The sequence below is a fragment of the Apodemus sylvaticus genome, chromosome 11, assembly GCF_947179515.1.
Source record: "Apodemus sylvaticus chromosome 11, mApoSyl1.1, whole genome shotgun sequence".
NCBI classification, from domain to species: Eukaryota; Metazoa; Chordata; class Mammalia; order Rodentia; family Muridae; genus Apodemus; species Apodemus sylvaticus.
The window spans coordinates 99,789,194-99,861,282 of record NC_067482.1 but is presented as its reverse complement, the minus strand read 5'-3'; positions in this window follow the sequence as shown (position 1 = coordinate 99,861,282).

The window sequence follows — 72,089 nt, the reverse complement described above, 5'->3', positions numbered from 1 at the left end:
ACACGTCTGCCCTAGTGGTCCATTGATCTACACTGTAAACACCAGAGCTCACTCTATTTTCCTCTGTCCTTCTGGGAAATTTTGAACTGTGGCACCCATTCCACTGTCCTGATACTTCTCTTTTACAAAGGAAGCCTAGGGACTTGAGGACAAGGGAGCACAGCGGCAGAACACGGTCTCTTCTTATAGAAACATGGCAAAATCCACTTGGTTTTAAGAACTGGCCTATAGAATGGGAAAGGAATACCCCTTTGTGAACAGAAGTCCTACAAATGGAGCCTGGGAATATTGCTGAACACAGATAAGGTGGCCAGGCACACAGAGGGAATCTTTATTAGTTTTGCTCTCAGATCTGTAAAAAGCAGATAGTGTGGTTCCTTCAAAAAAGGGACTACTGCTTATGCAGAATCAGAAAACACTTCAAATACATTAATTGCCATAGTTCTTTGTCTAAGATGGCAACCCCATACACTCTTCTTTGTCTACATTATCATGTCCATTGGTGTCTTCAGGCTGTGTCAAGGCAGCTGACAAGACTTCCTGAGTATAGCTCTACAGATAGTCCTAGGAGAAGGATGTCCTATAGCAAAATTTCTATTCCTCTCTCTTAAGTCTCTGCCCACCTCTTCTGCTATAAGCCTTGAGCCTAAATGCAGGAGTTTTGCTATGGATGTAACAGTTTTAGCTGAATAGCACAAGATCTCCTGTTCTCTACATTTGAATCAGTTGTGCATTTCTGTAATGGTCTCCATCTACTGCAAAGAGGTCTTTCTTTAATGATGGTGAGACCTATGAAGATTGAAAGTGGGAGAAACAATCTTCCATGGGGAAGAGCCTCCAAATTGGCTATTGAATTCCAAGTGCTCATCCCTGAAATCATATACATACAAGTAGCATTATGTGTCTTAAACAGGTTGTGTGTATACATGTATATACACATACATATGCACACACACGTGCATATACAAACATGCATATGCACATATACCATATGTATTTGTGTATATATATGTGTAATATATACACATATATGTACATGGCACATGGGAAGATTTGGTGAGGAAAATAGGAAGAGGGAAAATTATAGAATTATATTTTAATTTTGAAAACAAAAAATTACAAGATGGCTTGTTTGAGATATGTTTTCTAAGTCAATAATTAACACCACACATAAGATTTTGTTTTAAGTAAATGGTTTAAATGGTCATACATTTGTGAGCTGAAAATTTGGACAAGGAAATTGAAATTCAAATTTTAGAGAGCTTTGGGATTTTAGAGAGCTTTAGGATCAGCATCAAATATATGGTACATATAATTAACTAATTAACAGATAAGAGACATTGGTAAGTCTTCACAAATGTGTTCTCATAAGATTTTCTAGGGTAACATTTTATGAACTATAAACAAAAGAGAGAAAAACACAAAAGTACAACTATCAGGAAAGATACCACTGGATGCTTCCCAGCCTTACCTTTGAACCATCATGCACACGAAGTGTGAACAGCAATACCTTAGGGGAAAGCACTTGGCAAAGTGACTCATCAGGACTCTAATTTTCTCTGAATATCATCAGTGACTTTGTGGTGATTTGAATGAGACTCATGGATCGGTAGAATCAATATAGTTAAAATGGCCATTCTGCCTAAAGCACTATACAGATTCAATGCAATACCCATCAAAATCCCAACTCAATTCTTCACAGAGTTAGAAAGAGCAATTATCAAATTCATCTGGAACAACAAAAAACCCAGGATAGCTAAAACTATTCTCAACAACAAAAGAAAATCTGGGGGAATCAGTATCCCTGACCTCAAGCAATACTACAGAGCAATAGTGTTAAAAACTGCATGGTATTGGTACAGTGACAGGCAGGAGGATCAATGGAACAGGATTGAAGATCCAGAAATGAACCCACACACCTATGGCCACTTGATCCTCGACAAAGAGGCTGAAAACATCCAATGGAAAAAAGATAGCCTTTTCAACAAATGGTGCTGGTTCAACTGGAGGTCAGCATGCAGAAGAATGCGAATTGATCCATCCTTGTCTCCTTGTACTAAGCTCAAATCCAAATGGATCAAGGACCTCCACATAAACCCAGTTTCTTTTCTATTAGTTTCAGTGTGTCTGGTTTTTCGTGGAGGTCCTTGATCCACTTGGAGTTGAGCTTAGTACAAGGAGATAAGAATGGATCAATTAGCATTCTTCTGAATGCTGACCTCCAGTGGAACCAGCACCATTTGTTGAAAAGGCTCTCTTTTTCCCACTGGATATTTTCTACTCCTTGTCGAAGATCAAGTGACCATAGGTGTGTGGATTCATTTCTTGATCTTCAATTATATTCCATTGGTCCACTTGCCTGTCACTGTGCCAATACCATGCAGTTTGTAACACTATTGCTCTGTAGTATTGCTTGAGGTCTGGGATACTGATTCTCCCATAAGTTCTTTTATTGTTGAGAATAGTTTTAGCTATCCTGGGTTTTTTGTTATTCCAGATGAATTTGAGAATTGCTCTTTCTAACTCTATGAAGAACTGAGTTGGGATTTTGATGAGGATTGTGTTGAATCTATATATTGCTTTTGGCAAGATGGCCATTTTAACTATATTAATCCTGCCAATCCACAAGCATGGAAGATTTTTCCATTTTCAGAGGTCTTCTTTGATTTCCTTCTTCAGAGACCTGAAGTTCTTGTCGTATAGATCTTTCACTTGTTTGGTTAGAGTCACACCAAGATACTTTATATTGTTTGTGGCTATTGTGAAGGGTGTCATTTCCCTAACTTCTTTCTCAGCCTGCTTATCCTTTGCATACAGGAAGGCTACTGATTTGCTCGAGCTGATTTTATAACCACCCACTTTGCTGAAGTTGTTTATCAGCTGTAGGAGTTCTCTGGTGGAGTTTTTTGGGTCACTTAAGTATACTGTCATATCATCTGCAAATAGTGATAATTTGAGTTCTTCCTTTCTGATTTGTATTCCTTTGACCTCCTTATGTTGTCTAATTGCTCTAGCTAGAACTTCAAGTACTATATTGAAAAGATATGGAGAGAGAGGGCAGTCTTGTCTAGTCCCTTTAGTGGGATTGCTTCAAGTTTCTCTCCATTTAGTTTGATGTTGGCAGCCGGTTTGCTGTATATTGCTATAACTATGTTTAGGTATGGGCCTTGAATTCCTGTTCTTTCCAAGAGGAAACTTTTAGCATGAAAGGATGCTGAATTTTGTCAAATGCTTTTTCAGCATCTAATGAAATGATCATGTGTTTTTTTTCTTTGAGTTTGTTTATGTAGTGGATAGCATTAATGGATTTCCGTATATTGAACCATCCCTGCATCCCTGGGATTAAGCCTAAGTGATCATGGTGGATGATCCGCTTTGATGTGTTCTTGGATTCTGTTGGCAAGAATTTTATTTAGTATATTTGCATCTATATTCATAAGGGAAGTTGGCCTGAAGTTCTGTTTCTTTGTTGCTTCTTTCTGTGGTTTTGGTATCAGCGTAATTGTGGCTTCATAGAACAAGTTGGGTAGTGTTCCTTCTACTTCTATTTTGTGGAATAGTTTGAAGAGTATTGGTGTTAGGTCTTCTTTGAAAGTCTGATAGAATTCTGCACTGAAGCCGTCTGGTCCTGTGCTTTTTTGGTTGGGAGACTTTCTATGACCCCTTTTATTTCTTTAAGGGTTATGGGACTGTTTAGATGATCTATTTGATCCTGATTTAATTTTGGTGTTTGAAATCTGTCTAGGAAACTGTCCATTTCCTCCATATTCTCCAGTTGTGTTGAGTACAGGCTTTTGTAGTAGGATGATTTTTTTTAATTCCCTCAGTTTCTGTTGTTCTATCTCCCTTTTCATTTCTAATTTTGTTAATCTGGATACAGTCTCTGTGCCCTTTGGTTAGTCTAGCTAAGGGTTTATCTATCTTGTTGATTTTCTCAAAGAACCAGCTCCTGGTTTTGTTTATTCTTTGTATGGTTCTCTTTGTTTCTACATGATCAATTTCAGCCCTGGGTTTGATGATTTCCTGCCTTCTACTCCTCCTGGTTGAATTAGCTTCTTTTTGTTCCAGGGCTTTTAGATGTGTTGTTAAGCTGCTAGTGTATGCTCTCTCCATTTTCTTTTTGGAGGCACTCAGGGCTATGAGTTGTCCTCTTAGCACTGCTTTCATTGTGTCCCATAGATTTGGGTATGTTGTGTCTTCATTTCATTTAGTTCTAAAAAGTCTTTGATTTCTTGCATTATTTCTTCCTTGACCAAGGTATCATTGAGTAGAGTATTGTTCAGTTTCCAATGCTTATATTCTCCCCCCCCCCATGCCCTGAAACTCCCTGCCTTGTGGTTGTGGATCAAGATGAACTCTCAGCTGTTCATCATGGACTCTAACACTCCGAAACCTTAAGCTAAATTAAATGTTTTATTTTATAAGTAACCTTGGTCATGGTGTTTTATCACAGCAATAGAAAAGTCACTAAGGGGCGGCGGCGGCGGCGGCGGCGGCGGCGGTGGTAGCAGTGGCTGCTCCAGCTGAAGGGCCATCAGCAGTGGAACCAAGGCGACACAGGGTCCAGTTAGGCCCTGCGCCCACGACCACTGACCTTCGCTGACCAGCCGGGCGGCAAGAAGCTGCGGTTCTGCGGAGCCTTTAGCTGCACGGAAGCCACTTCAGAACTCGGCTTCCTGCCAGTCAGGAGAGACTCACCTCCATCTTGATCCCGGGCTCCAGAGATCGGTCAGACTGAGGTACACAAACATAATCCTAGGCGCAACACCGCAGGGGTCTGAGCCAGACGGGCGTTGGCCTGCACCCAGGCCCTGGGCTGTTCGAGTGGCCATTGGGGCGCCAACCCAGCCAGGAGTTTTTTTTTTTTGCCCAGGCCGGCGCACGCGCCGCCATTTTGCCTACAGGAGCCAGAGTGCTCGGGAGGGCAGAGACTGCTAACAAGCATAGCCTGAGGCTAACAAAACGGGGGTCTAGGCCCCAAAAGGCACAGGACTGACCCCAAGAACTGGGCGGCTTGGTGGGCCATCTGTGTGTCAACCCGCCCAGGAGGTTATTAGCACAACAGACTCTCCCGGTGCTTTCGGACGCGCACGCCCGCCATCCGGGTCACCTGGCGGACCCAAATAACAGTCATAGCCCTAGGGGAACTTTGCTCGGACCTTGGCCTCCCAGGCGTTTGCCTGGACTCAGGGCCCGGGCGACAAGGCTAACCTAGTGTGCGCCAGCCCGGTTGGGGAAATCGGCTGCCCAGCGGAGTGAGCGGAACACAGGGGAGGTCACAGCAACATACACCTTCAGAGCTCCCTGGGGGTGCACACGGGTTCCACCTGGCCCACAGACACAATCTGGGGCAAGGCCTCAGGCAGAAGCCCTCAGGTCAACTCTCTCCGCTTCAGATCAGCCTGGGTGGCCGCCACATCTCCAGGTCCCTCAAGAGGCTAGTGGGGGCTTCCGGGCGGCCAGCTGGGAGAAGTCGGTGTGCTCCAATAAACCCTGCGGGCCCCAGCGGGAGCCTTCAGGTGCCTGCTTCGGGATCTGAACAGCCTGGACAACAGCACCCTGTCTACAGGCAGTGCAGAGTGTAAGCTGTGCACCAGAGGCCAACGGGGAAGGGGCAGCTTGCACTGGTGAGTCCAGCACTGACAAGACCAAGTAACACCAGTGAGAGCTAGATGGCAAAAGGCAAACGCAGGAACGTCACTAACAGAAATCAAGGCAATATGGCAACATCTGAACCAAATTCTCCTCTACCAGCAAGTCCTGGATACCCCATCACACCAGTAAAACAAGATTTGGATTTAAAATCACTGGTCATGATGCTGGTACAGGAACACATGAAGGACATTCAGGAGAAAATGGATCAAAAGTTAGAAGCCCTTGCAAGGGAAACACAAAAATCATTGAAAGAAATCCAGGAGAATACAAAAGCCAACAAGGAGGAAATGCAAAAAACACTTAAAGAAATACAGGAGAACTTTGGTCAACAGGCTGAGGTCATGAAAGACGAAACACAAAAATCTCTTAAAGAAATACAGGAGAACTTTGGTCAACAGGCTGAGGTCATGAGAGAAAAAACACAAAAATCTCTTAAAGAATTACAGGAAAGCACAAACAAGCAAGTGAAGGAGCTAAGCAAAACCATCCAGGATCTAAAATCAGAAGTAGAAACAACTAAGAAAACTCAAAAGGAGAAAACTTTGGAGATAGAAAGCCTTGGGAAGAAATCAGGGGACAGAGATGCAAATATCAACAACAGAATACAAGAAATAGAAGAAAGAATCTCAGATGCTGAAGATTCCATAGAAACCATGGACTCAACAGTTAAAGAAAATGCAAAGTGCAAAAAGCTTGTAACCCAAAATATCCAGGAAATCCAGGACACAATGAGAAGACCAAACCTAAGGATTATAGGCATAGATGAGAGTGAAGATTTACAACTTAAAGGGCCAGCAAATATCTTCAATAAAATTATGGAAGAAAACTTCCCTAACCTAAAGAGAGAGATGCCCATGAATATACAAGAAGCCTACAGAACTCCAAACAGACTGGACCAGAACAGAAATACTTCCCGTCACATAATAATCAAAACACCAAATGTTCTAAACAAAGAAAGAATATTAAAGGCAGTAAGAGAAAAAGGCCAAGTAACATATAAAGGAAGACCTATCAGAATCACAGCAGACTTTTCACCTGAGACTATGAAGGCTAGAAGGTCCTGGGCAGATCTCATGCAGACTCTAAGAGAACACAAATGCCAACCAAAACTACTATATCCAGCAAAACTCTCAATCACCATAGATGGAGAAACTAAGATATTTCACGACAAAACCAAGTTCACCCAATATCTATCCACAAACCCAGCCCTAAAAAGGATAATAGGAGGACAACACCAATACAAGGAGGGAAACTTCACCCTGAAAAAAGCAAGATAGTAACCTTTCATCAAACCCAAAAGAAGTTAAGCAATCAAATTTAAAAAATAACGTCAAAAATGATAGGAAGTAACAATCACTATTCCTTAATATCTCTTAACATCAATGGACTCCATGCCCCAATAAAAAGACACAGACTAACTGACTGGATACATAAACAGGACCCTACATTTTGCTGCTTACAGGAAACACACCTCAGGGTCAAAGACAAACACTACCTTAGAGTAAAAGGCTGGAAGACATTTTACAAGCAAATGGTCTCAGGAAACAAGCTGGAGTAGCCATTTTAATATCAGATAAAATTGACTTTCAATCCAAAGTCATCAAAAGAGAATCTGAGGGACACTTCTTGCTGGTCAAAGGAAAAATACAACAAGAAGAACTCTCAATCCTGAACATCTATGCTCCAAATGCAAGGGCACCCTCTTTCATAAAAGAAACTTTATTAAAACTCAAAGCACACATTGCACCTAACACAATAATTGTGGGTGACTTTAACACTGCACTTTCCTCAATGGACCGATCAGGAAAACAGAAACTAAACAAGGACACAATGAAACTAATTGAAGCTTTGGACCAATTAGATTTAACTGATATATATAGAACATTCTATCCTAAAACAAAAGAATATACCTTTTTTTCAGCACCTCATGGTACCTTCTCCAAAATCGACCATATAATTGGTCACAAGACAGACCTCAACAAATATAAGAAGATAGAACTAATCCCATGCCTCCTATCTGATCACTATGGAATAAAAGTGGTCTTCAATAGCAACAGAAACAACAGAAAACCCACATACACGTGGAAATTGAACAATACTCTACTCAATGATACCTTGGTCAAGGAAGAAATAAAGAAAGAAATTAAAGACTTTTTAGAACACAATGAAAATGAAAACACAACATACCCAAATCTATGGGACACAATGAAAGCAGTGCTAAGAGGAAAACTCATAGCCCTGAGTGCCTCCAAAAAGAAAATGGAGAGAGCATACATTACCAACTTAATGACACACCTGAAAGCCCTAGAACAAAAAGAAGCTATCTCACCCAGGAGGAGTAGAAGGCAGGAAATCATCAAACTCAGGGCCGAAATCAATCAAGTAGAAACAAAGAGAACCATACAAAAAATCAACAAAACCAGGAGCTGGTTCTTTGAGAAAATCAACAAGATAGATAAACCCTTAGCCAGACTGACCAAAGGGCACAGAGAAAGTATCCAAATTAACAAACTTAGAAATGAAAAGGGAGACATAACAACGGAAACTGAGGAAATCCAAAAAATCATCAGATCCTACTACAAGAGCCTGTACTCAACACAACTGGAGAATCTGAAGGAAATGGACAATTTCCTTGACAGATACCAAATACCAAAATTAAATCAGGACCAACTAGACCATCTGAACAGTCCCATAAAGCCTAAAGAAATAGAAGGAGTCATAGAAAGTCTTCCAACCAAAAAAAGCACAGGACCAGATGGTTTCAGTGCAGAATTCTACCAGACCTTCAAAGAAGAGTTAACACCAATACTCTTCAAACTATTCCACAAAATAGAAACAGAAGGAACACTACCCAATTCCTTCTACGAAGCCACAATTACGCTGATACCAAAGCCACACAAAGATCCAACAAAGAAAGAGAACTTCAGACCAATTTCCCTTATGAACATCGATGCAAAAATACTCAATAAAATTCTTGCCAACCGAATCCAAGAACACATCAAAACGATCATCCACCATGATCAAGTAGGCTTTATCCCGGGAATGCAGGGTTGGTTCAATATACGGAAATCCATCAATACAATCCACTACATAAACAAACTCAAAGAACAAAACCACATGGTCATTTCATTGGATGCTGAAAAAGCATTTGACAAAATTCAGCATCCTTTCATGCTTAAAGTCTTGGAGAGAACAGGAATTCAAGGCCCATACCTAAACATAGTAAAAGCAATATACAGCAAACCGGTAGCCAGCATCAAACTAAACGGAGAGAAACTTGAAGCAATCCCACTGAAATCAGGGACCAGACAAGGCTGCCCCCTTTCTCCTTATCTTTTCAATATTGTACTTGAGGTACTAGCTCGGGCAATTCGACAACATAAGGAGGTCAAAGGGATACAAATTGGAAAGGAGGAAGTCAAACTATCATTATTTGCAGACGACATGATCGTCTACCTAAGTGACCCAAAGAACTCCACTAGAGAGCTCCTACAGCTGATAAACAGCTTCAGCAAAGTGGCAGGTTATAAAATCAACTCAAGCAAATCAGTGGCCTTCCTATACTCAAAGGATAAGCAGGCTGAGAAAGAAATTAGGGAAATGACCCCCTTCACAATAGCCACAAACAGTATAAAGTATCTTGGGGTGACTCTTACCAAACATGCGAAAGATCTGTATGACAAGAACTTCAAGACTCTGAAGAAGGAAATGGAAGAAGACCTCAAAAAATGGGAAAACCTCCCATGCTCATGGATCAGTAGAATCAATATAGTTAAAATGGCCATTTTGCCTAAAGCACTATACAGATTCAATGCAATACCCATCAAAATCCCAACTCAATTCTTCACAGAGTTAGAAAGAGCAATTATCAAATTCATCTGGAACAACAAAAAACCCAGGATAGCTAAAACTATTCTCAGCAACAAAAGAAAATCTGGGGGAATCAGTATCCCTGACCTCAAGCAATACTACAGAGCAATAGTGTTAAAAACTGCATGGTATTGGTACAGTGACAGGCAGGAGGATCAATGGAACAGGATTGAAGATCCAGAAATGAACCCACACACCTATGGCCACTTGATCCTCGACAAAGAGGCTGAAAACATCCAATGGAAAAAAGATAGCCTTTTCAACAAATGGTGCTGGTTCAACTGGAGATCAGCATGCAGAAGAATGCGAATTGATCCATCCTTGTCTCCTTGTACTAAGCTCAAATCCAAATGGATCAAGGACCTCCACATAAAGCCAGACACTCTGAAGCTAATAGAAAAGAAACTGGGGAAGACCCTTGAGGACATCGGTACAGGGAGAAAGTTTCTGAACAGAACACCAATAGCGTATGCTCTAAGAGCAAGAATTGACAAATGGGACCTCATAAGGTTACAGAGTTTCTGTAAGGCAAAGGACACCATCAAGAGGACAGATCGGCAACCAACAAATTGGGAAAAGATCTTCACCAATCCTACATCAGATAGAGGGCTAATATCCAATATATATAAAGAACTCAAGAAGTTAGACTCCAGAAAACCGAACAACCCTATTAAAAAATGGGGGTACAGAGTTAAACAAAGAATTCTCACCTGAAGAACTTCGGATGGCGGAGAAGCATCTTAAAAAATGCTCAACTTCATTAGTCATTAGGGAAATACAAATCAAAACAACCCTAAGATTTCATCTTACACCAGTCAGAATGGCTAAGATTAAAAATTCAGGAGACAGCAGGTGTTGGAGAGGGTGCGGAGAAAGAGGAACACTCCTCCACTGCTGGTGGGGTTGCAAATTGGTACAACCACTCTGGAAAGCAGTCTGGCGGTTCCTCCGAAAACTGGGCACCTCACTTCCAGAAGATCCTGCTATACCACTCCTGGGCATATACCCAGAGGATTCCCCACCATGTAATAAGGATACATGCTCTAGTATGTTCATAGCAGCCCTATTTATAATTGCCAGATGCTGGAAAGAACCCAGGTATCCCTCAACAGAAGAGTGGATACAAAAAATGTGGTATATCTACACAATGGAGTACTATTCAGCCATTAGAAACAATGAATTCATGAAATTCTTAGGCAAATGGATGGAGCTAGAGAACATCATACTAAGTGAGGTAACCCAGACTCAAAAGGTGAATCATGGTATGCACTCACTAATAAGTGGTTATTAACCTAGAAAACTGGAATACCCAAAACATAATCCACACATCAAATGAGATACAAGAAGAAAGCAGGAGTGGTCCCTGGTTCTGGAAAGACTCAGTGAAACAGTATTTGGCAAAAACAGAACGGGGAACTGGGAAGGGGTGGGAGGGAGGACAGGGGAAGAGAAGGGGGCTTACGGGACTTTCAGGGAGTGGGGGGGGCTAGAAAAGGGGAAATCATTTGAAATGTAAATAAATTATATCGAATAAAAAAAAAGAATGAAAAAAAAAAAAGAAAAGTCACTAAGAAAGGGTTAAACCATGATGTCCTCTGACTCTTATTATACCATTTCTGCCCATTTCTCCAGTTCAAGGATCTCAGAAACTTTTTTGAATATGAACTGAAGTTCTCCTTTGTCAGTAATTTCACAGTCCAACAAACTAATTCAGGTTTGTCATAAGCTAACACAACTCTTCCTTCAACATTGTAAGCTGATTCATGGGTTTGTTGCTCTCCAGCTTGTTTGTGGCATCCGGTGACAATCCAGGGACATCAGAAGAAATGCTCAGTGTCTAGACATACTCATGGAGGTGAAGAATGTAAAGATAAAGTATCGACCATGCACAGACTCTTCCAGGTACACAGTACTTGGCATCCTACAGCAGTGCCCAGTGGTCTGCTGGTCTAGAGCAGACTTAGGTTAACTGAGATAACACCCATCTGACTTTTCCTTGACTATGGAGAAATCCCAAAAGACCTTCATGAACTTGAAAAGAATATCATTTCTTTATAAGCAGACCAAGCTCTGCCTCAATCCTGAGATAACAGATCTGGAGATTTAACTCAAACAACAAACAGCATCCTTTTCTACTGATGTTTCTTTCTTCCCTGCCACATCTTTGGTCTAGAAGTATCTTGTGATGTGTAACAAACTAACTTGTAATTATTATCCAAATTGTCTCTATTCTTTGATTAAAATATTGATATAGAGAAATAAAGACAGAGATTCCAGACTGGGAATTAAGAGTTGGCAGCCAGTAGCTAAGGAGGTAGTTCTGTGGGCAAAAGCACTGACTGCATAAGCAGGAAGACTAGGATTTGGGTTCCCAGAGCCTATATAAAACCCAGGCAAGGTTCTATGCACCTATAAAAGCAACCCTCAGAAAGGAAAACAAGAGGATCTCTGGGGCTTGCTGGTCACCAGCCTAGTCAAGAAATAAGCAGCACCTTTATGACTATATCACAAAGCAATCAGATGAGCTCAATAAAAGAAAACACTTGACACCCTCCTGTAGTGTCTATGCCTACGCACAAGTAACCACACCCCACATGCATACATGCAGCACCCACCCCCACACCCATACACTTTAAAGAAAAAGGACCTGTTTACCCATTCAGTATTGAAAAACATGCCCAACTGAAAAGCTTTGGGTGTAATGTAGACATTATTTTGAAGGCCACTGTCTGAAATGGGCAACTGAAGTGTATCTGTTGTGATGTGTTACTGGTTTTTTAATCTGCATGGCTAGCTGTGGTATCTGATACTTTAGCATTGGGTAAAAAACAATGAACTGAAAGCAGCTACCTTGGCTTGAGGATTCCACTGTAGTGAATCTAAACTAAAAACACTTTTAAAACAAGAGCCCAGCATTAAAACATGTGAGTGAGTCTGTGTCGTGACAGTGTGCGTGAATGTTTGCCTGCAGGTATGGATGTGAATCACTTTTGTGCCTGGCACCTGCAGAGGCCATAAGAGGGCATCAGAACTCCTCCAACTGAAGTTTCAGATGGCTGTGAGCCGTCATGTGGATGCTGTGAACCAAACCCGAGTTCTCTGAAAGAGCAGCCAGTGCTTTGAACCCCAGAGCCATCTCTTCAGCCCCTTTCTTTAAAACAAATCACGTTGTTTAAACTTTGAACTTCATTTATCCAATATTCATGCCACAAGTATCTAATGAGAAATCATAATATTCCAGACACTATTGCAGAAGCATAGGAGTAAGTCAGGACATAGAAAACAAGGAGCAAGTAATTTCACTAACCCTCTGAGAGATTATTAGCAAAAAGTTTCAAGTAACAATAAGAATATTTTACATATTATGTTCAATATATTTTATTGATAAATTCAACAACGCAACAAAGCAAGGGAGACAGAGGTGCCAGGTGCTTCATCATTGACGAAGTTCTGAAAAGTGACTCTGTGAGGAGGGAGGTGAAAACAACACATGAAAATAAGGGTGCATTGCGGGAGAAGTAGGTGAGCCTATTTTGGAAAAGTAGACTCTATAATCTGAGACCGTCTTGGGCCATTAACACAAATGACCCAGGTGACTACTTGCAGTTGAGAAGAACAAAACTATGCTGAATTAGAAAGTTGTCTACAAATTCTGAAGACCTGGTCCACCTCCTCCCTGCCTCCCCAGTCCCTTCTTAGAACGTCCTTCTCCAGTGAAGCCTACTCTTTTCAGCTTCCTGACTTAATACTGAAGGCTAACCTGCACTCTGGGGCTATCTGAATAATCCAGGGAACAGCAGAGGGTGGTGAGGCCAAGGTAACAAGGGGTTGACTGGGTTGTCCTCTGAGGTAGAGCCAGCTAGTGCCTGACAGAAAGTGCCAACAGTCAGAAAAGCAATAATTTGAGGACAGGCTTCTGACCTTAACATGGACAAGAGGCAGTCACCATCTGAAGATGTTAGGGAAACAGTGAAGAAAGCAAACATGATAGGGGAGAGAGGTGTGGGGCTTGAGATGTCTGTCTGACATGCTTACAGATGGGTCTAGTAAGTGACAGGATACAAGTATTTAAAGTTCCAAAGAAGATAAGAATAGATCAATTCACATGCTTCTGCACATTGACCTCCAGTTGAACCAGCACCATTTGTTGAAAAGGCTATCTTTTTTCCACTGGATGTTTTCAGCTCCTTTGTCAAAGATCAAGTGTGTGGGTTCATTTCTGGGTTTTCAATCCTATTCCATGGTCCTAGCTGCCTGTACCAATACCATGCAGTTTTTAACACTACTGCTCTGTAGTATTGCTTGAGGTTCGGGATACTGATTCCCCCAGAAATTCTTTTACTGTTGAGAATAGTTTTAGCAGAACCTCCACATAAAACCAGATACACTGAAACTAATAGAAAAGAAACTGGAGAAGACCCTTGAGGACATGGGCACAGGGGAAAAGTTTTTTAACAGAACACCAATAGCTTATGCTCTAAGATCAAGAATTGACAAATAGGACCTCATAAAATTACAAAGTTTCTATAAGGCCAGAGACACTATCAAAAGGACAAACAACCAACAAATTGGGAAAAGATCTTCACCAACCCTACATCTGACAGAAGGCTAATATCCAATATATACAAAGAACTGAAGAAGTTAGACTCCAGAGAACCAAATAACCCTACTAAAAAGTGGGGTACAGAGCTAAACAGAGAATTTTCACCTGAAGAAATTCTGATGGCTGAGAAGCATCTTAAGAAATGTTCAACATCATTAGTCATTAGGGAAATGCAAATCAAAACAACCCTGAGATTTCACCTCACACCAGTCAGAATGGCTAAGATTAAAAACTCAGGAGACAGCAGGTGTTGGCAAGGATGTGGAGAAATAGGAACACTGCTCCACTGCTGGTGGGATTGCAAGCTGGTACAACCACTCTGGAAATCAGTCTGGTGGTTTCTCAGAAAACTGCGCATGACACTTCCAGAGGACCCTGCTATACCACCCCTGGGCGTATACCCAGAGGATTACCCAGCATGCAGTAAGGACACATGCTCCACTATGTTCAAAGCAGTCTTATTTATAATAGCCAGAAGCTGGAAAGAACCCAGATGTCCCTCAATGGAAGAATGGATACAGAAAATGTGGTATATTTATACTATGGAATTCTACTCAGCTATTAAAAACAATGAATTCGCGAAATTCTTAGGCAAATGGGTGGAACTGGAAAATATCATCCTAAGTGAGGTAACTCACTCACAAAAGAACACACACAGAATGCAGTCACTGATAAGTGGATATTAGCCCAGAAGCTCTGAATACCCAAGACACAACTCACATATCAAATTATTCTGAAGAAGAAGGAAGGAGAGGTCCCTGGTCCTGGAAAGGCTTGATGCAGAACTGTAGGGGATTGCCAGGACAGAAAAGTGGGAGGTGGATGACTGGGGATCAGGCAGAGGGAAGAGGGCTTATGGTACTTATATGAAGGGGGAACCAGGAAAGGGAAAATCATTTGGAATGTAAACAAAGAATATAGAAAATAACTAAAAAAATAAATTAATAACGTTCCAAAGGAACTGTAGAGATAAAACAAGAAATAATGTAATGTGACCCTTTTTGTCTTCAGTATTTGTAACTGTTTGAGAAAACTATGGTGTGCATGTATTTTAATATCTTAACGCTATAACATTTGTAAAGAAAGAAATATTTAAAAAAATAGAAAGGGAGACAGTCAAATAGAAACAGAATAAGATTGGCTGGTTGATTGACTGATTGATATTAATTGATATTGATTGATTGACTGACTGACTGATCAGTTATCTTGAGATTCAGATTAAGAATGCAAGCACCTCTAGGTTAGAGCTGCTTCAGACATGGGGCACACTCTTGACCAGCTTTGCGTCAAATCCTAAAGCCTCTTCATTTGTTTTCCTAGATACACAGTTTTTTAATGCATCCATTCCTGATAAGTCTTCCATTAGAAATGGCTCATAACATTTTAACTTGAAGCTTCTCTACCTCCAGCCTTTCAAATAATTAAATATTTAAAGGCTCTGGGAAGCTGGCTTGTGTGAAGTTAGGATTCTTTTGCAATGCAAATTTTTACTCTTAATTTCTCTGCTGGGTAAAATAAGAGTTGGGATTGGGTTTGCTTCTGGTGCATATAGAATAGAATGCTGCCCGCATCATCCAGGTTGTAGGATGCCAAGTGGGCTTCAGGAAATAACCTCCCACAGAACCATCAGAGCTAGGAAGGGAAGAGGAAGGAAAAAGACAATCAGCTAGCCCTTGCAAACTGACTGCTGGCCTTTCCTTCCCTAGCAGTCCCATTGCCTGGAAGCGGAGAAAGCCTGGAGCCTTCTGAGAGGATTTACAGCCACAACAATCTCCAACACCTGGCAGGCTGGAGCTCACAGGTGACATCATCTGGGCACTGGCTCATTTGCTTGAGTTTCCAGGAGTGATGGGCCTCGTACTAGTGGCCCAGCAAGAGGCAAGAAAAGCGGTCAGCACTGTTCTCTAACTCCAGGCCCCTGGCCTTCAGTGACCTCCTACCTGTGGGGAACCGGTGTGTTTACATCTGCTAGAAGAAGGGCTAATGTAAGGGGCTGTGTTTACATCCACCTTTCCACCTTTTACCCCGTGTTTCTCAGACATTATTGTCCCATAGCTTTTCTCCCATAAATTATCCCAGGGCAGGCAAACATTTCCCTAAGACTTTGTGTATTTAAAAGGAGAAAACAAGAGAGAACTTCTTTGTTTCTGAATTTAGTTTCCAGAACATAAGTGAGTTCATTTGAGCCAGCATACACAAAGAAGAGGAAAGGGTGGGCAGCTGCCTCGCCTCACCCTCACCGTCAGGATTCCTCAGAGCTTCCCCTTTGCTGTCTTCATTTGCATTAAGTTGGTCATGACCCTCCAGGTGTCTTTAGGGTTGAAGTGTGTGCCGGACCATTTGGAGCCGAGCCTGCTGGTCTGTGTGGCCCTTCTGCATCAAGAGGCAGCTTTTAAAAGAACAGAGGCACCTTGTCAGGGCTGTGGGGTCACTAATAGCCTGCCTTGGGCCCTCCAATGGGTCATGTTCAGCTTCCTCGCCCAACACAAAAAGAAAGGCGGGAGAGGCTGGGGAGGTGGGGGATAATTATCATTCTGGTGTTTTTTTCCTGAGGCCCGGAGTTATGCTCCATGTCACTGTGTTAATGTGCCTGCAACCAGGGAGACACATAATGCTCCTCTCAGCCCTGTTTATTAGCAGGATCCATTTGCAAAAGGCCCTTCCTTTGTGCCACAATATGAATGTGCTTTGATGACAAATAATTACGGCAGTCCTTTTGACATGAAGATCCACAGGCTGCCCTAGTTAAGCCAGTAATTAGCCTGTCCTCCTTTTTTATATTATTATTATTGAGAAACTACGAATTATCCTCATATGTGCACCGGCCACTGCATTTTCTCCTCAGTCTCGCAGGCAGCTCTCTCTCTCTCCTGCCTGCTCTCTCCTTCCTTTCTCTTTCCCTCAGCTCCCTCAGCACTTTGGAGAAGCGGAATGCAGCTGCACAAAGGCGAGATAAAGCTGGACCATCAAGATGATGAACAATGTGGATGAAGAGGCTTCGCGACGAACACAAAGGCTGGAGAGGTGCAGTTGACGCTGGCCGGGACAGCTGAAGAATGCGAGGCCCCAGGATGGATGGCCCTCATTTGTGAATATACAGATTTTTCCACGATGAATAAAAACTGAGCGGAGGTCACAATAAATAAACTTTTCCCCCTTCTTCTTAAATAATAATTCAGGTTCCCAGCACCAAACAGCTGTAAATTGAAGGTTGTGCTTAGTTTTCTCAACTCTCAAAGGGGATAATTAAGCTAAGATCACATTGTTTGATATATTAGCGTAATGATGAGCTACTATATTCTGCTTGTTTCAAGTTATTTTAGTTTTTCTTTCCCATTATCTGTTGTTTTTTTAATTACATTTCAAATACATTTTAAATGTAGGAGCAGCACTTCCAAAACAGAGTTTGCCCTGCGATTGGATCCTTTTGAAATGTATTCATATAACATTTAATTAAAGCAGCAACAACCCCCTAGAAATGTGGGGAGGTAGAAATATCTATATTATCTGACTAGTTCTGACATGATCTTGCCAAAAGGTTGACTCTTCTTCCTTATTGGTGCAAGATAATTAGACCACCATTAACCCCCAGAAGTGCCACTGTCAGAATTTCTTGGTGTGATAAAGTCAGGATTTGGGAAGATTTTCATAATTTTGTTTAAGATCAGTGAGGAGGCAAAGATCAGTTCTGAAGCATGCTCAGCTTAGAGGATTTCTGAAAACCAGATTCAACAATTTATACAGGAAATCAGCCCAAGGGAGAAGCTGCAAACAGTGGCCCCTTGTGTCCTGTAACACTCATGTCCATTTGTGAAATCTTGACAATAAAAAGGCCCAAAGAGTGTTTTGTGTTTTATTAATGTAGGAGAGAATGCCATTTTTGCCTAATACTTTATGAGCTGAAAACTAAATTAGAAAAAATCAGAGTGCCTATATCAAAGAGAGAGAGAAAGAAACAGTATGTTCCTAGAAGTGCTGTCTACTTTTGGGGGGAGGAGTGGGAGGGACGACTTTAGATGTTCTTGATGTCACAAACTGTGATTGCTTGTAAATGTTTCATTCATTCAAACAGTTGTCCAATTGGTTGTTTCCCCACCACTGCCGTAATTAGACTCTGTCTACAAGAGGCTCTGCACGTCCACATTTAGGAAGGTCTCCCCGTGTGAACTGAGATGAAAGCTGTTCATGAGAAGAAACACCAATGTGTATCCAAAAGTACTGAGAACCAGGGATGCTCTTACTATCCACCAAATAATGGCTTCTGGAAGTTCTTAGCTTTGGAGACTTTTAGCTCAGAATAGCCTACCCATAACTTGATGAAGAACTACCCTTCCCTGTGACTCTCCCTGTCAACTTAAGAGGAACCAAACATTGATAGCAATATTGGTGATTGCAAACCAAGAAAGTCGGGACAACAAAAATAGAGACAAGTGCAAAAACAAAGACCATGGATTCCTAAGAGGAGCGTCTGAGCTCACTCATAGACTGCCACTGGGGTAAGGATTCCTTAGGTCTACAAAGTCTGAGTCTGTCTGCTCTGTCCTATCACAACACAGGGACATGTGTGCGGTGCCTCTCAACTAAGGACAAGCAATGCTCCCTTTTTTAGCCGCCATTTTTGGACAAGGCTTTAAAGTGTCACATGCAAATGTTACCTAGACTTCAGCAAAGGAAAGTTGGTTAGGAGGAGTTCTTGTAGGTCAAAGGTGAGATAGCTCAATAATCTTTGAGATCCTGGGAGAAGGCATGTCTAAACACGCTGGTGAGCAGTCACTAACGCTCCCACTTGCCTTCCACCTTAAGACTTACTCATTTCACTGTCAAGTTTACTGAGTGTCTCCTATATGCTTCACTTTCTCATACTGTGGTTTCCAGAAGAGAAATAAGACAGGTCAGATTCCTGTATTTCTAGAACTTACATTTCAGTGGAAGAAATAGGTAATAAAGACATAGATGATCTCCAGTGCTCCTGATAGTGATAAATGCTCCAATGAGCATTATTGATGAGAGAAGGAGATGTAGTTTACACAGGCTGATCTGCAGAGATCTAACAAACAAGGAAAAACTTGGTCAGAGCCCTAAATGGAGTGAAGAGCTAGGCACGTGTCTAAAAGATCTTCTCAACTAAAGGCATCCCAAGATCAAAGGGCTACGGAGAAAGCTTGTCCCACATACACACCCATGAAAGTGCGTCAACTAAGAAGGAGGAAACAAGGAATTGAAGGGCAGAGAAGAGTTTGAAGATGCCCAGAAGAGGGCTTGGGTCACACTCAACATTCACCATCACGCTGAAAAAAAAGAAAAACTTTCTTGTTAACTTAGTCATCATTGGATTTTAGGGCCTTCCTCTTTTTTTATTTCTTGCATAATTTTATATATATGTGTATGTGTGTGTGTGTGTGTGTGTCTGTCTGTCTGTCTGTCTGTCTCATATATATATGAGAGAAACTGTAAAGAATATTCAAGTATGTTGTGAGGATGGTAGAATCACTGTGACTAACTAACAAAATTAGGTGGTCAACACATTCCATCAAATAGAAGTATATAGATGCAAAAGCAACAAGCAAAAGATCATTCCACATCATTACCTATTGGGGAAATACAAATTAACACCACAAGTATTAACTAATTAATACCTGCCTTTTAAAACTGGTCAAATTAAAATAGGCAATATATAATGCATACAAACTATGGAGTAACTTGGGCTCTCATTAAATTTTTGTGGGGGAACAAAATGGTAAAATCTCTTTGGAATATAACTTGACATTGTCTCATAAAGCTGAGATTGCTCTTCGACCCAGTCCTTTTACAGGTAAATTGCACACCAGTACATTTCTATATGAACACACACAAACTTTACTCCGATATTTAAAGTACTTTCATCTCTCATCACTGAACTTCAGAAACCAGTAGACAAACATTGTAGTGGGAAATTGTTAAAGTATAGTACCACCCTGCATGGCCTCTGCTCCAAGTCACTGACGGGTCTCTCTCTCTCCTGCCCAGCACTCACTCCTCCCAAGTAACCCACAAAGCATGACTCTTAAACTTGAGTAGTTAACCAAATATATTTATGGTTATGAAATTCCCAATTGCATAAAGCCAATTTACAATGACAAGATCTCTCAGCACACCAGAAACACATCCGACGCCATCTGGATCTGATCCCTTGTGCAACTCCCTGGCTCCCGGCTCCATTTCTCTCTGCCCCTCCTTCTCTTAGCCCCTCCTCTCTCTCCCCTCCAATCACTGACCTCTCACTGCCTCAATGTGAATGGATAGGACATGTCTTGCATCAAAACCTATACACTCTTAAAAGACCACAGCCCTCAGAAACAAAAGGGAAAGTCCTTATGAAGAAAAAAAAAAAGGCATAGATGAACCCTGAAGCACGTCTTTATGAAAAGTGAGACAGACCTAAAAGAATAAATGCTGCGCGGTCCCGTCCACATGGCATCCTCAGAAAACTAAAATTATCCTGTTAGTGAAAAGGTCAATTAGGCTTCTGTGAGGCCAGAAGACGGGAAGAAAATGCATTAACCAAAAGAAATGAAAGCACTCTTTGGAGTGATGAGGATCATCTGTGTCTTAATTACTAGAGAGTAATACTGCATAACTTGTAAACAATAACATGTATAAAGAGAATATTTTCTTGTATATAAGTTATATGAAATATGCATATGGCTTCAAAAGAGAGAGGGACTGTAAAGATAAGAGCTATTGAATGGATCTTAGCAGTCTCCCTCTTGCCTACAGAAATGATTGCTTGGTTTACTAGAGGATCTCCACCATAACCCACACCCACATGTTCATCTGAAAGTGTTTTTGTGGTGCTATGAGTGGGAAAGCAGGGAGCTTCTGAGATGTTGAGTAGGTCTCTGCACATCAGAATTACCTCTCTGCTCTCCGCTCTCCGCTCCTCCATGTCTCTGCCCTTCATCTATTGGAATACCCAGACAAAGTAGAGCTCAGTCTCTCCTGCTCCAACAGTCTCTGGAGATAGAGAGGTACTCTACTGAGCCTACAAAACACGAGCTCTTCCTTTTCATTCCCTCCACAGTTACCTAATGTATCAAAGACCCTGCATCAACCCAGATGCTTATTAAGCACCTACGATTTACAATGCTCTTGAACAGATACATGAAGATGTTTTCTACTCTTAAAAGCCCAGAATTCAATTAGGTAAAGGAAATATGTATATGAAAAGATAAACCAAAATGTAGGGCAAGATACAAAAGGTGTCACTTAATTGGTACAAGCAATTACTGTCATTCAAAACACAAGTGTTCCATCTTAGAAAATAATTCTTCTTATTATCATTCATTGAAAGCCTATTATCTGCCACATCCTTTGCAAGCATCACCCCATTTAATCTTCCAAACAGCTCTAAGATCCGGGTTGCTATCTACTCACAAACGGGGAAATAAAACTCTTTAGGGATCAGTCATTTCTTCTTCATCCCACAGCTACTAATCCAAGATGCAAGCTTGGAACTACCCGGTTGCAAAGATCATTGAGTTTTGGTTGGTTGGGTTTTTTGGTTTGTTTTGTTTGTCTTGTTTTGTTTCACTTTGTAGGCTCCCTCCCCTCTTCCTTTTCTGAGTCTATTAGTGAACAGTCTTAAAAGTGCTAAGGAGTCTGGTTAGATTTTACATGGCTCAAGACATCTGAAGCCCTGAGAGCAAGTATGATTGAAAACACAAAAAACCCAATGTTTATTTTCCAGATTGTATCAGATCACAAACCTATAGATACTAGTTACCAAATATTTCATAAACAGTTTGCTATGCCTCGATTCCCTATATAAAGACCTAGAATTTTTTTTTATTCATATCTGGTTTCAAAATCTTGTCAAAGCATTTCAAAAGTAATGGCCTCTCATGCTGAAATGGATTTCCCATATTGGGAATTTTCTTTAAATGGAATTCGGGTTGACTTAGGTGAGATTCCCTTGTGGATTACTTAGACAGTTCTCAAGTGATGGAGAAGTGCAGTAAGACCCTCCACAAATCACAAATAATAGTATCTGTATACTCTTTTATCACAAAGCTATAATGTCAAGCTCAAATCTTTAAAATGAAAGTTATCACGTGCATATATAGATCTTTAAAGGACTCACACCTCCTGTTTCACTGCAGGGCAATTACCTTCTTTCACACACCCTCGCCCCATGCTCTTCTTTACCTTCTGAGGCTCAGGCAGCTGTGAGGTAAGTAGTAAAAATACCGAATGAAGCATATACTGTAAACGAGCAAGATAATTTTTAAAAATATATCAAGAATAAATCTTCTTCAGTCATTTAAGTCGATGTTTACTAAGAATATTTAAGAAGGCAGATAGGAAGTATTTTCAACTTTGTAGACTGTATCATTCTCTTGTAGCATAAAAGTAGACAGAAAATGCAAGGCTGCGAATGAGACTAGATATACTTCAGAAAGTTCTGATTATTAAAGTAGGGGGTCCCCTTACCTACCACGAGGAAATCTCATGCATGGCCTGAGGTCAGACCTCAGGATCTCTAAGAGTTGCAGCCCATCTAAAGATTTTCCCACCTGCTTACACTCTCAGACTCACTGTCCTCCCTGCTGTCTGCTGTGTCCTCGATTCCCTGTGTGCCCTTTCCCCTTGACCAGCACTTAAACCGCCCATGGATTTCCATTAGCAGCTATGGCAAAGGAGGCGGATTTATTAACTCTGTTTCTTCACTCAATATCCTCATTTACAGCCAAGTGTGTTCTAGGGAACACGAAGTGAGATCAATGCCCAGAATGGGATGAGGAGGAACATGATGCTAGTTACTCTGCACTCCCCTGCACACACACACACACACACACACACACACACACACATACACACATACACACACACATACACACACACATACACACATACACACACATATACACACACATACACACACATACACACATACACACACATACACACACACATACACACATACACACACATACACACACACAAACACACATACACATACACACACACATATACACACACATACACACATACACACACACACACATACACACATACACACACACATACACACACACACATACACACATACACACACACATATACACACACATACACACACATACACACACATACACACATACACACACATACACACATACACACACATACACACACACATACACACACACTTCATGGAGCATCATTTGTTTATCTCTTCTCCCTCTCCCTCCCCCTCCCCCTCCCCCTCTCCCTCTCCCCTGTGCTCCTTGATTTCCATTTACCATGAACCAAAACAGTGCATGTTCCACTGGCCCTGTATTTAATCCTGGGGTCAGTTGATTATGGCTGAGTTTGAAATAGAATTACTTTCCAAACACAGTAAAATAGCGGAAAGAGCTTTAGTCTCCAAAGGTTCTCACCTCCTCCATTCAGACTCCAATTCACTAAAGGCATTGTCAACCAGAAACTTGAAATTCTTTTTTGGATCTTTTGCTAGTTCATGTCACTTGGCATTTTATCTCTCTCTCAGTAAAGCAATGATATAATTAGTCAAGCTATTAATATTTCTTAAGGTGAGTACAATCTAGAACTCATTCTCAGAGCAGAACTAAACGATGAGAACAGTATCAAACATTAATATGAGGGCTGTAAAGTTTTACACAAACTGAACAAATATTAGTCCTGTTAAACAGCTTTATCTTGTCATTAATCAACCGTCTAAACAGTTCATGGGACCAAAAAGGGACCATTGGGTAGCGACTCTCAGGTTCTCCCTAGTGTCCGCACTACAGAACAGAACAAGAGACCAGAACCTCCTGATTGATTTTCAAAATGCTATTTGCATAGAAAGAGGTTCCTTTTTATTAGGACAGAATAAATATAATAAAACTCTATATCCACTCTGTTGCAAAAGCGAGGGTACGTTGAAGTCCCTGGACACACAGCTATGTATACCTGACTTATTTGGTTATCACAATTTTTTACTGCACAAGAGCAAAACTGTGTTCTGATCAGCACAGTGCCTCTGATTTTTAGCACTTTTCCCTGAACAAAATCCTCCGGCTCCTAGGCCAGAACCCTGTTCCTGGGTGTGATGAAAACTCCATTTGTTCTACTATCTGGATCACAGCCCACTACCACTACCCACCCGCACAAGATGCGGGGGATGAAATCTTATCTACAAGCTCTTTCTAGCATTCTTGGTTATGGTACCCAGAAAGGATTAAAATGAACGGCCCTGCATACTAGCCCTGAGTAATGGGCCTTCAAAAACCCAGAGTATTAGACAAATACATCAGCTATGAGATATAATACCAAAGGCTAGTTCCACAGTATCGGCATTTTTAACTTTCATTCGAAAGTGACTACATGATAAGAGGATACAATTCGTATTTTGAATTCAGGGTGAGAAGATCTTTTTAATAAAACTGTTTTGCTTTATAGCTATACATCATTTCCTACCCAAATGCAAAACAAAGCCCCTATCTTTCCACCTCTCTCTTCAAAACATCTATAATGATAGATTTCCATTGTATTTTTTTTTCATTCCATGAATGGATTTTTTTCAAGCCAAACTTTGGTCGCTGCTTGTTGATGACACCATGAGCTTTCAAGGAAATTGTCTTCACACAGAAAGCAGCTTGCAGATCCAGACAGAAAAGGAAGTTGCTTGGGTGAATAACAAGAGGCGGGCCAGAGTCTCCCATGGTGGCGTGTGTGAGGCTGGCTGGCTGGAAAAGCACTCAGCATGTTCAAAATGCAGGCTCTTTTTCTATTATCCTTGGCCTGTTGCACCAGCCCGCTAATGAGTGGAAGAGCATTGCTTTTCATTAGCATTTTTATGGGACTTTATATTTGTGGAGCACATTACAAATCACATTTGTTAACCTCACAACATCGCTTCTGAGACCATCACCATCAACTTCCCGTGTTCGAGGGGTGCAAGTGTATGTGCAACATTAGAAAAAAAACAATTAGAGTCCCAGATCCAAGCCTAACAAAGACCAAAGATGGCAGATGGGGTTGAGGTAGGTAGCTTGCTGCTATGTGACAGCCCCACCCCACCGTCTCACTGACTCATTTACAGTTAACTTTTGCAAGGTCCTTCAAACTCTGCTTGAGTTAATGACTTGATGATATGACTTGTATTTTTTTCTTAATCTGCAAAGTCACCTTTTTATTCTCTAGGTTCTTGTCCTTTTACATTTTGATATATAGCCCATCTTTCCTGCAGAAATGCTGGGAGTGTTGTGTCCATTTTCCATTATCCTGCAAAACACTAAACCCTATGGTGTCCTGGCAAGGCCAGTCACCTAGCAGCTGTGACAGGCAGCAGAACTGTCTCTGCCTTGGCCTTTCTAAAGCACTGCATGTCCTCCCCTTGCACACTTGGTGCTCCTCAGGGTCTGTGAGTTTTCTTCTGCTATTCACATGTATTGACAATATGCAAATTGCACTTGGATATGTAGCAGATTTTTAAGCCTGTTGGAGATCCTCCTGGTTCTCCATGATTAAGAGGCAGGGTCCATAAGTGAAATCACAGTAGTAGGTCCCTGATTAAAAGAGTTAGCAAAGTCACAGAGTAGGTTTCAGTGGTTTCAGTTAGCCAGGGCCAGGTACCCAGCAGTGACCTGCTTTTACAACACTGTCAGGATAATTGTGATACAGGTCCTCATCCATCATCTGATGGAGCTGTAGAGATGGAGAAGAGAGGTCTGACACAGAGCATACTGGGAAGATTCATGCAGATGTCCTCAGAGCCACCAATACCTGACAGGGTGGCAAACAGACATTACAGTGTCGCCAGTCTCATTTCAGTGGCTTTCAGGCAATACCTACATTACATCACGGTTTGGTACATGAATGCTTTTTATTTCTAATTCTGAAATAACTTCACACTTCAAAATTATACAAATGGATGCCGTGTATTCATAGATATCTTTCACACAGATTTCAAAATGTTGACACCTTACATAATGATGGTGCCAGTACCAAAGTCAGAGAATTTGCATTAAATTAACACTATTGTTATTGACTTTAAAGACCATATTTGGGCTCGAGTGGTGGCGCTGTGGGTAGAAGCACTTGCTGGACAAATGGGAAGTGGGGAGGGCAAAACACACCTGGAAGGCCCCAGGCCTGCTGACCTGCTACACACTGTGCAAACCAACAAAGGGAAAGTGTTGTCTCAAACTGAGTGGAAGATAAGAACTGATGTTCATTGTTGTTCTCTGACCTCAGGTAACATGACATGATACATGCACTGCAGCATTCACATAGGAATGTGTGCTTGTGCACACATACATGCATGCACTCGTACACATACACACTTACTAATTAAGGAAAGACCACAGTTAAAGTTTTTAGTTGTCTTAGTATAGTTTCTTCCCTTCATTAGGGTTTCAATTTTGGACCAAACTTTACATTTAAACAGTTCCCCAGTCTTTTGTTATCTTTTATCAATTTGATATTTTTGAAGAACACAGGACAGATCGCTCAATTAGTGCTTTCAAAATTCTGGTTATGGATTTTGCCAAAAAAATCATAAATATACTTAGTAATATCAGGAGTCATGTGATGTAGGTAGATCTTCTCTGCAGTTGGTGGGAGGAGTTTAGATGACCTTGCGAAAGTGGCATTTGTCACACTTGTCCACTGTAAAATGACTAAATTTCCTATGCAGATTATGTTTATCTTGGACAGATACTTTCTGAATATTGAAAAAATTTGTTTTTCCACACTTTGATATGCAATAGGCCTCATTCTTTTCAAAATTTCACTTTCCATAATTATATTCCCATAAGTGTAGTTCAAAAATCTTAAATGAAAGTTTTGTCAATAAATAGTTCCTAGTTTTAAACTGCACACTACGCTGAGCAGCAAAGCTACCCCTGCTCTGCCTGCCTAAGATGTGAGTCAGTCCTTCGTTGAAGACACGCACTCAGTTCACGGTGTGTGGAACAGTCAGACTCTCATGGTGTGAGGACCCAATACATGCTCACCATACATGCTCACCATACACAGTTATGATTATTTAATCTTATTAGTAATAATTTCTAAGCTAAACCGTTACATAGGCTTGTGTAATCTGGGGAAAATGTAATATGGATAGGATCTGCTATCATCTGTTGTTTTAGGTCACCACTCATAACCTTAAAATGCATGTCACTTAGAAAAGGAAAGATGCCTTTATTAACTTTAGAATGCTTTGCAGATTTCCTTTCGTATGCCAGTAACTTGCTATGGAATTTTCTTAATTTATTTCTTCTAATATTTGTTTTCATAACAGGAAGTAGATGTAATATATCCTTATTTGTTATTGAGAAAAATGGGGTTCAAGTTGATTAAGCAACTTGAACCACTTCCTAAGTGATAGCATTTAGATATGAAAGAAAATCATGCATGAGCCTTACTCTTAAAATTGAGAGACCTATATAGCTGGTTACACATGGCTATTGAGTTGCCTTATTCTTCATGGTAGAATTCTACCATATTATACATCCCTACTTAGACACATGAATGTACACTTATCCAATTAAATCAATCTAAGCCAATATATAAATCTATAGAACACAAACATACCAACAGACACAACACAAAAACAATGTACTAGATATGTCCTGAAGTCCAGAGAAAATCCTTTTTATCAAATGATGCCACTTTTCTTATTTTTAGTGCTTATAAGTTTTGTATGAAAGGAGACCACATCCACTATGTCCTCCAAAGTATGTCCAAATGAAGCACTGGGATAAATCATTTTTTTTAAACAAGTGTTCTGTTCAAAAGTTCCAAAATATTAGCATGTATGTACCAATGAAATTGATTAAATCCCAGAGAAGCTGATCTTCAAGGAAAAAAAAAGATTTGGCTGGGTTGAGCCTCTGTTACTGTTGTTTTATTCTGTCGTGGAAAAAGTACTTACTCATACAATTTATAAACTATGCATATCAACACGGAGAAGAGCAATGCTTTTATACCCATACAAACTAACTTCTTTCATGCAATGATCATATGCCCTTGCCATCTAACCATGTTAAGAAAACTTGGCCTGTTATTCATTATAAAACTGGACGCAGTCAGCAGATATCGGCAAGTATAGCTGGCCTTAAACACAGATACCCACAGAAGTTCAAACAGTGCACCCACTTACCCTACAACCTCATATTTCTGCTTAGCTCCTCTGCTTAGCCTGGCTCTCTCCACATGATGTAGGAGAGCTGCTAGCAGTCCCCCTCATGGTTTACTTTGTGCAAGCCCAGAGAGGAAGAAAGGCCTTCCCTGAAATTCTGTGCCGTCATAGAAGAATTATGATAGGTTAGATTGTGGGAGGTACCTAACCATGAACCAATCAGCATGGCCAAAGTAGTGCAATACTCTGATTGAATAAGCCTCTGTCTCAAACACAGCTATTCCAGTTAAGTGAACCCATATGTATCAAGCAAGTAGAATGGATTCTTTTACATGAAGAAGAATTTTTTTGCCATCAGTAAATGTGTAAAGTGATTACCAATAGTCAAGGATTCCAAATGTTGGCCTGAGGTGCATATCGATAGGAGAACACATACCTGGTTTAAGCCCCCACTATCCTCCCTTCCCATCCACCTGGGATACACTTCAGTCCTTGAGATACTTTATCAGGGATCCTTATTAGCTTTTTGTTATCTTCCTCAAACCATAAAATACTTCCATCTCCAACCTGCCCCACACAGCATCATAGCCATGATAGCTGGGTGTGGCATTTCTAATAAAATGACCAACCTCAGGAGGACAGAACTCCTTTCTTCCCAGCCTTGCCCTACCTAGCCCTCATTTAACCCAGGCACAGGCTAGGCTCAGACATCTCAATGACTCATAAAATATGAGCCAGAGCCATTGGCTGTCACATCATCTCACATCTGGCCTCCTTGCTGACCACCTATCTGAATCTGGTTCACCATTCTGCACATAGTAGAAATATAAACCAGACTAGTAAGCAAGAACTACTCCTGTCCACCACCCAAATAGAAAAGGGACCTTGCCCTTCCCCAAAAAAATGGCTAGCAGAACTTATCAAGCGGGGGAAAAAAAGTTGGATGAAATATTAAAAGAATTTTGCCCCTCCCACTAAGAGCAGAGAAGCTGCCATGTGTAGGGAGGGAAAGAGGGAGAGAAGGAGAGAGGGAGAGAGGGAGAGGGAGAGGGAGGGAGGGAAGGAGAGGGAGGGAGGGAGGGAGAGGGAGGGAGGGAGGGAAAGAGAGAGAGAAGGAGAAAGGGAGAGGGAGAGGGAGGGAGGGAGAGGGAGAGAGGGAGAGAGAGGAAGGGAGGGAGGGAGAGAGGGGGAGAGAGAGAGAGAGAGAGAGAGAGAGAGAGAGAGAGAGAGAGAGAGAGAGAGGGAGGGAGGGAGGGAGGGAGTTTTCCTCCTCAGCTACAGCCCTTAGTTATATGGGCCCCTTGGCCTTGTACTTGGAAAACCAGTCAAGCTATCAGACATCACCGGCCTGGCTTCCCTGTTTCTGACTTTTGTCTGAGTTTCTATTACACAAATGCCACCAATTCTGTCCTTGCAAGATTGAAATGAAGATTGAGGTGCCTGGAATCTAAGAGCAGAGCCTTGCCTGCACTGTCAGGGACCTGATGCGGGTCTCCAGCACCCCTGCACTAGGAACGTTTCCCACAAGCAGATCTGGAGCAGACCTGGAACAGTCTTTTGTTGATGCATACTCTCCAGCCCGCGGGCCTTTGGAATCAAAGGTGGAGTTATACATTTGAGAAATTGACTGCAGGCCTCTTTTTCTAGAATGGGCTCATGATACTGAAGCAATTCACTTTTTTAATAAGGTTAAAAATAGTTACAAGTGAAACATTGGAAAGGAGCCTTGAATGAGCAGTGTGGTGCATCTGTGACTCGGACCTGGTTGATGTTTTACAGCCCTGCCTATTAAAAAAGCCAGGCTATCCTTATTCCGGCTCTGAGTGCCTGTGAATATTGTTTCTGGGTCCCAGAACCAGGGATGGGCCCCACCTAACCACTGCTTACAATTAAAGAGGCTAGATTAACTACCTGTTGACTGGTTTCCCTTTAAGGACAACCCCGGGATGCAGAAGAGTTTTCCCAAAGTAGGAGAGCTTAGCCTAAGTTAGGGCCCCTTTAAGAAGGCTGAAGGAACCAAATTAAAGGGGCAAGTCTATGCAGATGGAAAGAGAAAAGGCCCATTAAACCCATACAACCTCAGGCCAAATGGAGAAACTGAGGCAGAGATAACACCCAACTCCTCAGTCTCCTGCCCTTGTTGAGCACTGCAATCATTTCTACACACTGTGTTGGCAGGGTGGAGAACCCACCTCCTGCTGCATCTACGAGGGGTGTGAATATGATGCCCCAGATCAAAGGATGGCAAGGATCCTGGCCCGGTGCCAGTCAGAGTCATGGCTCCTCATAGAACTACTAAATCAGGTCCGATTTGGATCTGAAAATAATAAAGCAATTAGCCACGAAGTGACAGGAGCTGGATTTCACAGTGAAGGCTGTGCTAAGCAGCCATTTAGCATCAGGAGAACAAGACTCCTTTCTTCAGCCACCTGCGGTCACCACCACCCGAGCACCAGTGCTCCCCCCCGCCCCGCCCTTGCAACTGGTTGAAAGGGAAAAATTAAGCCCAGACCTCCACTAACAGGCAGACAGGGAGGGACAAGGGACAGACTTGTCATTCAGAGGCCTCCAGAGGACACTTTGACTTGGCTCAGGAAAGAATAAAAGGCCTTCCTAACTACTCAGAACTTTTCAAAGCCAGGCTCTGACTACTTAGTTAATTGGCAGAATGAAAAGCACAGAGGCAATGAGAAGTGGTGGGTGTTATCAAGAAGGAAGGGGAAAAAGGCCCCGAGGGCAGTGCCAGCCTGTTACTAAAGACGCCAAAACTTTGTAAAGTGGAGTTTTGGAAAGCAGGCCTAAGCTCACGTGTCTGTGTTGTTATATCTTGAAGACCCTCCTGCCCTCCTTGCTTTATCCCGAAACAGACACAGACATAAAGTATTCCTATGTTAAAGGGACTCTTTTTCTCACTCGGTGGCAGGACATAAAGACTGGCATGGAACTGCTGATATGCCTGCCTTCCTTGCCAGCCACCGAGGTAGACTGGAGTGGAATTTGGGGATTATGTAAGATTTCAGAATCCTTCAATTAGTTAAGCTGTTTGTCTGTCTGTCTGTCTGTCTGTCCTTCTGAGGAGAGAGTTCTTTACATCTGCTGAACTCCTGGGTGTGTGTTCACAGGTAATTATGGACTGTTTAGGTTTATAGAACCAGTTGCCATAATCTTATCAAAACCTTTAAACATTTGATGTATGTTTTCGTGCCAACTTATTGGGAAGTAAAATTTAGTCCACACAGAAGAAAAAGGAGAGAGAGGGGGGGAGAGAGAGGGAGAGGGAGAGAAAGGGCGAGGGAGAAAGAGGGAGAGGGGGAGAGAGAGAGAGAGAGAGAGGGAAAGGGAGAGGGAGAGGGCAAAGGAGAGGAAGAGGGAGAGAGAGAGGAAGAGGGAGAGAGAAGGAGGGAGACAGAGAGGAAGAGGGCAAGAGAGAGGGAGAAGGAGAGAGAGAGGGACAGGGAGAGAGAGGGAGAGAGAGAGGAAAAGGGCAAGGGAGAGGGAGAAGGAAAGAAAGAGGGAGAGAGAGGGAGAGAGTGAGAGGGAGAGAAAGGGACATGGAGAGAGAGGGGGAAGGGGAGAGAGAGGGAGAGGGAAAGGGAGAGGGAGAGGGAGAGAGAGAGGAAGAGGGAGAGAGAGAGGAAGAGGGAGAGAGAAGGAGGGAGAGGGAGAGGAAGAGGGCAAGGGAGAGGGAGAAGGAGAGAGAGAGAGGGAGAGAGAGGGAGAGAGAGAGGGAGAGAAAGAGGAAGAGGGAGAGAGGGAGAGGGAGGGAGAGAGGGAGAGAGGAGAGGAGAGGAGAGGAGAGGAGAGGAGAGGAGAGGAGAGGAGAGGAGAGGAGAGGAGAGGAGAGGAGAGGAGAGAGGGAAGGAGGGAAGGAAGGAGAGGGAGGGGGAAGAGGGAGACTTTCTACTATCTCAAGATAGTAGAACTCAACCATATTTGAACTCAAATCATATTTGAAAAGGTTAAAGAAACAAGATAAATTGGTTAAGCAGTGTGCTAACTCTTGAGAATAAAAGCCTTATTCAAACAGGAAGCAAGTCTGAGCTCAGACTCCATCTCCAGAGAACATGCACAGTGACACCATCTTTGGTAGCCCAACATGTAATATAACTCTCTCAACAATATGGAAGAGACAAGACCGCCTTCAAGATGAGAGAATGAGACTTCTTCAGAGAAATACTGTTACAGAAAAAGAATGCAAGGGCTGTGAGCAGGCTATTATTGATTATATTCTATAACAGATTTTACATGAAGAAATAACTGTTTCTAACGAGTAAATGCCTATCATTGACCAAGAAGAGTCAAACTGGCACGCTTCAAATGTTCCCTCTGAAAAAGAACATCCTACATGTTTGGGAGTACATGGATGTACAGCCACAGTTAACCTGCTCTTTTTTTTTTATTCGATATATTTTTTATTTACATTTCAAATGATTTCCCCTTTTCTAGCCCCAAATTCCCCGAAAGTCCCGTAAGCCCCCTTCTCTCCCCCTGTTCTCCCACCCACCCCTTCCCACTTCCCTGTTCTGGTTTTACCCTATACTACTTCACTGAGTCTTTCCAGAACAAGGGGCCACTCCTCCGTTCTTCTTGTACCTCATTTGATGTGTGGATTATGTTTTGGGTATTCCAGTTTTCTAGGTTAATATCCACTTATTAGTGAGTGCATACCATGATTCATCTTTTGAGTCTGGGTTACCTCACTTAGTATGATGTTCTCCAGCTCCATCCATTTGCCTAAGAATTTCATGAATTCATTGTTTCTAATGGCTGAATAGTACTCCGTTGTGTATATATACCACATTTTTTGCATCCACTCTTCTGTTGAGGGATACCTGGGTTCTTTACAGCTTCTGGCAATTATAAATAGGGCTGCTATGAACATAGTGGAGCATGTATCCTTATTACATGCTGGGGAATCTTCTGGGTATATGCCCAGGAGTGGTATAGCAGGATCTTCTGGAAGTGAGGTGCCCAGTTTTCAGAGGAACCACCAGACTGATTTCCATAGTGGTTGTACCAATCTGCAACCCCACCAGCAGTGGAGGAGTGTTCTTCTTTCTCCACCTCCTCGCCAACACCTGCTGTCTCCTGAATTTTTAATCTTAGCCATTCTGACTGGTGTAAGGTGAAATCTCAGGGTTGTTTTGATTTGCATTTCCCTAATGACTAATGAAGTTGAGCATTTTTTAAGATGCTTCTCCACCATCCGAAGTTCTTCAGGTGAGAATTCTTTGTTTAACTCTGTACCCCATTTTTAATAGGGTTGTTTGGTTTTCTGGAGTCTAACTTCTTGAGTTCTATTGCTTATTAAACCATTGTGGGTAGGGGTAATGGAAACACGGAAAGGTCCCCAGCTAGAGAAGGCTTAGCAGGCATCACCAGCATAGCCATTGAGGCTCCCCTCTTCTTAGGAATATTTAGCTAGACCACTGAGAGCAGGATAAAGCCGCCTGGCGTTTTCATGACCTTTGAGCATTAGCAGATGGCCGAGCAGTACATGGTTGGTTGTTAGTACATGGCTGTTTGTTAATGGCCAATAGCAGGTGCCAGTGGTCGCTCACGCACAGCTTTATGGGTGTTTCTTTATCTTCCTAGGTGAACAAGTAGCTGATTGTCAAGGGACCTGCTTTCCAATAGCAGTCCTTTGTATCTCTGCTGCCCACGGCACGGCCCACAAACAGTTGGCAGAGACTGCCTTAGTGACTTAGTTTATTCGCCTCCCTTTCCTTCTCTTTTTCCTTCCTCCCATCTTTCTTCTCCTTTTACCTTCTTCTCCCTTCTCTACTCTCCAGAAACAGCCTCCTCTAGGTCCCTGCACCATACAGTTTTTGGATTGTCTAACCCAGTAGCAAGAGAAATCTGGAATGTACCAGATATTTTTGCAGGAGGATGACTGATACTATCAATATAAATGACATACATACATACACACATACATACATACATACATACATACATACATACATAATCCCAGTCATGCTTTCATCTAAAGTTAATTTCATAGGCCAATGAATGGTTCCTTTCTACCATTTGCATCATCTAGCCCATGTCACCTAGTAGACCACATCTGGACAACAAGCTCCTGACCTCCAGGACCACTTCCCTCTGTGTGTCCACCTTGAATCTCCATGTTCTTTTATCTTCACAAAGAAAGCCAGCTGTGTAGAGTTAGTGCCCAGGGTTGTGGAAGTGATTTCCCACCCATGTTTGGGCAAATATCCCCTCCACACAATTTATTTCATTGCTGGAGCAACTTGGGAGGGCACTACGAGGCAGAGTAATTGCCAAATTGCTCTGTCTGTATTCATCTTCCTGGGTGGGGAAAGGGAGTCCCCCACAATTAGCCTCAGATGCTGACAGGCTCCAGGCCCCTGGGGGTTGCAATCCAGGAGAAGCCAAGGAAGCCAAGCACAGATTTGAAGCAAGGTAGTGCTGGGAGTTCAGGTGGTTCTTTCCCCATCCCAGTCTCTAAGGAGGACAGGGATTTGTGCTCCCCTGCAAAGTCTGCACAGAGCTGGCACGTGTTTAAAATAAAGTTGCTGCATTCATGAAAAGTAGTTGAATGTTCATCATCGGAAAAGAATCCTTTTTACTCCAAAATGTCTATTATGCCTTCCTTACAAAATATAGCTCAGGAAATTGGAGGCAACTTACTTTAAAACAAAAATTAGAGCTCTCCCAAAGGCCAGGTTTGTCATAGGAATGAATAGAAATATGAACTTTTAAAAAAAATTGGATTGGTTGATGGACTCCGTCTGTGTTTTGACAGGATTGTTCATTTAAAACAAATCCTATTTTCAGCTCTGAAAAAGCTGTGTTTCTCGACTGAATATTGCATCTGTGGGGTGGTCGGTGCTGTTTGGGGCTAATCACATCTTGTCAAGGAAGCAGATAAAATGTCTATAAAGAGATCAAATAACAGTCAAATTTGAAAGAAGTTACTTTGTTTTGGCTTCTCTCTGAAGAGTGTGACCAACCAGGCCCCCGGCACTCGCCTCACCTTCTGACAGGACTGTGTTTCCACGGCAAGGTTAAGCTCCGTGGAGTGACCAGGTTCTCTCTCCTCTTCGTCAAGTCTCCAATCTTGGTCAAGATTTTCACTGAAGCTTTGACTTTGGCTCACTCTCCTTCATGCTGTGCTCAGAGGTATAAAGCTAATAAAGAAAACGAAACCCAAGGTATTGAATTTCAGGATCTTTTGGGCAATCTATCCCTGTCCCCCAGTTCAAATCTGAGAGAACAGAAAGAGAGAAGAAACCTAAACTCAGTACACAGGGAATCTTAGCAGAGAGTGACAGGGGCTTCCTATCAAGGCGGATATGAAGTGACAGGGAGTTCTTTGTCTCTGGTGAGTGCACAGGAACTGGGAGGGCAATGCATAAGAGCCAAGGAAGGCCTTGAGGAGCACTCCAGGTCCCAGAGGCCTTGTTTGGAGACAGGATCTGGCTGTATTTCCCAAGCTGTTCAGTTCTTCCTGCAGAGTCTGAAATGCTTCATCTTCTAGCTGTGCTGCTCCTTGGCAAGGCTGCTAAACTGCCGAGGTAGAAATGTCTCCCTCTCTGCCAGAGTCATAACCACACCTCACCTTGGAGTCCTATAGAGCTCAGAATAGTAAATAGAAAATCCATTGCTAATTAGATTTATTAATTTATTTATTGTTATATTAAGCTGCTTTAAGTTTATTTTAAGAGTAGCATAACGTACATAAAGTGAAGACACACCGTGCTGCTGGTGACCTATAACAACGGCACATGGCCATCCACATTCTCCTTCAACTGGTTGCCTGAAATCCTGAAAACTGTGCTTCTCTGCCCTTGATCATCTGACTGGCATTTCTAAATAGGAAGGAATTCTTGTGTAAATAGTCCCTCACCTACATAATGACTTCAGCCTCATCCTTTAAGATGTAGGTGGAAAAGAAGATATGAAATCACGTAGCAGTTGGGGTTTAGAGATGTTGACGGAGTTAGCTAACCACTTTTTTTTAGTAAGTCCACTGAAGAGTCTAGACATCCCAAGATTCCTGGACTCTAGTGGCAAAAGACCAGTAAACATGGCCCAGAGGCCAAATTCAGCCCAGTGCCTATTTTTGTAAACTAAATGTGTATGTGGTTTTTCTTCACAAATTTGAATGGATTTTTAATATGAAAATTACAACTAGTACCACACAAAACTTATATTAAATCCAAATTTCCTGGTCCACCAATGGAGCTTTCTCTGAAGCCCAGTCCCATAACCGAGGGATTTTTGCTTATAGGCACTCTCAGAGTCTAGCTGAGGAGGCGCTGCAGAGGCTGTGTGGCTCGTGAGGGATTGTCAACTGGGCAAATAACGGCAACAGGTGGCAAAGCTGATGTTAGAAATTCTTTCCTCCCATGCAAAGGAGATCAGTAGCACTCGATTGGATGCGAAAGTGTTATCTAGGGTGTAAACCTGTCTGTTCTGTAGGCAGCAGTTGCGTTAGAACTTTTACTAAAGGGAGACTGCTAGAGGAAACCAGGTCCCACATCCAACATTTTCTCACTTTGAGTTACAATTTAAGCTAAAGTTACTTGGATGCCTTTATGTGCTGGGACAGTACAGCCTGAGATGTTTCTCAGCTCAGCTCTGCAGATGTTCAGCGGTGTGAACCTTAGTGAGCCCCAGAAGTGCCATTCTCAGCACACCTGAGGGGGCATGGCTACCTCCTGCTTATGATTTATGCTCTACAGTGTTTTTCTTTCCAGGGTTATGTTTTAAGGCCTATGACATAGTCTAGGCTAGATCACATTTTTGAGGAACCTATCTCTATTGAGTCCTTGAGAGTCAGGTTTGTGTCTCTACTTAGTCCACGTTTGCTCTTGAAACGTGCTTCATACAAACTTGGTTTACCATCCGATGTATGTATTGATTCAAATTTTTCTTCTCCTCCTCTTCCTCCTTTTCCTCCTCCTCCCTTTTCTTCTCCTCGTCCTTGTCCTCTTTCTCCCGTTCTCTTTACCTTACTCTAAGCAGAGTTTGAAAATTCCAAATCATAGTACCTATGTTTCCCATAACAAGTCATATAACTTCACTGTGAAAATTTCCTTCCTGTAATTTAAAGGTGTGATTGGCCATGAGTCTATTTGAACTCAGCAGCGTGTCAGGCATTTAGTACATCTACAGCCAACGTTGGTCAAGTGAGTGGGTGGCTACAATAGACAGGGCTACAGACATGGATGTATTTATCCCTTTGTTAATTAGGCCTTATGTTCTGTAGTAGAGCGACAACTAAATAAAAAGTATGTATTCAGCAGACATGTGAATAAATCTGATGCTTACTTATTTATCTCTATAATTGTTACAAAGGAACACTCCATCATAAAAAGAACAGGCAACCTTCCAAATTCAAACTAAGAAGATAAACAAGAAATGTCATTTTGTCCCTTTCTGGGACCAGAAGGCTTTCCAAATGTGCTCACTAACACAAACTCTTACACATCTGCTGTAGTTCCCTAAACAAGCCTTAACTTCTCTCCCATCTTGGCCCTTTCAGCTACTGCTCTCCTAATCAAAACACTTTTCATGACCTTCATTTGTCCAAATAATAGAACCATCTTGCAGCCTGCAGCATGGAAATACGCCCCCCTCTTTCTATGGTGGAATTGAGGTCCTCATCAGAATCTTACCTAATTCACATAGATGGTACTTGGTATAACATATGCTTTTATCTTCTCCTTCTGTTCACTAATCTTTGCATGCCTCAATGAGAGAGCTCATCTTTATCTTTGTAAAATGGAAAAAATGTATAAGCTGTGGAAACGAGATGTGTGGCTGATGAGTATGTTCAGGTATGGGGAGCTGCTTGGATGGTGGAATGAGGAGAGCTCAGAGGTAGACTCTCCTCATCTTGGACCTATAGATTTGGAGAAGGCCAATGTCCCCTAAACAAAGGACACAGGAGTCACAGATGGCTGGCTTACAGGACACTCAGCCTATATGTATGTATGGCTAAGTGATACATACATGAATAGAAAACACATAATATATGGAAAACAGATGTATTGCTGATGTAATAAACTAAAAGTAGGATTTCTAGAGGAGGATTTTCCTTATTGAATAGTAGGAAGGACAGGGCAGTAAAATGGCCAGGGTATTGGGGGAGTAGGTAGTTCTATTCTTCCCATTTCAATGACAAAGAATCAGAGACACAGCTAGAGTGGGCAGGCATCTCACAATGACACTGCCACAAAGTCCAGCTGGCCAGTGGATCTCACTACACCTCTTGTTAAACTCCTGTCCTATCTACCAGGGAGCAGATAAATAAACACTTGTTTCATGGTCCCAGGTGTTTGTACCCTGGCTTTTTTTTCCAGGGAAAGCAAAAAGTTATATTTCCTGTTAGAGAACACTCAGGGAGACTTTGATGGTATTCAACAAAGGCACCCAAACATCACCGTCACCATCATCATCACCATCGCCATCGCCATCGCCATCGCCATCGCCATCGCCATCGCCATCGCCATCGCCACCCGCCACCATCACCATCACCATCACCATCATCATCATCATCATCAGCCCCTCAACAAAGCTCCCAATTTAAGTAAGTAAATAATTAAAACTAATAATGCAAAGGATTTGTGAATATAGATGTTTCCATGAGGGAGAACTATTTCCCACTAGTTAGAAGGGTAATGTCTCCTGTGAAATTTGCCTCATGGAACACTCATCACTGCCTCCATGCTAGATTGCAAAGATTATTCTCCAAGCTGTTGCTTAGATTCACATTCTATTTGGCTGTGAAGCGAGGTCACTTATTTCTCTCTCCCACAGTTCCTCAGAGTGGATCTCTTACATCCCCCTGATGTAGCTTAATGGCTTTCATTCTTCTGACAGAGTCCTAAAAATTCAACACACAAAAGTTGTGTTTCGATGGAAGCCATGCAATTCAACACACAAAAGTTGTGTTTTCGAAGGCATTCCAAAACCTCCCACCACCACCACCACCACCACCACCACCACCAGCCCCTGTTTTTGACAAAATTTAAACTTTTCTAGACACTAATGATAAATAAATCCCAAACAACCAATTCTCTCAGAACTCTACATCGCCAGGTACTTCTCATGTATTGAAACCAGTTGGTAAATAAATTGAGGGAACGTTCAGGGTCTGAATCTTTGAAGATTGTGGTGCCTTTTGCTGTGCATGAATGCAACTGTCTAAGAATCTTATGAAATAGAACTTATAGAGTTTTGCCCACCTACCTCATAGGCAATCTAAAAACACTAAAAGCATATTGATGCTTAGCAATGGATAGATGTTACTGGTTGTCTGTTTTCTATTCATGTATATTTGAGTATATGTGTGTGTGTGTGAGTGTGTGTGTGAGCATGTGTGTGTGTGTGTGTGTGTGTGTGTGTGTGTGTGTGTGTGTGTGTGTGTGTGAAGTCACACAGCTTTGTCTGCTGTTGTGAGGTGTTGGTATGGCTAAAAGCCATCCCGGATAGGATGTTCATTGAACTGTTCAAAGGAAAATGATTGACACTGGGCACAAGTGCTTTTATGTGGGACTTTGGCAGGTCAATATTGGATTATTTCCCAAAAAATTGCTATCCAAATCTAAGCAATGCACTACTGAGCAATGTGGCAGTCTGCTCTGGAGGCCCAGTGGATGCTCTGCCATTCACTGGTGGCTGCTGGCTTGTCCTGCTCATTCCTTTGTAAGGCTCCAGGGCATTGATTAAAAACAGTGCTTTGTACTTGTCAAAATTAGAAAACCATGGCTTTTTTTTTTCTTTTTTTGCCTTACAAAAATAGCTCACATTAGACTTCTTCGGGTTTCTTGAATATTGGTATAAGTTCTACCTCTACAAGCTATGGGTTTTAAAACCCAGAAATCACCCCAGAGAGCATCAAATACCCCCACCCCACCCCCACCCCCACCCCTGCAAAGTACTTTAATGTGTACAAGTGTTAATGAGAGCCCATAGAATTCAAGTATTTTAAGTCAGGCTTGTTGTTCTCGGCATGGTTTGTAGAAAAGCTCAGCAACGGCTTTGGTGTGTGACAGAAGCTCAGCAATGGCTTTGGTGTGTGACAGGGCTTTTGATATGCTCTAGTGATAGCAGAAGAGGACTGTTCTCCCCGTTTGCCTTGACGACAGAATGGTCAATCCATGCTCTTACTGGCTGACCTTAATTCAATATCTGGGCTTCTCACAATCTTGGCTTCCATTGAAATGTGCTAGAGGTTCTACCATCTGCATGCTATCGAATCCCATAGGGATCAGAGAGTGTGTCTCATGAAACAATGTGAGGAATTAGCAGATGTTTACTGTCGTCGTTTTACTACCAAAAATGTACTGCAGATTAATGTAATTATTCCTTTTGTCTCTGTTATAAATGCAACTACATTATTTGGAAGCATCAAAAGAAATATGAATACTACCTATATATCTGTAGCCTATGAATAAGAATCTAAATTTGAAACACTGAAATTTTTCTCTCCAAGTAAATATTGAGTTTGTAATTGTTTTGAGTAACATGACATTCCTAAAACTCAGTTGAGGGTTGACTCGGTGAATAAAAAAGTTCACTGTCAACCCTAGGACTCAGTATAATTGCCAGTGCTAACATGGTAGAAAGAGAGAACTGAGTCCTGCCAGCCTACACATATACACATTCACACACACACACACACAGACACACACACACACACACACACACAGAGAGAGAGAGAGAGAGAGAGAGAAAGAGAGAGAGAGAGAGAGAGAGAGAGAGAGAGAGAGAGAGAGAGATGCACTCCTTCATGTGGGTATCCATAGAAGTCAAAAGAGAGCATAAGATCCTGGAGTTGGAGTTCCACCACTGGGAACTCTGCAAGAACAGCAAACACTCATCTGCTGAGCGATTCTCTAGCCCTATATTTAGCATTTGGGGCCTTCTTCCTTCCATGTTTAACCGTTCATTTTCCTACAGAATTAAACAAAATCATTTTCTAGCAGGTGTCATATGCTGATAGTTACCCACCTTCAAAAATTTTAAGGGCAAAAATACAATTTATTAAGACAAGTTGAGCCAGGCTTTATGTTCTTCTCAGCGAAGAGGACACTTTGACCTTTGTCCAATGTGGACTGAGCTCCAGGTGTGTGCTCAGCGCCTGGCTAGAGCCAGGGCTCAGGTGGAGGGAGACTTAGGTGCATAAATAAACAAGCGATTGCTGCTCCGGCACTGAGATCACCTTACCCTCTTTGCTTTGCATCAGTTCCAGCCTGGAAAGCTTTGGGATAAGAAGATGGAGTCATAGACAGGGTGGCTCTCCGAGTCGTGGGTAGAACAGAGATGCAACAGCAACCACTTCTGCAAAGAAGAGATGTAATGGGGCAGGTACAAGATCCAGACCTCTGTAGAGCACAGAATGCACTGATGTTAATGTGAGTGCTGTGAGAGGTTAGCAGTCCGTAAGGGTATAAAATAAAGTGGAAAAAGTTAAGAGAAGGAAATAAAACGGAGAAAGTTAGGAGCGGTGTTTTGAGGAGGCCAGTCTTCAAGTTGGCATCAAGAGATGGGGTAGGCCATTCAGTTCACTTCTCATGCTTCAGCAGACACACTGCCACTGTCACTGTGCATTTCTGAGCCTGTCATTACCTTTGGGAGCACTTTTCCACGAGTGAAATTGACACCATACTGTGTCCCGTTATGTCCCACCCTTCTGAACAGTGTTGATTTGCTTTCAATAGTGGGACCGTGGAAACATAAAAGAACGATGTTAGAGCTTCTTCACTGAAAACGTGCGAGGGAAAAGAGCCGACTGGATTTATTATTGTGGATACTTCCAAAAGGCAGCTAAAGTTTTACGGAGGCCTTGTTAGTAATTCTCGGTCACCTGCTGGTGTCTCTGTTCTGAAAGTCTCCCCTGCAAATGAAGCTCACACTGGAAATGCTGATGATTTCAAACTTCAGACTTTCTTTTAAAGTAATAACTTTAATTCACTCCTTTCTGGCATAAACTTTTTCATGCCATTATGTCAAAAATTGTATTATCCATCCATTTGTCTGTCAAAACGTCTCCCTGTGGGGCGATAGACTCCTGGCTTCCCCACTCTAAGCCTCCCTATTACATCCCGCTATCAAGAGTCACAATTTTCCACGAAAGTCTCTGGTGACTTTTGACAATGTTTTACAGAGAACTACACCAGGAATCGCAGAGTTAAAGGAAGTCTTCCATTCGGGCAATGAATATGTAATAGGCATTACAGTGTCGGGATTCCAAAAAGTGTAAGGTTCATTAAGTCTTTCTAAAGCACAGACTTCCGTGTAGCTTTGAAGGAACCTGTCTTCACAATGGCATTAGCAAATGACACTTTGGGGCTGAGAATATTAATATTGCACATTAAGGAACAAATCTGTTTAAATCTTGTATAGCTATATGCAGATGCTGATGATTCAGAAATAAATAAATAGTGAACAGTTGTCCAACTTGGTATGTAAATTCCTTTTTGCTTATATACATAAGAAAGCTTTTTGCTCTTAAATTCCCTCATATTAACAAGCAGGAGTGCAACTAATATATAAACTAAAGTCATTCTCTTTAATGAGAATGCTAAATATTTTAAAGAAATGCACGGCTGTGAAATATTGTCAAGGGCATTTTATACTTAAGTTTAAGAACGCTTATGACTTAACTGCTGAATTATTTAACGTATTCAGCCTGGAAGCACTATTTATGTGTGTGTTTTAATGTTCTTACTCATGTTAGCTTTTCTTTGCTAAGGATTTAGGACCTTTGATTTCTGTTTATAAAATTTACATTTTTTAATCTCTGATTTCTGTGTATTTTCCATTTGATGGTAGCAACAATATCCAGAAGGAAAGATGGTTAAGGAGTCACATGAAGCTTGAAACCAGAGCTGTGCATGAAAGAGGCTGCACACAGTACTAAGGGAATGGAGTCAGCTTTAGGGACCCACACCAAAGGTCTTGTCGAATGAAATAACTACAGTCCTGGCTATTGCAGTATGTACTTGGTCTCCAAGCCCTTCCCAAGGAACTGCCGGGGCGGGGAGCACGTTGTTCTGCATAATCCCGGAATCCCACGCAATCAGTATCTGCTGCTTTGAATTGTCAGCTTCTATTTTTCAACTACGCATTGTTTTGCAATTATTGGCCATCCTCAGCTCCATCAGAGCAACATAAAAACACATTTTCTCTCATTTTTCTTCAATTAACCTTGATTTATAGTTCTTAAGCGTAGAAGGATTCCTCAAAGATTCAGAAAAGAGTCTGGGTGGAGCCCCCATCAGTGATGTTCAGAAAATGGAAATTGACAAGCAATGGCAGTGTGAGGGCAAATTTTATTTGAGCTGGTTTCATTAAATTCTACTCATGCGGTTGATAATAGAAAAATAGTCCAGGTGGTTTGGGATGGAAATGTATCTCAGACTTTACACTGGAAGCATTTGTGATTTCATAAGAGCTACATTTGAGGAAAAAGTAGGACAATTTTAAGGCTGGTATGTTTTGGGGTCTTCTGTTATTTCACTTTGTAAAATATATATATGCACAGTCTATATATTAAATATATATACCATTATTGCCAATGCTACTGAGCTAAAGTGTAAGAGGCAAAGTAATGAGGCCTCTAAGGGACGATGTCTCTGCTACAAAGTCAGGGTAGGAACTGAACGCTTTTTCTGGACATCGATTTCCACTTTTACTTAATCCTGTGTTTCCCTAACATGAGTTCCGAGGGAGTTATTACACTTACTCTAGAGAAGAGTATCCCAATTAAGTGAGCTTGGAAATGTTGGATTAAACAATATTTTATAAAAATTTTCAGTCTTAAATAAATGAGTGTGCTATGTGACTCCTCAATTAAGGTAAGAACTAACCATTTTCCAAACATTAGCTACAGATCTCTCTCTCTCTCTCTCTCTGCCTCTGTCTCTTTCTGTCTCTCTGTGCCTCTCTCTGCATCTTGCTCTGTTTCTCTCTGTCTCTCTCTTCCACCCTTACCCCCATGTGTGTGAGTGTATGCATATGTGTGTGTGTATGCGTGTGTGCGGTGTGTGTGTGTGTGTGTGCATGTGTGTGTGTGTGAGTGTGTGTGAATGTGTGTGTCCCGAGGTATATCCAGGCTCCTATTGTACAGAACATACTTTGGGAAACTGACTTCTTTGTATACAAACTCAAGAAATCTAGCTTGCTGGATGTGTTCTGTGCTGGCAGCTCATCGTTTCAAAGAAATAAGGATCCTAAAAGCCACACTGTAGGAAGAGACTTTGTAAATTCATATTTATGCCCCTAATTGTTACAGTGTCTAGTCTATATATGAGCTCAATAAACAGGTGTTGAATGAGTGATTAAAGGAGTAAAACCATCTAATGATTTATATCTAAGTGCACTGTGTGGGTGATTGTTTTATTTGTATTTATCTCCTACTCCAAAGAGACATTACTACACTATTTCCCTACATGTCAGTCTCACCCCAGCTTTGTAAAGCAGAAGTCTGTTCAAGGGAGAAGCTACAGGAAGAGAAGCGATTTAACTGCAAGCCAAATTAAAAAGATGGGGATTTATTCACTTGTCTATAGGAGCCATATGCGAACACTCCATCGTCAACTGTAGGATTCGTGCTGTTCACATACACTGCTCCTTCTGTTTTCTTTGGTCGCGCCACAAACATACAAACAAAACACACAGATAGCACCAATTACACCAAGGAAAGACATAAAGGTGTCTAGCTAGGGCTAGTTTCACAATTTACTGGATGATAGAGATTCTCTGAAAAGGACTGCCCAAATCGACTGATGATCTTGCGGGAGTCAGATACTGTCACTATACCCCAGAGCTGTCACTCCTAATCCTTGAAGAAGTCTCAAGACATATGTTTTTCCTACATGTCTATATGAGATTATGTACAAGGAATGCATGGATTGATAGATTTAATTTATCAGTTTAAGTTAATTGTATTTTGGAAATATGCTAAGATTCCTAAACAACTAAGAGTATCTGATATAGCACTGACTGGAAGTATGACTGAATATCTATCTGGCTAAGATCAGTAGCAACAACAGTCCTGAGGCTATTTAAGTGTATAAGGATACTTATATGACTCCTTTTATAAGGTTCCTTCAAAGGTGGGAATGGTTCTATGTGTCCTAATTACTTTGTCACAAGTTCATCTCTTAAAAGAAAAACATTATTTGGAAAATATTAAGAAGACCCCATTGATTCTTTCACAGGGTATATAGGATGAAATTTGCACTTCAATTTCATACAGAAATGAAGCTTCAGTGGGTGATTCATGCAGACTACCAGTGTGTCCCGGTCCCACAGCAGAGCATCTCACTAGGACACACACCCTATCTATCTCACTTAGAGTGGACCTACCACCAATGCAAGTCAAACGCCAAAGTTCCGAGGACACCCCTGGATGATGATGGCCAAGAAGGTTGTCCTGAATTGGGTCTAAAGTTGAGGTGGGAGATTAGCTAAGGCAAGCAACGTTTCCTCGACAGGCTCCAGGTCTGAGGGACAGTTTCCATGTCAACTTTTGGTCTAGAACGTTCTAGTTTTTCTTCCTGTCCACTATGCTGTGAACAGGAAGAACTTAAGAACAGGAAGAAATGGTCTTAGCCAGTTAAGTCTAATACCAAGTAGCTCCATTTGACCAAGGTGGTAACTCTATACATGTTATGTTTTGTTTTTTTTTTTTAAAAAAAAAAAAACTACTTAAGTGTTTTGCTGTTTAATCTCTCTCTGCCCAGTGTCCGTGAAGGCAGAGATGGAGAAGCTTTAATGACTTGTGTCCTTTGAACAACTTCAAGTAAAGAAAACTCTGAGTGTTCAAAACTAAACAGATGTCCATGGTGATTCTGTAGAAAATAGACTCCCAATTGTCCTCATTGCCTGAGGTCAAGTTCTCATCATAATGTATTATCTTTCCAATAGTCCAGATCATCAGCTTAACAGTAACTCAGTTCAAGCCACCTATAGGCCAATGGCATTCATACCTGTGACACTGAGGGGGGCATTCTGTGATTCAAAAGAGTTTTACGAATTAAAAATATAGCCAACACAGCATTGGTTTGATTTTAGTAGTCAATGCTTTCTTAAAAGTCTCGTGATGATGGATAGATTCACTCCCAGATGTCCAAAGCCAAAACCTGATTAGGTCACTAATGTCAATCAGCTGTTCAGGAAGACTTCCAGAATCAGGCAGTGGGGAAATGGAGCCAGCAAGATCCTAGACAGTACAGGGGACTGACTGTGGAGTGGTGGCAGTACAAAATTATTTGCCATACAGAGTATGACAGCTAACAAGAGTCAGATGCTACCTGGTAGTAAGTCAGTGTCAGGGATGCAGCAGTTAAACAGGTGGACCACCCAGCAGGCCCGTGAAATAACATGACTCTAGCAGAAAAGCATGTGGCTTGATCCAGACAAGGAGGTCATTAATGGAAAAGTATTAGAGTGGGAAGTGAAACAGTGAGTGCAGAAAAGTTCACATAGACACTCGGGTTGAAGGAGGTAGAAATGGTACTTACTCAGTTACAAGTACAAAGAGGTAAGACAAGAGCATGGCTTAGCATACAGGATAGGGGGCAAAGTCAATGAGCAAAGCGCCAAGCAACGGGGTCGATAGAAGTGTAAAATGATACGAGGAACCTTTGAGCAGTGGGAGACATTTTTCTTGTCTTTGTTATAGCAATACTTCTATAAATATAAAAATTTCAAAACTTATCAAACTGTATACTATTTTATATGCCATAAAACACCTTTTAAAATATTAAAGTAATGGAGAGGGTCGCAAAATGAAAACAAATTGAAACCAAAGCCTATGTATGGAACATAGCAAAACTAAGGATGCTGAAATGACCTGGCTCAATGCAGCTTCTGTGTACTATGACAAAAAGGATCCAGGAAACCCATCGTGATATGGCGTTGTGACATGTGCACAGCTCTTCCTGTAGCATTTGAAAAGTCCTGTCCCAGGATGGACTACCATGTTGTGTCTTCCTGGGGAAGGGCACAGATGCTGTATCCATGAGTTCTATTCATTTCTTTGATGGTTTTATCCTGATGAGTAAAGACAAATCATCCTAGTCTACATTTCTGACAGACTCTAGAAAATGGTTTGTAGAATACCAGAGCTGTCCATCTATCTGGTGGATTCCTGAAATCCAAGCTCAAGGGACCTATGTAAAATCTGAGGACTCACTTATGTACTTAGAGTGGTTTAGATTATTTTATTCTCCAACCAAAGTTCTTGAATCTGGCTGTCCAGGTACTCTCTTCCCATGAACCTCATGGTAAGAAAAACTGCATCAGAAGTCAAAAGTAATCAGAACCGAGAGAAATTGCTGGGTAGTGGGCATCTTAGACGTCAGACATGCCCATCCTCAGTGTACCCTGCAGGTTTTCAGGCAGAGGCTCCCTTGATCCCTCATAGTACTGAGATGGGCCAAGTTTCCATCCCTCTTTTTCTACTTAGATACACATCATTGATCCTCTGGTAAATATCATTTGTGTAGATTTCACAATATTGTTACTCAGCATGTAGCCAGGTATTTTTGACCATAAAAGATGTTCCAACCCTGTAAAGACTTGCTTCTCTGTGCCCTAATACAGAAAATACTGAGTTTATAACTAACTCTTAAGAATTTCTCATGTGTGTGTGTGTGTGTGTGTGTGTGTGTGTGTGTGTGAATAGATATCTTTAACATTCAAGTGCTCACAGTAGTATACAAGAAATAAATTTGTGTTTCACACTTCAATCATTCTAAAGCATAATTACAAAATTCTGAAACACTGGCAGTAAACAAGCAGGCACAATGCTTGCCATAACTCCCCGGCAAACAAGTATAGTCACTTGCATTTTTGAGTGATCTAAGCTTGCTTGTAGTTTGCATGCTGCTGTGGGAAAATGAAGCCTTTATTGTAGGTGCATATTGATCCACATGACTGGCAAGTAGGAGAGCCTCCACATCATGCTTACAAGTGACAATGTGAACACAGAGACTCCAGGGTCTTCTGTGAATATTTATAGAATACCATGATCAGTCAGGTGTCTCGAGATAAGTACTTCAGAATGAAGAGGTCATCTCAGGAACATTGAAAAATCCCACCAAACCCCTCCCTTTCTGGAAGAGAAAGGTCATAGAGCACATAGACAACCCTCCCCTCCAGAAGGGAGAGGCTAATTACATTCCTCAGACCACACGGGGAACCAACCATTGGCCACCTGAAGATGAGGAAAGCCCAGAGCCAGAAGATACACTCCTCAGAGTGGACTGACAGTTATCCACCCGCAGATACGGGAACCCTTGTCGACCTCACTTCCTAAGGACCAATCCGTTTAAAAGTCACACTGTTCTGCCAATCACATTGTGCCTAATGACTACTGCTCTATTCTACCACTGAAAAACTGTATGAAAACTCACCAAACAAGCTGCCCAGAGTCAGCACCTCTCCTTCGAGTGTGGGACGACCCCAATGCACTGGAACAATAAGTTCCTCTTGATCCCCGGCTCAGTGTTGTTCACTCAGGGGTTCCCCAGTAAGCTAAGGATTGTCAGAGTCTTACAAGAACACTGCTCCAGAAGCCTGGGGATCCTAAGCAGTTCTAAGACTCTGAGAATGGTAAAGGGAAGAAAATTATTGAACTTTGGGGAGAAAATTTAAGCAGAGGTTCCAATATCTCCTAATTCCACTTTCCAGGAAATTTCAACTTGACACTCCTTCTGTTTGAGTTGTTCAAAGGACATAGCAGTGTGAGCCTGAGGCTGTGACCAGGAAGCTTCCCAAGTGTGCAGTGCTGAGCGCAACCTTTGTCAAATTCTTTACAGGAACCACATGGGGCAGGATTCATTTCCAGTAAAGAGAAACAAATAGACTACCTATTAATTCACAAAATTACAAAAATTAAAGAAGTTTGAGGCTAACATTCAGGTATACCTTTTGGGTTTTTTTTAAATTTTTAAAAATTATTTTATTTATTTGCATTCCAGTCAATGTCCTCCTCCCAGCCCCCCTCCCACAGTTACTCATTGCATTCCTCCTCCCCCTTGCTTCTGAGAGGGTGCTCACCCTTGGCATCCCCCTTCCTAGGGTCCTCAAGTCTTTTGAGGATTAAATGTATCTTCTCCCACTGAGGTCAGACCGGGCAGACCGCAGCTTAATCAGTGATAGTTTGATGTGAAACTTTTTCTTCACTTTTCAGGAATGTACATAGAATCATAGCATCATCAGGACTAGCAGAGGAGAAGCAACAGGGAAATCTGTGATTGCTAGAAGCCCTCATCCCATGCATATAGGATGAGTGGCCAGAAGCGAGTCTCCCAAACTGTAGTCCAGCACTTCTCTTTCCTCCAGGAGGGACTGGAGCAATGCTTACCCTGGTAGTTGCAGAGTGCAGAAGGAGGGTATACAGAAAGGATTCCAGCCATAGCCATGGTCTTCAAAGCAGTGGTAGTCACAGCAGAGTTGCTCGTGCACAGTGTCAAGTAGGCCAGGAAACAGCACAAGGCCAGTGGGGGAGGGGATAATTATCCTCTTTCACAAACGGGGAAGTGGGTTGGGAAAGGCTGACTTGCCTGTTCATGGTTATTTGTACAAAATAACAGAAGTAGATATCAAGTTCCAAAAGCTGAGTCCACCCCTTGCTTATCAGTCAGTTATTGCATTTCAACCCGTCCTGTCCCCAATGTAGCCTTGGCCACCCATCCCATTGCAGACAATAGCCATTCTGCTCGCTACGGCACAGAGAATACAAACTTCAATGGACTCAGGTTGTCCACAAAGGGTCATATAGTCAGGGCTAAAGCATGTGACTCTGAGTGATCTAATGTCAAATAACTTGACTTGCTTTAGGGCAAAACACAAATGCTGACTAACTGAGTCATCTGATCTCTTCAGAAGAGCATGGTCCTCAAAGCTTTAACCAAAAGTGCCCCCAGTATCCACAGGCTGCAATTTCCTTTCTTGGTTTCTTCACAGGAGAGAAAGAAGATTTCAGACATTTGCGAAGCAATATGAATCCAAAGTGCTTTTAATTTTAATAACCTCTTGAACCCTCATGAAAGACACGTGTGTTCAACAGCTTGCCTCTCAGAGCCTCGCTTTCACTGATTTTACAAAACCATGTGTGTCATAACAGAGGCACATCTCCTTCCTTTGGCATCCATAGTCTATTCATTACTAATATTTAATTCAATTACATAGTAATGAAAACAGAACCATTGGTATAAAGCTACTGAAATATAAGCACGAAACAATACATAGCAAATAGTGTTACTGATGGTGACAAAGAAGCCAGAGGAAAGATAGGTCATCTGGGCATCCAAGCATGTGTAAGATATGCATACATCAGGACGCTCTGCACTGTCTGCATGCTCACCATAAACAAAGAATAAGGCAGTGGGCGGGGAAGATGATATAAGGGTAAATAAGCCATTGCTGTGCAAGCATGAGACCTGAGTTTGAATCCTCACTCAGGTTTATAACTTTAGAGTTCCTATAAGGAAAATCCCTGGAAGCTTAAGGTCACTAGTGTGGCATACAAACAGACAAACAACAAAGGAGACCCCATCACAAATAAGGTGGAAGCCCAAGACCTTTTCATAAATTGTGAACATACACACACACACACACACACACACACACACAGGAGTGGGATTGGGGAAAGGGAACACTGCTTGATTCATGCATATTGTTAGGCAAAGCTGTATTCAAGTAGCTTGCCCTGGATTTTTTCCCTTGCTTATGTAACAGCATATGATCTGGAAAATTGTTTCATATTTTCTTTCATTGTCTAAAATCTAAACCTAGTTCTCAAAGCACAAAGACAGTTCTTCATAAAAATAACAACTGTCCTTTATTGCATGAAGAGCCATGCAATACTTCACATAGGAAGTATTACTACAATACTTCACATAACAGATTCTCCAAGAAATGACATTGCCCAGAACATCAGATATGCAGAACAGGCATTGCTTAGCGAATGTGGTGTGTGCTGCCTTCCCAGAGTCCTGTAGTTAAGTGGCTTGTCCCTCTGCAATGCCTCATGGGGAATGTGCAGTAGTGAGTGTGAAGGTATTTACAACAAACATGAGCATGATGGGTTTCAAATGGAGTGCTCTTGTTACCAGCTACGTTCTTGCCCTATCTGTGCTTCATGGGAAGAACGCTGGCAGCCTTGCACAGTCCTGGCTCATTCACCTAGGGCTTTCGGAGAAGCAAACCCCGCAATACTGTTATGCCCATGCTTCACTACATTTAGCAAACCTCTTCCACCTTATCATGCCCTGAAGGGAAGCCCAAATTAGAAGTTTTTATAGATTCTCCATGTCAGAATCTGTAGAGGGAGGAGAAACTGTGTTCAGGTAGCTGCAGTCCACACAAATCCCCCATTAACCCTGGAGATGATCCACTTGGAAAATGGCAATATTTTTGTATACTGGCCTCAAAGTCCCTGCTTGAAGAATGCTTGTCGCAAAGCTGTGTTTCCTCTTGGAGGTTTTTTTTTGAAGTATGTATGCAGGTAGGAAGCGGTTTTTTTCTTCCAGAACAGCAAGGGCTATCCGTCAATCTAGTGGCAAGCCGCTCATCAGCTTCCCTCCACAAAGGGTTAGGGCAGCGAGCCCTCACAATAATGTGGAAACAGAAATATTACAAAGTAAAGGCTTATAAAATAATAAAAATTCTACTTACTCCAGATACCTCCCTATGCCTTTGGCAAAATACCTTAAGCATTCCACATACGGCGGGCATTGTCTTTATAAGATGGCACCTCATAAAATGGTATTAAATATCACCAACGGGGCTTCATATTTCATCCAGCAGGGTTTAGGCCAGGCATGTTCTATATCACACATTATTAGAATGACATCTGCTTTGCAAGTTGTGTACCCAGGAGCCTACCCGGATCACTCATTTCAGCGCTCCTTCTCGAGGCTTCTGCGCCTTCATAATGCCTAATATGTTTAACTCATTTTGAACAGAAGTCTAAAGCCTGCCATGGCCCTCTGGCCAAAACTGTAGCTGTCAGACAATGGAGCCAGCTATCAAGCATTCTTCATTTATCATTAGCAGTGATGCAGTTGTACAGAGAGGAAAAAATGTGCCCAGTGTAGTGAGAGGCTGTCAATTGTCCCCCCGTAAAACCCCTCTTCTCAAATAAGGACATTTCTCTGTGGAGGCCTTGCCATTATATTTTGTTCCTTTCCCCACAACACTGAATTTATAATGCAAAGAAAATGGGGAACATATATTCATCGAAATGGCCTCTCTGCTGCGAGATGGATAAGGAGAGGGTCGAGGGCTGCGTGGGTGCTGGGTTCTACACGCCATCAGAGGAAGTTAATAGAATCAGTCCAGAAAGAGGGAAAGGGAGAAAAAGGAGAGAGGGAAAGAGCGCCCACAGGTTTGTGCTGAAGTCTACTCTGAATATAAAGGCATGTGCCTGGCACATTGGAATCCATGAAATTCTGCAACTTCAAACTCTTTCAACTGCTATTAAGGATCTTATGAACTCCTTATACCACTGTAAATGGTGGCTCTGGAATCTACTCCCAGCCCCTGAAGACATCAGAGCTTCCCTAGACATTGACAGCATCCTCGGGGAACACTGTATGTACGTTGAAAGAAAACAGGCAGGCAGTGTCAGTGGTGGTGTTCCCAACAATGATGGGTATTGCTATAGCTGGGCTCATGGCTGCGGCTGGGATCTGAAGCTCTTCACCTCCTTGTTTATCTTCTGCCTCTTCCCATTCAACCACTCCATCATGTGAGGCGCCTTTCTTACAGTTCTGCTAGGAGGGAGAGTGAGAGGCAAGCATGAGTGAGATGCCTCCAGGTCTGTGCCTGTGCCTTCAAAGGCAGAAAGAAGATGGAGCTGTCATAGCAATGATAACACACTGAGTTCAAAGGAAAAATGTGGTGAACACTGTTGTTCCATGGTGCTCTGTCAAATCAGAGTTATTATCCCACTTTACAGATGGGAAAAGAGATGGCTATGCCTGAGGCCATGGACAAAAATCAATCTCAGGAAGAAGGTAAAGCCATTGTCCTTCTGGACATTTTCCAAATTCAAATTCTTTACCCCCGATAATAGCAGATCTCATGTCAGATCAGGATGGTGAAGACAACCGAAAGGCCCAAATTACGTAGTCAACACATTATAAGAACAACAAAGACTTAGACTTTATTCAGAGAGTTGTTGGGTAGAGATTCAGACTTTGCTAGCCCTTTCCTCTCCAGAGCCTGTTCTTGGCCTTTGTCCAAAATATAATATGCCCCTCAGAGATGGATGGCCCGCAGCCTGAACACCAGAAGACTGAGAAGGCAAATCATCTGCTGGATAATCTCTCAGCCCCTGCCCCCAGCACCCAATCTAGTGGTATTCCCTGCCTTTTGGGAAGTCTCCTCTTAGGACGGGAAAGGAAGAAAGCTCTCACGATCCTGATTGATGTTCCACCTGGCTTGCACTGTATGTCTTGATCTCCTGGTGTACATGATGGCTTCTAGGTTCTGGATCTGAGGTTTCTTACTCATTTTTTTTTCATGTATACAGCTACATGTCTAATTCTAGAATGTTCCCTTATTTCCTACCCCAGTTACTTCTATGAGTACATACATCATAAGCTGGATAACTGATCTTCTCTGGTGTCTTTCTTTCTCCAAAAATCACACCTTACTACAAAGCCCTATTCTGGAAAAAGCACAGTGATAAGTGTCCTCATAGTTGTAACCCCCAAAACAGTCCCCAGGTTCCCATATCTTCTGTTCTCCTCCTTTCCTATAAATCTCTCTTCACCCACTGGCTCCCAGGGTTGTGTATTCAGAACGTGTGTTCCTTCTAAACCTCAAGAGGGATTCCGTGAATCTAGTTGTACGGTTCTCCTGAAAACTCAATCAGCTTTAATATTTCCCTTATATCCTTTGGCATCATTCATCCCAACTTAAGGCTGGCAACCCAGCATCAGTATAGAACAGTGGACAAATAATTCCATTCAATTAAAAAATACTACAATGAGTGCTACTCAAGAAACACTAGAAGTGTAAGACCCCATCTCTCTCCTCAAGGTTTGAACAGTGTAGTTAGAGATTAAATACCTGAGAACAGCACAGGGCAGTAATAAGTCCAAGAAAATTATAACAGCCAGGGGTTATAACAAAAAAAAATAGACCATGCTGAACAACAGGAAGGTTATTCTAAACATGGCTGGCCTGCTGGAAGGCTTTCCATGTAGCAGTGACAGCAGGATCATGGGCTAAAAATTAATTATATTTTGTCATCAAGTCATTTGGAGCAACAGAAGGACCCTAGAGTGGGTTGAATTTTACTCATCATGTTAGTCATTTGGTCATTTGTAGAAAGGAATATATATATATATATATATATATATATATATATATATATATATACACATACACACACATAAGTATATACACATATGGTCTCCTCATTCATTCAGCAAGTTAAAACTGAAAAAATAAACAAATAAACAAACAAAGGAAATTATTATTCATTTTGTTGGTGGTCCTTTCGTTCCCAGTGCTCCTAAGCAGAGTTATCAGCTCCCCATAGTAATTATGAGCCTAGTTCCCTCAATAGATAAACGGGATGAAGCTAGATAAAAGGGAATCTCTTGAATATATCACTAATAGCAGAAGCAATCAATATCTCCACTGTACACATAAGTCACTCTCATTCTGGATTTTCATAAAGTTAAGACAGATCTTTACACTGACTACAAGGTTTAGAGAAGATGTCCAAGAGCAGGCAGTAACACTATCTGCACCACACAATTTTCTTTTTACTATTTTATCATTCTAGGTTGTTCATCTACCTGCATGCTCTCCCTTGCCCAGAGCTTTGTTCTCAGATGTGTGTGTTGGGAAGAAAAATCAGCCACATGCTGAGCTTCTTACTGAAAATGCTTGTATGCTAATAAGAGAGAGTTTATAAATTTTACATTCAGAAGGTGCCTGAAATCTGTCCCAAATGGTGACGCTTCAGGCCGCTGTAACAAGCAGATAGTGCAGTTGTTTTATGTTTGGGGGGAAAGTGGGTTGGGCACATTTTTAAATCTGTTCTTAAATCATCACGAATAGTTTTTACTCTGTCTCATTATGAGTTCAGCCCTTATTTCAGAACCCACCTATCCAGTGACAGGGACAAACCTAGAAAATTGTAAGTTTTGTGAGGACAAGGATTTTGTCTGATCATTACATCCTGAAAACCCAAAGCTATCAGACAGTCCCCATTTAGCAGCTCACTGACCGGCCTCCCGAAGTAAGGCAGCCTGGGCTCCAGTGCTTTGTACTGGCCCTAAGAAATATAAATTACAGACTTCCCTGGCCTCAGAAATTCTTCCATCTGTCATGCAAGCTTTCTCTGTGCCTTCCTGGCAGTCATTTTCATTTTCATGACATAAAAAAAAGAAAGAAAAGAAAAAGAAAGAAAAAATAAAGAGTGGTCTTTACCACAACTTCAGGTTTCATTTAATGAAGATTTTGATGTGAGAACTATACAATGACCCTGAGTTAGAGGGGCATTTTTTATATTGAAGGTGAGAGACCAATTAGTAGCGCTAACTCCTTAAACAGATGGTTATCATACCATAACGAAGGTGCCTGTCCTGTCCCTCGCCTTAGAATGCCATCTTTTTTTCTAATGTCTTTCTCTACAGAGAAAGGATATTATGCAGACAGATTGCAGGGCCCGGACATCCCTGCAAAGTTGAGTTTATAGCAGGACATCTGGAGCCTGGCATCTTGTTCTTAGATAACTGGTCAGACTCAGCCCCTAAAAACTGGCTCCTGAACAAAGATAGGGGAAGGATTTCAGATGCAGACAGAAAAAGCTGATAAAATTCTCAGGTTCTGGACTCCATCCCAAACTAGAAGTGGTAGACCTGCTACAGTCGGCCTCCGATTACCTTCAAGGAAGTCCTCCTTTCTGTGGCTTGGAAACTTGGTTACAAGAAAAGTAACATGGGCTTGGGTATTTTTTCCTATGCCAGTGATTGAGCGCAGAGCCTTCCATGTGCTATGCAAACACTCTAACCCAAAGTTCCATCTACATTCTTAGCCCAGTAAGGTCAGCTTGGAAGTTAAGGTCTCTGGAGTAACATCTACCTTTGGCTACCTGAGTTTGACTGAACTTCACAGCCTCAATCCCTTGTCCTGTAGAAGCAATAATCAAAATATAAGAGACATGATTACTACATGATACTGTAAGTAAAACACACACACACACACACAGAGTATTCTTAGCTGCCACATCCGCAAACAAAACAAAAATAAGTAGCAAGAACCTAGGCATGGCAGGCTAGCACCTTACTGCCATCGATAGAGAAAACAAAAGTAGTCTATTTGTAAGGTGCCCCAGATGCCCTCTATAGGCAATACAATCGTTAGGAAAGGATATCTAATAGTCATTTTATAAGTAGGAACTGGAGTTTTGGGCCCATAACTTTGTTAGGTGAATAAGCTAAGGCAAGATTCGTAACTATTCTGAGGCTAAGTTCACTCACATGTAAAATGAGATAATACCTACTCTATTAATAGGGTTGATATACCGATTAAAGAATAGAATTCATTGAGTTTAGAAGAGAATCTGGCCACAATGAGCACCTTTTCCTTTCTTCTCTATCTTGTTTTCATTTTCATTTTCCTTCTGTTTTTAGCTCTACATCTTCAACAGTACTTTGAGTTATTCCCAAGAGAAATCATTCTCAAGCATCTAAAATGGACTGTACCAAGACATCTGTCCTGGGGAACCTGAGTTTGCATCTCTGCTCTGAAAGCTCAGAACTCTGTTCTCTAGATAAAGATATAAAAGAAGGAGAGAATTTTGACTTGTTGCTTGACAGTTGCCTGGCCCAGGATTCCAGCTCTTTCTGTGTTGCTGACCCAGTTTCTGCATCTATAATATGGAAGCATGAGTCAGGATTCGTCACAGCTCCAACGGACTTCAACTTCTAGGTGAGACTTCACCTGTCTACCCCGACATTCCCCCCTCTAAAGCTTGCCTTCCTCCTGAGTCATCAACACCATCAGTTTGTGCTTGCAAGCAATGCACTGTTTTGCAGCTGCTTTGTAAATAAATAAACAAATTCACATTAAGGTGGATACCCTGGGAGTGTGCTATGATCCCCATGGCCTTTCACAGTCTAGCAGAATCCTTGGTTTACTGAATTTTTGTGATTATATACTGCAAGCCACATAGGATAATATTCATTTTTTTTTACTAACTTCCTGAACAGTGTTAGAACCTTACTGTCTGCCTAGCCTCATACTTAACAGTTGGTGAGGATTCCAAGAGTGAGCCCTCATCATATACACAATTACATGAAGTATTCTCTTGTACAAAAATATCATTTATTAAATCAGTTTAAATCAAGAATTTTGATTTTTTTAAAAAAATACTTTGTACATTTTCTAGTACCAGGTACAAAATAAAGTAAATGTTTGAAAACACATGTGTATCCTTTATAAAATTTCTTTATTTGATATATTTTTATTTACATTTCAAATGATTTTGCCTTTTCTGGCTCCCCACTCCTGAAAGACCCATAAGCCCTCTTCCCTCCCCTATTCCCCCATCCACGCCTTCCCACTTCCCTGTTCTAGTATCCCCCTATACTGCTGCACTGAGTCTTTCCAGAACCAGGAGCCACTCCTCCGTTCCTCTTGGACATCAATTAATATGTGGATTATGTCTTGGGTATTCCAAGTTTCAAGGCTAATATCCACTTATCCATGAGTGCATACCATGATTGATCTTTTGAGACTGAGTTGCCTTACTTAGTATGATGTTCTCCAGCTCCATCCATTTATCTAAGAATTTCATGACTTTGTGGTTTCTAATGGCTGAATAGTACACCGTTGTGTAAATATACCACATTTTTTTTTATCCATTCCTCTGTTGAGGGACACCTGGGTTCTTTCCAGCTTCTGGCTATTACAAATAGGGCTGCTATGAACATAGTGGAGCATGTGTCCTTATTGCATACCGGGGAATCCTCAGGAGTGGTATAGTAGGGTCCTCCGGAATTGTCATGCCCAGATTTCGGAGGAACCAACAGACTGATTTCCAAAGTGGTTGTACCATCTTGCAATCCTACCAGCAGTGGAGGAGTGTTCCTCTTTCTCCACATCCTTGCAAACGCCTGCTGTCTCCTGAGTTTTTAACCTTAGGCATTCTGACTGGTGTGAGGTGAAATCTCAGGGTTGTTTTCATTTGCATTTCCCTAATGATTAATGATGTTGAACATTTCTTAAGGTGCTTCTCGGCCATCTGAAGTACTTCACATGAAATTTCTTTGTTTAGCTCTGTACCCAACTTAGTTTTAAAATCTGTATTTATGATGAAATTCTTCTGGACAAAAAACCAAGAGATGGTCTTCAAGAAAACTAAGAGCTAGAACTATTTCTTAGTATGGTAAGGCATTCTATGAGATTGATTCCTTAAAGATATAGGGAGCTCAGAAATGAGTTTCATAATGATATAATACCTACATGGAAACAAATGGTCTAGAAACTTCCTATTCCCCATTTTGGATGATTACTTCCTTCATGAATTTCTGTGACATTTTGCAACCTTTCCCTTATAAAATGCTGCAGGTTTGGAAGTGAGACAGGAGAACAACAGTGGGCCATCACCATCATAACAGGTGCGGCCATCACCATCATTGGTGTGACCATCACCATCATTGGTGTGACAGTCACCATCATCATTGGTGTGACCGTCACCATCATTGCTGTCACCGTCCTCCTACTTCTCCTTCCATCTCTCCTCTTATTCATCCTCCATCTTTTCTAACTTGCGAATCAGTGCTCTAACTCAACAAATGGCTGGCATATGTTATAGATTGCATGCCCCTGAATGGTAGAAATCAGTGCACTTCAAACAGCACCTGAGAACCCTCAGCCCAAGTTGGACAATGTACAAATCTTCAAAGCAAGGACTATGTCAGTCCTGATTCTCTCGCCTACATGCTTGACTGAGGCCACAAAAGCTCACTCTCTTGTGATTTGGAAAATCCTGTGATGGAGAAGCTTCTTCTATCTGATTAACTATCAAGAAAATCTTGCCCTCGATAACTTGGGTTTTCAATAAAACATCTAGAAGGCCATACTCCCTAGTCTGCTGGCGGTGTTCTATAAAGCAAGATAATTATAGTAAGTTGAAATCTAGCAGAATGCATAGGCACAAGAAAGAACACTGGAAAGATTTTCCTTTCTCCCATTAAAGCCATCTGGGCATCAAGGCGGTCAAGTCCAGCCCCACCAGGCCCAAGCAGGCTCCAGCAGGCCTCAACAGGCCCAAGCAGGCTCCAAGCAGGTCCATGGATGTCAATTATGTCTGTGGCTACTGCAGGTCAGACAGACTGTTGTAGAGGGCTTTAGACACAGCTTGTGCTTTTAAGTCAGCTCAGTCTTTTGTAAATAATTATTCTAAGTTACCAGAAACACCCAACTTTGGACCCATGATTGCCCCAGGCAAGTAACCAACCTCTTATTTCTGAGGATGAAGACAGAACAAAACAAGAGCAGATGAGTAACCAAGTGAGTTCCATTCCTTTTAAAGCATATCCCTAACAAGTCATCGCTATGCCCTGGGAGATTTTTCAAGTTTACTAAGCAGTGCCAGAATCTTCTGAATGTTGTCCTTTCCTTATGAAGGATTATTGCAAACAGCATTTGATGTATTTATTTCTGATTTCTGATGACCTACTCAGTGCCAGGTGGTGAAGACTTTCAACACACTCTCACTTTACAAATAAATAATGAATGAAACAGTGTATTGCTGTTTTGTTTTCAAAGAAAGCTGAAGGAGGGGGATTTGCCTTTTAATCTTTCTCTTAGTTCATTTTTCTATCTCTATGAAGCTGATAATTCTCTAATAATTTACTTTCTGTATTTCCTGAAAATTTGCTCCAAGAAAATTAAATAGAATTTTTCATGTGTCCCTGCTTCATTCTGACACCAAACTGACATAATACATGATGTCACAAAGAGGTGTCAGGGGTCCACCTATGAAAACACGGGTAAAAAGGCCAGCCTCAACAGCTCCTACTCTGTCACCCTTTTTGATAATCTAATCAGACATGAGTCAGGTGCCTTCAAGGGACTTATTTGAATGCAGGAGAAGATCATCATCAAAGCCAGAGCAGACTAGAGCTCATGGAAGACACAGACAATGAGAAGATGAAGATCAGAATCTTCAAATCTAAGACCCAGGAGGGCTTCATCAAGAACAAAGAGGCTCTTCAGACTTCAAAAAATAGCCCTGACTTGTTTACAAAAAAAAAAAAAAAATCACATGTTCTAATCCAATAGTCTGTACTTGTGTAAACAGAAAATTGAAAGCATAGTAAAATATAAAAAAGTATAAAGTATGAAATTCACTCATAATTTAACATAATTTCTTGTGATTAAAACCATACGAATGCTTCCTTCTCTGGTGCTGATCCCAGCCTCCAAGGGTTAACAGGCTGTTCATGTGATTTCCTACATATGCGTGTTCTCATGGAAATGTGCCGTCCGCCCCCACAGTATACACCCAGAAGTTCAGACAACTGGCTTGGAGTCTGACTGGCTTCTATGCTCAGCGTAGCCACCTCCAGGTGTTTATTTAACTATCAATTATTTTCACAATATAGAGAGTTAATAAATGTCTGTATTCTAGAACTATTTCAGAAAGTAAATGAGAAAAACATACCTGGGGCCTTAGTAGGCAGAAATTGTACAAAAGCACAATGCTAGCCATGGACCATATTGATATGTTCACAGAGACCAAGCATAAAAGGTAGCATTAAGATGTGTATTATACTGCATGTGTTTTCCAGTCAGTGATATCTTTCTACACTGTCCATATTGGTGACTTTGATTCATTATTTCGTGACATTGTAACAGCATTAATCCAAATTCTACTCAACCTAACCTCAAGTATCACTATGAAACTTTGTATGTATATTTTTGTACATCTTTTTTAATTTTTATGTAGAAAAAATTGTCCTAAAAATTAGACATCTGGGTCACTCAATTTTATCTTTGATAAGATCGCGACAAATTGTCTTTGAAAGATTTGACCCAATAGATATCCCACAACTTCTATATTTGTTCTGCCAGCAGCAACAGAGAAATTCTTTGTTTTTACTCAAATTTATTGAGTATTAGCAGGAATAGACACTGAGAAGAAATGATTAGTCTATGCATAATTGATTTTTTGACAGATGGTTTCATTATGTAGGTCTGGGTGGCCTGGAACTTAATATACAGATCAGGCTTGCCTTGAACTCACAGAAATCCACCTGCCTCTGTCTCCCAAGTGCTAGGATTAAAGAATGGTATAACCATACCTGGATTTAAACAAGATTTATTAAATATTAAATAAAATGCTTTTACTAATAAGATAACTTTTTGTTCACTGGTCATAGTTTAATAGTTTTTCTGTGTTACCATTTCCTATTACTTATATTGTAATTTGTATCATTTTATTGCTTTTATTTTATATATTAATTCTGTAATAAATAAGCAAATATATTCTCTCAATACTGTCCTATACCTTAACTTAATATTGAATAGAATTTGAATTCATGAAGGTAGAGAAAGTAAAAATATTTTTCAAACAAAGGAAGAGTATGTCCCTTAAGAATGGAAGTGAGACTCTGAGATTGTTGTAGAGTTTGTAGCTATAATATATAAGGATGTGTAGCTAGAGAAATATTCCCTTGTAATGGAGCTTAAATGTTATCCTATAGAAAGTGAGCTTTATGCTGAAATAAACGTCAAGACACCAAGAATTAAAGAACAAGAGTGCAAAGGCTACTCAAGGCCCATGTTCCCCAACTGGGATCAGAAGAACTACATCATGGCACCCAGATCTGCAGTCACTGCCTGCTGCCCTCAACTTTACAGCATTGGTGGTCACTTGAGCTGTACACTGAAAGCATTTGCCCAGGAGCTTTCAGAGAATTTGAAGAGATCTAAGAAAATAGTCCTCAGTAGAACTCATATATAGAAATTTATATGTATTGCTAGGACCAGAGATGTAATGACATTTTTTCAGGGACCACCGTGTGCTACAATTGTTCTTGATTGTGAGACTTGGCGGTTACTACTCATTAAACTTGAAACTGTTGGATAGTGTATGCTAAGCAAGCCATAGCCTAGAATTTAGTTATAGGCACAAATGCGTTCTGCAGGTCACACCTACGGAACTTGCAAAGCACCATGAGTCATAGAAATTCAAGCTGTGATCAAGGGTAAATGAATACAAATAAATAAATAAAAATTTTAAAAGAGAAAAATATTAAAGGCAAGTCACAATTTTTTTATAGATGAGATATATATTTAAAAATAGAAATGAAACTGTGATTATTGTGGCGTTTGTTGCTGAGGTGCACGTGGCTATAAGAACAAGCCTGACTCTAACCATTTGGACTACTATGACTCGTCTTGATTGTAACCTAATACTTTTAGATGAACATAATGAAATTGTCCGAGTAATAAATGCTACAAACCTGATATATTTAAAATTTCTAGCAGCAACATTGGAAAAATCAAAGGAGATGAGAAAACACTCATGCTGCAAAATATTTATGTAAGGAAAGACATCCAAAACACAATAATGTCAATATGATTGCTGTTAAAAAAAAAAACTTATTAATTTGATGTTTTAGCTTTCTCATGCTAGTTTCTTAAAACCTGGTGTTTGTTTCACGCTTATATTCAATCTCATCTTTGCTAGTCACAGCACAAGAGCTCAATGGCCACATGTGTCTGGTAGCCACCATGTTGGAGAACATACTTCTAAATCATCTCTTAACATTGCCCTTTCTCTAAACCCATTTTCCTCGCAGCATTTCCAATTAAGCCTAATTAGGCATCACTAAACATGCTGATTCTCATGTTGCATGAAGCCCTCTTCTTAGCTGTCTCACTATAATACGAATATCTAAAGGTAAGTGTTCTCCCATAGATCACCAGACTTTATGCTGAGTGTCCTATTGCATCAGAGAAGAGAGGGATATCACGTATAAAGCCAGAGGTCGGCCATACATCACAGCACTGAGAGAACATATGAGCCCAGAGGGAAGTCTTCATGTGACTGCCCTGCCCCACGAGCATGACAGTCAATGTCTGCCACCGGTTACTGGGCAGTGTTTGCACGTTCGTTTCAAGGTATTAGGTCATGATCACAAAGACTCTTGCAGTTCAAACAGTCCTAAAATAAATTGATACAAGACTTGTCCTCATTTTCGATCATCTTAAAACTGGGTAGGGAGTGGGAGAACAGAAACTGGAGAAAGAAAATCTAGGCATAAATGTTACTTTTCTAGAATACGTGTTGCTTGTGAGATGATGAGTAATAAAGTTGCTTCTATCCACATACCTAAAGGCTTAAGAGAAACGTCCTGGGAAGTAGAAACTGCTTAAAGGTGACTCTTTCACTGAATAGAAGGGTAGAGGTTAACAATTAAATGTGAAGAAAAAAATGAGAAAAGAAAATATTAAAGTATTCATTCCTAACTTGATAGAAACAATGGCATTTTCTGCTTTATCTAAAAACCTTACGAGTAGTGCAGAGTCGGCCTATAGCCACACGCCGCAAACAGACATTGGGTTTGCAGGGGTGCAGAGACCAACTGACTGACGCAGGGAACCTGGCTCAAATTCAAACCCCCAGGAATTCACTATTCTTTCCTTCCAAATGAAGGGAAGGCATGCTTGGTGGTGTCACGACTGCAGCTATAAGCAGCAGCTTTCTAATTAAAAATAAACTGGGTCCATTATTTCTATTTACAGCTTTTCTACAATTTAGCAGCCATGTAAAGATAGAGAGAGATGCTGGAAACATATGTTTAAAACTCCCAAATGCTTCTGAGAGCATCATTAGAGTAAACATCCTGTGAATGTGTTTCTTTACCTTCAGTGCCATCTCCAAAGGGCTTACCAAGCTGTGCAGGGCGGCACTTGCAGCATAAACATGTTTATCTTTAGAAGGAATGGTCCAGAAAAGATATGGCTGTGATTAAATGAGTAACTATGAGTAGCTGTACTTTTGACTCCACACATTCTCTCTTGCAATATGCTATCATTTCCCCCATCGGGATGGAAAGGTGGGAGGGGATGTAAGATGGGGCGAGGCAGGGAAGTGGGAGATGTCGATAGACGGGCTAGGAAAAACAGACATTTAGAGGGCTACCAGGTTGATTTTTGGTGTAAAAGAAAAGTCTAAATAACAATTACTTAAATGATCTGAAGACTGGCAGCAGCCTACTGGGTATTCAGAAGGCATGTCATGAAGAACTGAGCAGAGTTCTTCAGACCCAGCTTGACTGACATCTTGGGGGCTGTTTGGGGGCATGACTTGCATACCACAACATGTTAGCAGCATATTTGGCCTTAACCAATTAGATATCAGTAGTTTCTATACCTTCTTCCCATTGTAGCACCCAAAATGTTTCTGGATATCAAGGACTGTTCTTGAGGCCAAAACTGGTCTTCATTAGCACATCCAGCGACTCCGAGACCAGGATCCATTCACACGACTCATCTTAAAGCACCCATGTCCACTAGTGATCAATGTTTGACCTTTGCCCTCGACTTGTTCCCAATTTAGTATTAGGAAGTTAGAAGGTATGGGAGATTTTGGGGTAGGTCCTAAAAAAGGCAGGGGTGGGCACTCTCCTGATAACATTCAGAAAATGCACCTTTGACTTTAATTGCAGCAAAGGTTAGATATTTAGAAAAGTTCTTAGAGAAAAGCCCATTAAACTCACTGAGGGCTTTTGCCTGGCTAGTGGGTTACATATTAGAGATGAATTTGAAGGCTCTCGGAGAAGCAGTGAGCCTGGCCCCTATCCGTCTTTGCTGACTTCATAAAAAACAAAGGTGCCACTCCACGACCTGTGTGCTCTCCAGGAAGATTGTGCAACATGCAGTATGCCTTCGATCCAAATAAACTCCCAGATTATTAAAAGGATGTTTTTTCCTCCTGAGGTCAAGGTGAGTCACCAGAGCTTTTTCCTGTTATTAACCAAGCACTAGATGTACAAGGCTTAGATATTAAAAGGCATTAGCCAAGGCATTGTGGTCATCCAGTGTAGAGCAAATGCAAAACTGGAGGGGAGTCTGCAGTGCTGACAGCAAAGAAGTGGCCCGCGATATTAGAATCTATGTATACACTCCCATTCAAATGCCTTTGGCCAAGTAACAAGGCAGCGTAGCCAAGTGACTGAGCTCCTGGGGCAGGCCTCTCCCGGAGGGGACTCTGAGCAGGAAAAGAAAATTCTGAACTACTGACTCACCTCAACCCAAAACTGCTGACAAGTTGCTACATTCTTTCAACAATATGGTGTTTATTTCCTCCAAGAAAACGCGGTACTTGTAGCACCATAAAACAGGCCTCCCTCCTGAGCTCAAACCCACCCCTGCTCCTCAGAAAACAATGTAGCCAGTTTGGCCCATACATAAGCACCGCCAGTCTTTGGAAAAAGCAATCAGAACATTAGCGCAAATCCAAGCTTAAGAAGTATGTGGAGCCAAGGAGCCCAGCGGAGCATCGCAGTGCTGATTCCACAGTGTCTAAATGACGATGTGCACACAGATCCACAGTGTCTAAATGACCATGTGCACACAGATCCACAGTGTCTAAATGACCATGTGCACACAGATCCACAGTGTCTAAATGACCATGTGCACACAGATCCACAGTGTCTAAATGACCATGTGCACACAGATGAAGCTGACAAGAAGACTACGAGCAGGGGGAGGCGACTGTTGGGCATTAAAATGAGACCATGATTCCAGCATCCTTGTTGAAGGCCATTTGCTTGTAGAAGTGGTCAGACACATGGCCAGTGAACTTATTTCTCAGAATTTTCCCTGTGTTTGACATCTAGACTGAATAGGCAAAGATGGGGAGAGAACAGGGCTAGGAAAGGCAAAGGGCACCTGCTATATCCCACTGCTCTGTATAGATAGGAGACATTTGATGACAAAGGATGGTCTTGCAAAGACAAGCACAACAGAAAGGTTGAGATGCTGAGGCTGTCTCCTACAATGTTACCTATTCCATATCAGCAGCATCTCCAACATTGGCCAAGCTGGGAAAAGAGTTAGTTAGCCTCATAATTAGATCTATCAGTGTTATAGGGACATGCCACTCACTTTGATTTAGTGCAGCACAAGACCTAAGTATTTGGAATGACTTGTGCTCATTCCGAAGTCTCTCATCTTGCTGTTTCCATCTTTCTATGATAAAACTCATAGTGTGGCATATATTCACTGTTGTCCTTCACATGAAAGTGAGCCTGTTTCTGCACTCTGATGGACTTTGATGCCCAGCTGCACGAAATATGAACGGACATGATATTTTCTCTCTAGCAGAGAGCAAGGGAATCTCTGACTAGCTGAACACCACACTTGAAGCTCTCACCACTGCTTGAGACACACTCCCAAACAGACAAAGTGCAGGCTTTTTACTAGGAAGCTGGTGTCCACTGTGAACCTACCTTCCCACCATCACTGGGGGGAGTCTTATCAAGGGAATAAAAGCAATTATAGTCTGGGTCATTCTAAAGTTTGCTTTGCTTAATGCCTCACTAAGAGAACCCCAAAATCTTAAGAAATGACAAGATCATAAAACTGAAATTTAATCTCATATGACTGAAAGTTTTCTAAAAACCAGCATTACTCATCCAAGATGGTGTTATGAATTAAGGAATAAATTTCTAGAATGCTTAGCCATTGAAATTTTAGAATAGCCCAACTTGGTGCTAGCCCAACTCATATGCCAAGTAATTAAGCAAGAGGAGATTGAGCCTGACGTTGATAAACATTGACTACTTGGATCCAGACACAGGAGGACAACCCAATAGCAAGTGTAGGTGTCGCAGCATATGCCTTTGTGCCCCACTCTCAAGTTCAGGACAACTTCAAGCGTCCCTGTGCCTTTTTAGCTCTCTTTCCTGATTCCATGTATGGCTCCAAACATTCCTTACAAACTTCCTGAACTGTTTACATCATAAGAGAAGCAGAAGATGATCCTGTCATGTTTCTAGGTAGGCTGAGCAAGAGTAAGGGCTGACAGTTATGGGCCCAGCTTGAGCCCTATGCCAATGAGAGGGAGCCTACTCCTGACGCTGTTAAGATAGTCTGCTGTATTCGCAGATAGGAGCCTAGCATAAATGAAGGCTCATCAGAGAGGCTTCAGTCAGCCTGGAAACAGATGCAAAGACCAGAGCCAAACATTAGGCGGAGCTTGGGTAATCCTGTAGATGATGATGCGGAGAGAGGACTAAAGGAGCCAGAGGGATCAATGACAGAAAATATCCAAAATCAGCTAATCTGGGCCCATATGGGGCTTATAGAACTGAACCAACAATCAGTCACTAACATATGCAACAGTGGTATAGCCAGGTCTGTATGTGGGACTCCTGAAGTTGTGATCTGGGGCTGTCTCTGACTGCATTGCCTTCATCTGGGTCCCTTTCCCCCAACTAGACTGCCTTGTCTAGCCTTGATAGGAGAAGATATGCCTAGTCTTACTGCAACTTAATATGTCAAGGCTAGCTGATATCCATGAGAGGGGGGCTTTCCTTTTCTGAGAAGGGAAGGAGGGATGGGTGAGGGAAAGAGAGGCAAGAGGGAGGAACTGAGAGAAGAGGGAGGGGAAGCTGTGATTGGGATGTAAAGTAAATAAATAACATAATGATGAATAGAATAGGATAGAATAGAATAGAATAGAATAGAATAGAATAGAATAGAATAGAATAGAATAGTTTGAAGGGCCCAACCTTAAGCAAGTCTTGTGCAGAGAACCACATGGATGGGGGAGGGACCCATAAGGCACCACCCCTGCTAAAGGACTACTGGAGTTAACACTTGCTGGGGAGAGTATGTGTCATTTTCTCCAGTTGTGTAGGCACTGATTTCTTGCCCTTCCTCATACAACTAATAAAGCTTAATAGGCCCTGTACAAAAAAATAAAGACAAGAGTCTAGCAGATAAGAGAAGCATGCATGTGAGAGATGGAAAGGGCTGAGAGAGAGGGTGGTGTGAAATAGCTCAGATTGATTATGTGCATACATGTATGGCTATTAAACAATAAGAAAGGATAGGGCTGTTCATAAATGGAAAAATACTCCTTTCAGATACCTCCTCTCCGCAGACTACACATAATGAAAAGAAAGCAAGCTGGGGTCTCACCATAGCCACAGGACATGCCACAGCACCGTACAGATAGCATGGCACCTCTGTCATGAAAGATGCCAAAGGCAAACATTATAGTCTATGCTTGGTCTCCTTCTCTCTTGGGTTTTCTCATTTGTGCTGTGTTTTGCATCAGTCTGTGAAGACAGGGTTTTCCTGTGAAGTGCAGACTGGCTACTTGTGCCTCTTCTGGAGCCTCAGTTTCCCAAGTGCTGGGAGTGCTGGGCCTGCTCCACAGTGTCTGGTCTCCATGGCTCCTCTCTTTGCTCTTCTAAGAGCAAAGGCTGGTTCCTTACAATGAAGATGAGCAGACATATTATTTTAATAAGTAATGTGCTGATATCTAGACATAACTTATAATAAAAGAAAGATGACTACCATGAGCCGTGCCCAGAGCTTCATCCAGGAAAGAACAGTTTAGCAAAGAAATGGCTCCAGTTTTCAGATGGTGGAGATCACAACAAGGTCATGACCTTCTGAGCCCTAGGTTTAAGAACTTTCACACCATTACTGCTGCCACCACCACCACCAGCACCACCACCACCACCAACATCATCATCAACATCATCACCACCAACAACAACAAAACAAAAACAAACGACACCTCCAGCAACCTACCACCAACCACCTACACCATAACCATCACCAACACCAACACCAACACCAACACCAGCAACAACAGCAACACCCTTTTTCCAGGAACCAGTTTGTCCCTTCTTTGCTTTGCCTCCTTTCTTTTCTTCAAAAAGTCAGTGCCAAAGCATTCTCATGCCTTCCATGCCCCATCCTGCTGTGTGAAACAGCACCAGGGGCAATCCAGAGAATCCAAAAAAAAAAAAAAAAAAAAAAAAAAAGCCAGCGATTGGCTAGAGAGGAGGTAATGATTTGTAATTGCAATACTTTCATTACTGTCTTTTAGCTCTTTGCAGAATAATGTCAAGAGCTTCGTCTTTGTAGTGTTATTGGCATTTTTCATCATATTCATGAAGTGTGGGTCAATTTTCTTCAAAAGGCGCACTTCGCCAACTTGCCACAGAGACAGACAGTAATAAATTCTACTAGTGCACTGTGAAGGCTTCGTAGCTGCAAGCAACAATAAAAAGCAATGAGCTGGGTGTCACTAAGTAACTCCAGTTTACACTGCATTTTCTTCTTTTATTGAAAACTCAGAATATGAATTTATTAATGAATACACAGGCATACTTTGAAGGGGGTGGGTGAGTGGGAGGAGGGGGTGGAGAGACACCATGTCAATTTATTTGGTATTCACACTGTGTGTGCCTATATTGTATTGTTCCATCATTTCATAGCCAGCCTTACCTTGTTAGGCTGTGGCCCTCCAGAAAAAAAAAACGGGAGCTCATATAGCAGCACCTTGACGTGGGGCTACAGCTGCTCTCCCTGTGCCCGGATCACCTTTAGCCCTGGCTGTCTACCGCCGCCTTTCATTTTCCGCATTCATACATCAATAAGCTTTGCATGCTGACACCTAATTTTGCAGGCTACTTTGGTTATGGAGGCCGTGTTTTGCATATCACTACCCACCCCCTTCTGACACCTACTGCCTTTAAAGGGAAACAGGAGAAGAAAGGAAGAGGCAGAGGAAAGAGAGAAGAAGAGAGCAAGAAAGGGGTGCCTCTTTCTTCCCCTCTGCCTAATCAGAGATTTCTTTATATTTGTCAAACGCAGATATGCCAGATCAACTTTAATTGATTCCTCGGTGGCGCACACAGATGATTTTTGAAGGACTGGGCTTGTATTCCCAGACACACTGTTGTGTTTCCAACAAAAAGGAGGTTTCTTCCACAAATCAAATTTTGATGCCAATTAGTTAGCATTTTCCATTCCAATTAAATTGGAGACTTGGAGACCTTTCTGATTTGGGAAGACTTTATCTATATTTTATATTAAAAATGCCCTTCAGGGGCTAATAAGGAAGAAGGAAAGGGCCATGGGAAGTGCTGGGCGGGCACGCAGGGCTGGGGGACACAGATGTGCTATTTTTCTGCTCCTCTCTCTTGTTTACTTCACAAAGGTTTGTCAAGCCTGTGGCAACCTGTTATGTGCCATCACAAAGGTTTTTCTTTGCAGTTAGCTGGCTAATGTCATTAGAGCTATGACAGCCTATAAAATGTTATAATCGAATAGTGTTCCCCTACCATCCCCCACCCTCCACGGCCCATGAGACCTTATTGTACAAAGAGGACTGAAGCTATGTATGGGTAGAGAGGAAGCAAGATTGATGGCCACACGGAAGAGCTATAGCTGGATTTGAGAGGTTATGCTACAGAAAGAAATAAACAAAAACACAAACTAAGACAGAAGAAGGAAAACACCAAATGTTGCAGAGGTGCCTCTGGATCTTTGCGTGTACCTGAGTGAGCACAAATTTGCTAATGGCGTGTCACGGAAAATTCCCCAGATTATGAAATTAAGTATTCAGCATGATATTTTTTATGAAAAAAACATTCATTCAAATTTAGTTGTAATTTTAATTTAATAGACACTAAAATCATCTTGAAATCTAATAATCACAATGTTCTATTTCTCTTTTTTTTCCTCCTACACTTGCATGACCATTTGTTTTTCTCCTCTCTATAAAATCAATCTTTAGAAAAGTTGTCAGTTTATAAGATTGTAGTATCAGAACGATCCCAGGGCAAAGATATGTACATTGCATTTGGACTCCAATGGCCAATGTGTACCTCAGTACCCTTCCTGTCTGCATGTGTTGACATTCAAATTCCTAACGCTGTGCATCTTTGTTTAGCCCTGTACTTTGGTGCCCACATTTTATAATTTATAACGTGAAGATTCCAGGTAGTTTGAGTGGGTATCCAGAGGCTCCTTGTGTTGAAATTTAATTCCTTATTGTGAGGTATACAGAGGGTAGAATCTTAGCCATCGTATTTAGAGGTGAAATTTGGGAATGGGATGATAAGATAGCATTAGGGCTGATCCCCTGCACAGTGGCTTTACAAGAGAGAAAATGATCAAGAAAGTCACAATCACACCCATGCACACCTTCCAAACAAGTCAACGAAAGGTCGTTACTAGATGCATGCTTTTCGCCCTGAATCTCCAAGGCCACAGGCCGTAGCTTTTTTGCTTTATAATTTACCTAGTGGACAGTAGAGTTTTATTAGCAGCAAAGAATGAGCCAATTCAAGTTGTGGTGCCCAATGCTTAGACTGAGGTATGCCTAACACGCACATAGCCTTACAACTTCTGAAGCACAGTCATTCATTTTGATCATTTATACAGAGAGCAGGGCAGGGTGTGTGCTCTTGCAACCAAGGGCTCCTCTAAGACCACCCTGCCATCAAGGAGAAAGAATCTATCTGGGTCCCAGACAGGAAATCTTTCCTCCTGGGGCTGAGGGTGAGTTTAGAACTTGACAGTGTGCCTGCTGGCTTTACCCTGTGGATTCAGTGCATCTGGCTGTCACCACACCCACTCTTCACTGCATTTGCCAAATTCTTCCTAAGACATCCTAATGATTCTTATTCTGAGAAATCAGCATAGAGCAGTCACTGTGTGATATTCTGTTCTTGGCTTGCTCACAACCATGGTAACAGTCACGTGTTTGTTTGTTTGTTTGTTTGTTTGTTTGTTTGTTTTTTCACATGAGGAAACTGCTAG